The 72089-nt window shown below is 40.6% G+C and overlaps 1 protein-coding gene across 1 annotated transcript; it reads right to left on the reverse strand.

Annotated features, from left to right (window-relative positions):
- Nucleotides 1-35511: 35511 nt before the first annotated feature.
- Nucleotides 35512-47659, reverse strand: LOC117607425 (klarsicht protein-like). Its single transcript, XM_034331096.2, has 7 exons — nt 47632-47659; nt 45495-45676; nt 41877-42040; nt 41086-41174; nt 40396-40487; nt 37276-37613; nt 35512-35803 (listed from the first exon to the last, which is right to left on the reverse strand). Exons 1-7 carry the CDS (start codon nt 47657-47659, stop codon nt 35512-35514), a joined length of 1185 nt encoding a protein of 394 aa, XP_034186987.1.
- Between the last annotated feature and the right edge of the window lie 24430 nt (nt 47660-72089).

The following is a 72089-nucleotide window of genomic DNA, read 5'->3' on the forward strand; positions in this document are numbered from 1 at the left end:
CGATATCAGCGATGGTACAACAACTACAGCCAGATTTTACGCATTTCTCACTGAAAACACACTCCCTTGCACGATTTTGCTCCGGTTTGTGTTGTTCTGCACTATATCGGACCCAAATAGCACATTTCCGTCGAGACATTGACGATATCAGGGACGGTTTAACAATTACAGCCCGATTTGACCCATTTCTCGCTGAGAGCGCACTCCCCTGCACGATTTTGCTCCGGTTTGTGTTGTTCTGTACTACATCGGACCCAAATAGCACATTTCCGTCGAGAGTTTGACGATATCAGCGACGGTTCAACAATTACAGCCCGATTTGACCCATTTCTCGCTGAAAACGCACTCCCTTGTACGATTTTGCTCCGGGTTGTGTCGTTCTGCACTATATCGTACCCAAATAGCACATTTGCGTCGAGAAATGACGATATCAGTGACGGTTTAACAATTACAGCCCGATTTGACACTTTTCTCGCTGAATACGCACTTCCTTGCACGATTTTGCTACGGTTTGTGTCGTCCTGCACTATATCGTACCCAAATAGCACACTTCCGTCGAGAGAGTGACGATATCAGCGACGGTACAACAATAACGGACGGATTTGACCCATTTCTCGCTGTAATCGCACTCCCTTGCACGACTTTGCTCCGGTTTTTCGCGTTCTGCATTATATCGTACCCAAATAGCACATTTCCGTCGGGAGTTTGACGATACCAGTGACGGTTAACAACTACAGCCCGATTTGACCCATTTCTCACTGAAAACACCCTCCCTGGCACGATTTTGTTCCGGTTTGTATCGGTCTGCACTGTATCGCACCCAAATAGCACATTTCCGTCGAGAGTTTGACGATATCAGTGTCGGATTAACAATTACACCCTGATTTGACGCATTTCTCGCTGAAAACGCACTCCCTTGCACGATTTTGTTCCGGTTTGTATCGGTCTGCACTGTATCGCACCCAAATAGCACATTTCCGTCGAGAGTTTGACGATATCAGTGTCGGATTAACAATTACAGCCTGATTTGACGCATTCCTCGCTTAAAACGCTCTCCCTTGCACGATTTTGCACCGGTTTGTGTTGTTCTGCACTATATCGCACCCAAGTAGCACATCTCCGTAGAGACTACGACGATATCAGCGACGGTTCAACGGTTTCAGCCCGATTTGACACATTTCTCGCTGACACCGCACTCCCTTGCACGATTATGCTCCGGTTTGTGTCGTTCTGCATAATATCGGACCCAAATAGCACATTTCCGTCGACAGTTTGACGATATCAGCGACGGTTCAACAATTACAGCCCGATTTGAACCATTTCTCGCGGAAATCGCACTCCCTTGCACGATTTTGCTCAGTGTCAAATCGGGCTGTAATTGTTTAAACCGTCGCTGATATCGTCAAACTCTCGACGGAAATGTGCTATTTGGGTCCGATATAGGTCAGAACGACACAAACCGGAGCAAAATCGTACAAGGGATTGCGTTTTCAGCGAGAAATGCGCCAAATCGGGCTGTAATTGTTAAACGGTCGCTGATATCGTCAAACTCTCGACGGGAATGTGCTACTCAGGTCCGAAATAGTGCAAAACGACACAAACCGGAGCAAAATCGTACAAGGGACTGCGTTTTCAGCGAGAAATGGGTCAAATCCGCCTGTAATTGATGAACCGTCGCTGATATCGTCAAACTCTCGACGGAAATGTGCTATTTGGATCCGATATAGTGCAGAACAACACAAACCGGAGCAAAATCGTGCAAGGGAGTGCATTTTCAACAAGAAATGTGTTAAATCGGGCTGTAATTGTTAAACCGTCACTGATATCGTCAATGTCTCGACGGAAATGTACTACTTGGGTCCGATATAGTGCACAAGAACACAAACCGGACCAAAATCGTTCAAGGAAGTGCGTTTACAGCGAGAAATGGGTCAAATCGTGCTGTAATTGTTGAACTGTCGCTGATATCGTCAAACTCTCGACGGAAATGTGAAATTTGGATACGATATAGTGCAGAACGACACAAACCGGAGCAAAATCGTGCAAGAGAGTGCGTTTTCAGCGAGAAATGTGTTAAACCGGGCTGTAATATTTAAACCGTCACTGATATCGTCAAACTCTCGACGGAAATGTGCTATTTGGGTACGATATAGTGCAGAACGACACAAACCGGAGCAAAATCGTTCAAGGAAGTGCGTTTACAGCGAGAAATGTGTCAAATCGGGCTGTAATTGTTGAACTGTCGCTGATATCGTCAAACTGTCGACGGAAATGTGAAATTTGGATACGATATAGTGCAGAACGACACAAACCGGAGCAAAATCCTGCAAGAGCGTGCGTTTTCAGCGAGAAATGTGTTAAACTGGGCTGTAATATTTAAACCGTCACTGATATCGTCAAACTCTCGACGGAAATGTGCTATTTGGGTACGATATAGTGCAGAACAACACAAACCGGAGCAAAATCGTGCAAGGGAGTGCGTTTTCAGCGAGAAATGGGTCAAATCGGGCTGTAAATGCTGAACAGTCACTGATATCGTCAAACTGTCGACGGAAATGTGCTATTTGGGTACGATATAGTGCAGAACGACACAAACCAGAGCAAAATCGTACAAGGGAGTGCGTTTTCAGCGAGAAATGGGTCAAATGGGGCTCTAATTGTTAAACCGGCACTGATATCGTCATTTCTCGACGGAAATGTGCTATTTGGGTACGATATAGTGCAGAACGAGACAAACCGAAGCACAATCGTGCAAGGAAGTGCGTTTACAGCGAGAAATGGGTCAAATCGGGCTGTAATTGTTGAACCGTCGCTGATATCGTCAAACACTCGACGGAAATGTGCTATTTGGGTCCGATATAGTGCAGAACGACACAAACCGGAGCAAAATCGTGCAAGGGAGTGCGTTTTCAGCGAGAAATGGTACAAATCGGGCTGTAATTGTTGAACCGTCGCTGATATCGTGAAACTCTCGACGGGAGTGTGCTACTTGGGTCCGGAATAGTGCAAAACGACACAAACTGGTGCAAAATCGGGCAAGGGAGTGCGTTTTCAGCGAGAAATGTGTCAAATCGGGCTGTAATTGTTAAACCGTCACTGATATCGTCATTTCTCGACGGAAATGTGCTATTTGGGTACGATATAGCGCAGAACGACACAAACCAAAGCAAAATCGTGCAAGGGAGTGCGTTTTCAGCGAGAAATGTGTCAAATCGGGCTGTAATTGTTGAACCGTCGCTGATATCGTCAAAGTCTCGACGGAGATGTGTTATTTGGTTCCGATATAGTGCAGAACAACACAAACCGGAGCAAAATCGTGCAAGGGAGAGCGTTTTCAGCGAGAAGTGTGTCAAATCGGGCTGTAATTGTTAAACCGTCACTAATATCGTCAAACTCTCGACGGAAATGTCCTATTTGGGTCCGATATAGTGCAGAACGAGACAAACCGAAGCAAAATCGTGCAAGGAAGTGCGTTTTCAGCGAGAAACGCGTCAAATCGGGCTGTAATTGTTGAACCGTCGCTGATATCGTCAAAGTCTCGACGGAGATGTGCTATTTGGGTGCGATATAGTGCAGAACAACACAAACCGGAGCAAAATCGTGCGAGGGAGAGCGTTTTCAGCGAGAAATGGGTCAAATCGGGCAGTAATTGTTAAACCGTGACTGATATCGTCAAAGTCTCGACGGAAATGTGCTATTTGGGTACGACATAGTGCAGAACGACACAAACCGGAGCAAAATCGTGCAAGGGAGTGGGATTTCCGCGAGAAATGGGTCTAATCGGGCTGTAAATGTTGAACCGTCACTCATATCGACAAACTGTCGACGGAAATGTGCTATTTGGGTCCGATATAGGTCAGAACGACACAAACCGGAGCAAAATCGTACAACGCAGTGCGTTTTCAGCGAGAGATGCGCCAAATCGGGCTGTAATTGTTAAACCGTCACTGATATCGTCAAACTCTCGGCGGGAATGTGCTATTAGGGTACGATATAGTGCAGAACAACACAAACCGGAGCAAAATCGTGAAGGGAGTGCGTTTTCAGCGAGAAATGGGTCAAATCGGGCTGTAATTGTTAAACCGACACTGATATCGTCAAACTCTCGACGGAAATGTGCTATTTGGGGACGATACAGTGCAGACCGATACAAATCGGAACAAAATCGTGCAAGGGCCTGCGTCTTCAGCGAGAAATGTGTCAAATCGGGCAGTAATTGTTGAACCGTCGCTGAAATCGTCAAACTCTCGACGGAAATGTGCTACTTGGGTCCGAAATAGTGCAAAACGACACAAACCGGAGCAAAATACTACAAGGGAGAGCGTTTTCAGCGAGAAATGGGTCAAATCGGGCTGTAATTGTTAAACGGTCGCTGATATCGTCAAACTCTCGACGGGAATGTGCTACTTAGATCCGAAATAGTGCAAAACGACACAAACCGGAGCAAAATCGTACAAGGGAGTGCGTTTTCAGCGAGAAATGGGTCAAATCGGGCTGTAATTGTTAAACCGTCACTGACATCGTCATTTCTCGACGGAAATGTGCTATGTGGGTACGATATAGTGCAGAACAACCCAAACCGGAGCAAAATCGTGGGAGGGAGTGCGTTTTCAGCGAGAAATGGGTCAAACCGGGCTGTTATTTTTAAACCGTCACTGATATCGTCAAAGTCACGACGGAAATGTGCTATTTGGGTCCGATATAGTGCAGAACAACACAAACCGGAGCAAAATCGTGCAAGGGAGTGCATTTTCAGCGAGAAATGTGTTGAATCGGGCTGTAATTGTTAAACCGTCACTGATATCGTCAATGTCTCGACGAAAATGTGCTATTTGGGTCCGATATAGTGCAGAACAACACAAATCGGAGCAAAATCGTGCAAGGGTGTGCGTTTTCAGCGAGAAATGTGTTAAACCGGGCTGTAATTGTTAAACGGTCACTGATATCGTCAAAGTCTCGACGGAAATGTGCTATTTGGGTCCGATATAGGTCAGAACGACACAAACCGGTGGAAAATCGCGCAAGGGAGTGCGTTTTCAGCGAGAAATGGGTCAAATCGGGCTGAAATTGTTGAGCCGTCGCTGATGTCGTCAAAGTCTCGACGGAGATGTGCTATTTGGGTCCGATATAGTGCAGAACAACACAAATCGGAGCAAAATCGTGCAAGGGTGTGCGTTTTCAGCGAGAAATGTGTTAAACCGGGCTGTAATTGTTAAACGGTCACTGATATCGTCAAAGTCTCGACGGAAATGTGCTATTTGGGTCCGATATAGGTCAGAACGACACAAACCGGTGGAAAATCGCGCAAGGGAGTGCGTTTTCAGCGAGAAATGGGTCAAATCGGGCTGAAATTGTTGAGCCGTCGCTGATATCGTCAAAGTCTCGACGGAGATGTGCTATTTGGGTCCGATATAGTGCAGAACAACACAAACCGGAGCAAAATCGTGCAAGGGAGTGCGTTTTCAGCGAGAAATGGGTCAAATCGGGCTGTAATTGTTGAACCGTCGCTGATATCGTCAACCTTTCGACGGAAATGTGCTATTTCGATACGATATAGTGCAGAACGTCACAAACCGGAGCAAAATCGTGCAAGGGAGTGCGTTCACAGCGAGGAATGCGTCAAATCGGGCTGTAATTGTTGAACCGTCGCTGATATCGTCAACCTTTCGACGGAAATGTGCTTTTTGGATACGATATAGTGCAGAACGTCACAAACCGGAGCAAAATCGTGCAAGGGAGTGCGTTTTCAACGAGAAATGGGTCAAATCGGGCTGAAATTGTTGAGCCGTCGCTGATATCGTCAAAGTCTCGACGGAAATGTGCTATTTGGGTCCGATATAGTGCAGAACAACACAAATCGGAGCAAAATCGTGCAAGGGTGTGCGTTTTCAGCGAGAAATGTGTTAAACCGGGCTGTAATTGTTAAACGGTCACTGATATCGTCAAAGTCTCGACGGAAATGTGCTATTTGGGTCGGATATAGGTCAGAACGACACAAACCGGTGGAAAATCGGGCAAGGGAGTGCGTTTTCAGCGAGAAATGGGTCAAATCGGGCTGAAATTGTTGAGCCGTCGCTGATATCGTCAAAGTCTCGACGGAAATGTGCTATTTGGGTCCGATATAGTGCAGAACAACACAAATCGGAGCAAAATCGTGCAAGGGTGTGCGTTTTCAGCGAGAAATGTGTTAAACCGGGCTGTAATTGTTAAACCGTCACTGATATCGTCAAACTCTCGACGGAAATGTGCTATCTGGATACGATATAGTGCAGAACGTCACAAACCGGATCAAAATCGTGCAAGGGAGTGCGTTTTCAGCGAGAAATGCGTCAAATCTGGCTGTAATTGTTAAACCGTCACTGATATCGTCACAATCTCGACGGAAATGTGCTATTTGTGTACGATGGAGTGCAGAACGACACAAACCGGAGCAAAATCGTGCAAGAGAGTGCGTTTTCAGCGCGAAATGGGTCAAATCGGGTTGTAATTGTTAAACCGTCACTGATATCGTCACACTCTCGACGGAAATGTGCTATTTGGGTACGATATAGTGCAGAACGACACAAACCGGAGCAAAGTCGTGCAAGGGAGTGCGTTTTCAACGAGAAATGGGTCATATCCAGCTGTAATTGTTGAACCGTCGCTGATATCGTCAAACTCTCGACGGAAATGTGTTATCTGGGTACGATATAGTGCAGAACGACACAAACCGGAGCAAAATCGTGCAAGGGAGTGCGTTTTCAGCGCGAAATGGGTCAAATCGGACTGTAATTGTTGAACCGTAGCTGATATCGTCAACCTCTCGAGGGAAATGTGCTACTTGGATACGATATAGTGCAGAACGACACAAACCGGAGCAAAATCGTGCAAGGGAGTGCGTTTTCAACGAGAAATGTGTCAAATCTTGCTGTTATTGTTAAACCGTCACTGATATCGTCACACTCTCGACGGAAATGTGCTATTTGGGTACGATATAATGCAGAACGACACAAAGCGGTGGAAAATCGTGCAAGGGAGTGCGTTTTCAACGAGAAATGGGTCAAATCGGGCTGTAATTGTTGAACCGTCGCTGATATCGTCAACCTCTCGACGGAAATGTGCTATTTGGATACGATATAGTGCAGAACGACACAAACCGGAGCAAAATCGTGCAAGGGAGTGCGTTTTCAGCGAGAAATGGGTCAAATCGGGCTGTAATTGCAAAACCGTCACTGATATCGTCACACTCTCGACGGAAATGTGCTATTTGGGTAGATTCTGTATAATGTAATACACTGACTCATTCCCACAGATCAGTGTATATTTAATAACAATATTATTAGTACTATATCTACATTAGATACGTAATGTACATTTAATAGCAATATCATTATTACCATATCTACATTAGATATAATGTAGTATACTGATTCCTTCCAACAATCCGATGTAAATTTAATAACAATATCATTGATACTATATCTACATTAGGTATGTAATGTACATTTAATAACCATATCATTATTACCATATCTACATTAGATATAATGTAATATACTGATTCCCTCCCACAGATCCATGTACATTTAGTAACAATATCATTGGTACTATATCTACATTCCATATAATGTAATACATTCATTCATTCCCACAGATCAATGTACAATTAATAACAATATCATTATTGCCATATCTACATTAGATATAATGCAATATACTGATTCCTTCCCACAGATCAATGTACATTTAATAACAATATCATTGGTATTATATGTACATTCTATATAACGTAATATATTGATCCATTTCCACAGATCAATGTACAGTTAATAACAATATCATAATTACTATACCTACATTAGATATAATGTAGTATTCTGATTCCCTCCCACAGATCAATGTACATTTAGTAACAATATCATTGGTGCTATATCCACATTCTATATAATGTAATACATTGATTCATTCCCACAGATCAATGTACATTTAATAACAATATCATTATTCCCATATCTACATTAGATATAATGTAATATACTGATTCCTTCCAACAAACCGATGTACATTTAATCACAATATCATTATTACTATATCTACATTAGGCTTGTAATGTACATTTAACAACAATATCATTATTACCATATCTACATTAGGTATAACGACATATATTGATTCATTCCCACATATCAATGTACATTTAATAACAATATCATTGGTACTATATCTACACTAGGTATGTAATGTACATTTAATAACAATATCATTATTACTATATAAACATTAGATATAATGACATATATTGATTCATTCCCACAGATCAATGTACATTTAATAACAATATCGTTGGTACTATATCTACATTCAGTATAATGTATTATATTGATTCGTTCCCACAGTTCAATATACATTTAATAACAATATCATAATTACTATACCTACATTAGGTATGTAATGTACATTTAACAACAATATCATTATTACCATATCTACATAAGATATAATGTAATATACTGAATCCTTCCCACAGATCAATGTACATTTAATAACAATATCATTATTACTATACAATCATTAGATGTAATGACATATATTGATTCATTCCCACAGATCAATGTACATTTAATGACAATATCATTGGGACTATATCTACATTAGGTTTGTAATGTACAATTAATAACAATATCATTATTGCCATATCTACATTAGATATAATGTAATATACTGATCCGATCCCACAGATCAATGTACATATAATAACAATATCATTACTACTATATCTACATTAGATATAATGTAATATACTGATTCATTCCCACAGATCACTGTACATTTAATAACAATATCGTTGGTACTATATCTACATTCAGTATAATGTAATATATTGATTCATTCCCACAGTTCAATATACATTTAGTAACAATATCATTATTACCATATCTACATTAGATATAATGTAATATAATGATTCCGTCCCACAGATCAATGTACGTTTAATAACAGTATCATTAGTATTATATCTACATTCGATATAATGTAATATACTGATTCATTCCCACAGATCAGTGTATATTTAATAACAATATCATTAGTACTACATCTACATTAGATACGTAATGTACATATAATAGCAATATCATTATTACCATATCTACATTAGATATAATGTAATATACTGATTACTACCCACAGATCAATGTACATTTAGTAACAATATCATTAGTACTATATCTACATTCGATACAATGTAATATTTCGATTCATTCCCACAGGTCAATGTACATTTAATAACAATATCATTATTACCGTATCTACATTTGATATAATGTAATAAACTGACTCCGTCCCACAGATCAATGCACATTTAATAAAAATATCATTATTCCTATATTTTCATTCGATATAATATCATATACAGATACATTCCAACAGATCAATGTACCTACATTTAATACCAATGTCATTATTGCGATATCTACATGAGATATAATGTAATATACTGATTGCTACCCACAGATCAATGTACATTTAATAACAATATCATTATTACCATATCTACATTAGATATAATGTAATATACTGATTCCTTCCAACAATCCGATGTACATTTAATAACAATATCATCAGTACTGTATCTACATCAGGTATGTAATGTACGTTTAGTAACAATATCATTATTACCATATCTACTTTAGATATAATGTAATATACTGATTCCTTCCCACAGATCAATGTACATTTAGTAACCATATCATTATTACCATATCTACATTAGATATAATGTAATATACTGATTCCTTCCCACAGATCAGTGTTCAATTAGTAACAATAGCATTATTACTATATCTACATTAGTTATAATGTCATATATTGATTCATTCCCACAGATTGATGTACATTTAATAACGACACCATGATTACCATATCTACATTAGATATGTAATATACAATTAATAACAATATCATTATTACCATATCTACATTCGATACAATGTAATATACTGAATCATTCCCACAGATCACTGTACATTTAATAACAATAGCATCAGTACTTCATCTACATTAGATATGTAATGTACATTTAATAACGATATCATTATTACCATATCTACATTAGATATAATGTAATATACTGATTCCTTCCCACAGATCAATGTACATTTAGAAACAACATCATTGGTACTATATCTACATTCTATATAATGTAAAACATTGATTCATTCCCACAGATCAAAGTACATTTAATTACAATATCGTTAGTAGTATATCTACATTAGGTGTGTAATGTACATTTAACAACAATATCATTATTGCCACATCTACATTAGATATAATGTAATATACTGATTCTTTCCCACAGATCAACGTACATTTAATAACAATATCGTTAGTACTATATCTACATTCGATATAATGTAATATACTGGTTCATTCCAACAGATTAATGTATATTTAATAACAATATCATTAATCCTATATCTGCATTAGATATGTAATATACAATTAATAACAATATCATTATTACCATATCTGCATTAGATATAATGTAGTATACTGACTCATTCCCACAGGTCAATGTACATTTAATCACCATACCATTATTACTATATCTACATTAGATATAATGTCATATACAGATTCATTCCCACAGATCAATGCATATTTAATAACAATATCATTATTACCATATCTACGTTCGATATGATATAATATGCTGATTCATTCCCACAGATCGATATAGATTTAATAACAATATCATTATTACTATATCTACATTAGGTATAATGTCATATCAAGATTCATTCCCACAGATCAATGTACCTTTAATAACAATATCATTAGTAATATATCTACATTCGATATAATGTAATATACTGATTACTTCTCACAGATCAATGTACATTTAATAACAATATCATTATTACTATATCTACATTAGATATAATGTAATATAATGATTCGTTCCCACAGATCAATGTACATTTAATGACAATATCATTTGTACTATATCTACATTAGATATGTAATGTACAATTAACAACAATATCATTAACACCATATCTACATTAGATATAATGTAGTATACGGACTCATTCCCACAGATCAATGTACATTTAGTAACAACATCATTATTACTATATCTACATTAGATATAATGCAATATGCTGATTACTTCCCACAGATCAATGTACATTTAATAACAATATCATTATTACCATATCTACATTGGATATAATGTAATATGCTGATTACTTCCCACAGATCAATGTACCTTTAATAACAATATCATAAGCATTATATATACATTCGATATGATGTAACATACTGATTCATTCCCACAAATCAATGTACATTCAATAACAATATCATTAGTAATATATCTACATTCGATATGATGTCATATACAGATTCATTCCCACAGATCAATGTACATTTAATAACAATATCATTACTACTATATCTACATTAGATATAATGTCATATACAGATTCATTCCCACAGATCAATATACATTCAATAACAATATCATTAGTAGTATATCTACACTACATATGTAATGTACAATTAATAACAATATCATTATTACCATATCTACATTAGATATAATGTAATATACTGATTCCCCCAACAGATCAATGTACATTTAATAACAATATCATTATTACTATATCTACATTAGATATAATGTCATATACAGATTCATTCCCACAGATCAATGTACATTTAATAGCAATATCATTATTACTATATCTACATTAGATATAATGTCATATACAAATTCATTCCCACAGATCCTTGTACATTTAATAACAATATCATTAGTAGTATATCTACATTAGCTATGTACTGTACACTTAATAACAATATCATTATCTCCATATCTACATTAGATATAATGTAATATACTGATTCATTCCCACAGATCAATGTGACTTTAATAACAACATCATTAGCACTATATCTACATTCGATATAATGTAATATACTGATTCATTCCCACGGATCACTGTACATATAATAACAATTTCATTATTACTATATCTACATTAGATATAATGCCATATACTGATTCATTCCCACAGATCAATATACATTTAATAACCATATCATTAGTACTATATCTACATGCGATATAATGTAATATACTGATTCATTCCCACAGATCAATGTGACTTTAATAACAACATCATTTGCACTATATCTACATTAGATATAATGTCATATACAGATTCATTCCCACAGATCAATGTACATTTAATACAATATCATTAGTACTATATCTACATTCGATATAATGTAATATACTTATTCGTTCCCACAGATCAATGTACATTTAATAACAATATCATGAGTACTATATCTACATTAAATATGTAATGTACATTAAAAAACAATATCGTTATTACCATATTTACATTAGATATAATGTCATATACAGATTAATTCCCACAGATCAATGTACCTTTAATAACAATATCATTAGTACTATATCTACATTAAATATGTATTGTACATTAAAAAACAATATCATTATTACCATATTTACATTAGATATAATGTAATATACTGATTCCTTCCCACAGATCAATGTACATTTAATAACAATATCATTAGTACTATATCTACATTCGATATAGTGTAATATACTGATTCATTCCCACAGATCAATATACATTTAATTACAATATCATTATTGCTATATCTACAATAGATATAATGTCATATACAGATTCATTCCCACAGATCAAAGTACATTTAATAACAATATCATTAGTGCTATATCTACATTACATATGTAATGTACATTTAATGCCAATGTCATTATTCCCATATCTACATCAGATATAATGTAATATACTGATTCCTTCGTTTTCGATGTGTTACGATTAACGTTTTCGATGCTGAAGAATATTACTTATCTCCGTAGCTCAAGAATCAGTCTCGAGATGTTCTTTCAGTCGAATATGGTTCGCGATGATTCAGAAGAACTTCCAACGACATTAATCACAACTTGTGTACCTTTCAGAAAGTTAATCAAACCTCTTTGTCGCTTCGAACGGATTATCATCCCTAAAATGTTTAGAGATCGCGTTTTTCGGCAGCGGTCTCGTTGTCGATTCGCGCAAGGCTCGTTTTTCGCCGGAGACACGGTCGAAATTCGGGAAAAAGGAAGCGAAGGGGAAGCGGCGCTGTACCGACAAAGGGCGAGGATCCCTTGGGAGGCACGGCACGAGTGGGTCAGTGACGTCGGGCACGGGACAGCGTACACATCGAGAGGAGAGGAGGACGGGCCCCCTGGAGAACGATCTTGACTGGAGGGGAAGGAGCGTGCGAGCGAGCGAAAGACGCGGCAGGGCCGCGGGCGAGTTGTGTAATATGAACGCGTCGGACCGCGGCGCAGTTTCGGCAGGCTATAATCAATTCTGATTGCAGTCCAGCATCGCAGCGCGATCCACTGGGCCGATAGCTGAGAAAAAAGTTCGCGCTTCCAACTACCGGGCTCCACCGGCTGCCTGGCCCGTCGACGGGACGAGGGGGACCGAGATAGACGAACGGCAGGAAAAAAAGAGACACTCGATTAAGAGGAATGATCGAAGCACAAGAAAATGGGGGAGAAAAGGTGAAATGGAAAAGATTGCGATATAAGTAAGGGTATAAAAACAAAAGCAGAAGATTCTCGAGGTTGTATCGCAGCGTGAAGAAAATAAAAATGATTGAATAAGACGGTACTCGTTTGGGGCACGTACCCTGATAGATACCAAGAATCCGTCCGGAAGGTCGGCGACGCACGGTACTAGACTCAGTTTCGAGAGAAACTTAGATTCTTAAAACAGAATTTGGACTTGAAAATTTTTTTCTTAGTCCTCAGGTTCTTCTTGACAACATGCTCCCCTATAGGTACCAAGAATCCGTCCTTGAGTTAAGATCCAACCCTCATTTCTCAAAATCTCTAACTCATTGTTCCATTCCAAAAGTTGATGCACATGTGCATTTCGAATAGGAACCAGTATTTTATTTATCGGTTGGCCAGCAGCCAGCCTGGCTACGTCCGCAAAGGAACTCTCGCGACTATCACGAGGATAAAAGAGAGACGAAGGAGAATCGGCCCGAGCCAAGCCAGGAGAAACCAATCCGGGCCGAGTGTCTCGGTTCTTCGGCTCTGCCTGCATCGAATGGTTCGAGGAACGGCGGAAGAATGCATCCATCGCATCGGATGCATCAGTTGCATCGATGCAACAACGGCAGGAGCGTGTTTCTTACCAGCCCTTTTTTTCCTCGAGCTGTCCTTCTCGCTAACGTAACACGGCTTTGTCTTTTCCTCTTTCTCTGCTGGGTCACGCGAGCGTCCGGCCCCATTAGCAGTTGGACGAGCCATCATTCAATAACGCTCTCAATGCCTGTGCGACCGTGTCTCTCCCGTGTACGTGTGCACATCTCGGATACGCGTGTCGTCGTACCGCTAATGATCGTGCACCAGTTTCAAGGTGGTAGACACGACCATCAAATTCGGACCCTGTCAGCCCGATGCAACTGCGCTTGATGCGCCGATCTGGTTCGATCTGGTGCATCTTCGACAGAAAAATCGAAATACCAAATAATTGTCCAATTAACCGTGTGCTAATTTGAATACTTCGAGACTTCGATGATCTGTTTATTTACACTCGATTGATCTGAAGGTATCAATCAGAAACACAACGAAATTAGAAGCTCGATTAAAGATTGCGATACGATCGTTGCTTCACCAGACACTCGTTCGTTAACGACATCACGCTTCTCCCTGTCACGAAACTTTAAAGTCTGATGACGTCTCGCGTCACACAGACATTTACTGTTACCGTCTCTGCTCACTGCGTCAATCTCCAGACGAACTGTCAGCAGATCCGTTGCGTACACATCCGAAGGCATGCAATTTAACTCCGAACGCTACGCGATCGACAAATGCAGATGAACGAATTATATATGCGTCTGATTACGATTTACATTTCGTATCTTAATTTGGAGTCAATGAAATGATCAAGCGAATGCTTTTAATCGTCGTACATCGATGACTGTTATTTTCTCAGTATGCTTCTCAGCATGGACGATATGTTACTATTAAAATTAGGTTTGTTTAGAATAGCTTGAAAATCTGTGTCGAATATGGTGCGTTTGCTTGACTGATTTATGAACTGATTAAGCCTTTCGTATTTATCATTTTGTCACTCTCAGCACGAGTGCAACCGGTTCTCCCTTATCAAGGATTTCGTCAAATTTCGTGAAAACTGACAATGAATCACAATTTGAAAAACAAGAAAAGAAAGAATAAACAGCGTTCACTTAGGATTATTAATCAAAATTTTGCTCCACCATTCGATAAAGCGTAACATCCTAAAATGTCCATTTAAAAATTGATAAAGACATCGTCACTGTTTGCTGAATACGAGATGCACAGTTCACGGACGTGTCGCTCGTTGCTTAATCGAAATTGTTTAAAACCTGCGACTTCTGTACACCGTGGGACATTTCGACATCCGGCTAGGCTTCTGAGTAACATCATTATCGATAAGATCAAAGAAACCCGGTTTACCCGAGTTTTCAGTGGAAAGTAACCAGTCGAGTCAGTAGCAGTACACGTTTCTACGACAATGAAATGTCGCCTGTATACGTAACTTGCTCGGAACAGAAGAAACAAAGAAACATTGAGCAACGTATCTTTTTAGAATAAACACTGAAATTCGAAGGTAGATTAGCCGAAGTATCGCTTCATATGTACTTCGGACAGATAATCGAAAGCATCGATATCTGCTTCAACAGACATCGTGAGACAATCCAATTAAGAAGAGGAAAGAGAGCCACGATTTTCGAGACTGTTTAGTCTAACGCGAGTATCGTAGCATTGCATCTGTCAATAGAGATTCGAGGCCATCTTGAGTACCACGGGCTCAAAGTGTACTGACAGAGATACTCGAGGTACGACACGGCAACAAGTGGTACTCGACTCACCGCTAGGTCAACATCGTCTGCGTACCCTGTGCTTCTCTGTTCGATCCGAAGACGGGTCTTCTTTTCATCAGACAACTTCTGCGACATTATACTTCGAGCACCACTTCAATTTAACCGTGAAACATCGTCCCGAACTCATCGACGCGAGCAAACGTTCTTCGACTTCTCTGAAGACTCGTGTCTTCATTTTATAATAAATTAAAAATTTTCGATCTAGATATTTTCTCTGAAGAAAAGTAACGAATCGACAGGTTTAGATTAATTAACTAGATGAAGAGTAAAGCATGATTATTTCAACAACGAGAAGAAAAGAGATACGTAGTCGAGGATGTAAAAGGAGAGAACATTAGTTATTTAATTTCAACAGTGGGGCTGCTGGATAATTGATAGCGGAATGCTAATAACCTGGACGAGGCACGTATTATAATAAGTTTCTTGCCTGCCGCTTCTTCTGTCCAGTTGCTGTTCTCGCTAACGCTGTCGCCAGCGATCCCCTTCTGTCAGCTTATCACGCCGATGCTAATTAATCGACGAGAATCTAGCCGAACGAGGACAAATGACGGGGTAGTTTTTCATCTTCAGTTTCTAATATGTCGTACCCGACGATTTTATAGGGTGTTCGCGACAGCGTTTAGCTTTTTATTGGGAACGTTTGATGAAATCTTTCGAGAAACAGTAATATTCCTGTTTCTCATTAGGAAGATTAATGGCCAATGATAAACTACGAGATAAAATTTTGTACGAAAGGTACACTGTGAGAATGTTGCTTCTGATTGGAACGTTTAATGAAATCTTGCAACAATGTTCGAAAGACCAATAATTAAGGGATTTAATATCATTTATCTGTACTTCGAATGAAACATCTTTCACGAAAATTTTCTAATTAAAGACAAAAGATCGGGTGGATTGTAATTGAGCTGGGTTCAAAGGGTCGCATTTACGTTGTTTCGGTGTAATTTATACACGAGGCGAGCAACAGGTTAATCGATTCGGAAAAATCGCGAGAATAATAGACGATCGATGCATAAATGATACAGGGGAACGATTAATTCAGTACTATTGAAAACATCCGAAGCCCATTTGCCGGTACACGTTTCCCATTCGCTCAGCTGAATGGATTTACGACACGAGACGTCTGAAAAATTCGTAAAAATCTTAATACAATTTGCTAGGAGATTAAGCCAAGCCGAGTGTATAATTACAACGAACCGTTCGTATACTTCCTTTTCAGACCGGCCACGGGATTACGTATCGCCGTGTACTGCATTATGGAGTGTGAATAATTATAGTACACGGTGCAACTGATGAACGAGTGTGCGCGACGATTAACAAAGAACAACTTCGCCGCTTTTCGAAACGCTTCCTCCTCGTCCCGTGTAAAAGGAAAAGAGCAGGGAAAGAAGGAAAGAAAAGAAAAAAAAAAGGAAACTGCTATCGTATCGAAACCGGCTATCTCGATTAGATCTTGTGTCGAGCCCTATCGATCCTCCTCTCAATTACGCAGAATCGTATATATCGAGCCGCGTCAATTACGGAATACACGCCTTACACGTGAAATAAACATTGTGCAGTTCAGACGAAGCTGTGAAAAATGTAATTGCCGTTGCAAGCTGCTCACTCGGTATAGCACCGTTCGCGTGCGTCCCTTCCAGTGTAATCTAGAAAATTGATAACACTTCCGAACAGTTTGCATGCCTGCATTACGGCCCGAAAATTGAAAGTTGCTTCTGATCGATGAGAAATTGCCTGGCAAAAATTTTGCTGTTTTTTTTCTTGAACTATTTCACAGTGTCTTGAATTCAATTTTATGGAAATAATCAAGTTGGAACTATAAACCGCACCGTGATCGTCATTTATCGAAATTAATGTACAATTAAGCGAATTGAACGAATCACCCTTATTTTACCTCCGATCGTTTCATCTGAAACTTGTCATAATTAATTGCAGCCTCGTCTGAAAGCGATCGAATCGTTTCGATACAAGATAAACTTGTCCGTTCGAAGTTTATTAACGCACACGCGGTCTGAAAAGGAGTCGGCTTTATAAATATTATAGGGGACACGCGTGTGCAGGCTCTGAACAGGTTTCGCGGTATAAGAGGTCCCCGTCAACTTTGCGTTATCAGCTAACCAGTCAACGCAGACGAAAAATTTCCAAACCTTTGCTTTCAGCTTTCTAAACCGCCATCTTTCCACCTTTCCGTCGAATCGTCGAAATCTCGGCGAACAACTGGTTACGTGTAAATTACAACATCGTGGAATGTTCGTTCGGTGACAACCGCTATTTATCGGTACGATACGAAAAGAAATAAAAGCTCAGGATCGTCACGCTCGTTGGTGCGTGCGATAAACACATTCCGGTAGATCGGTAAACACACGGAACTGAATAATTTATGAAGCTCGGATATAATAATTAAAGAAGCAATAGCTGGTTACGCGGTTTGATGCGCGAGCATTTTGCTTCGGGTTTAATAAAACGTGTACACTGCGTAAACCAACTTTCCACGCGAACTTGCAGCGTTATTACGTGAAATGATATGTCCCTTGATCGAGTAAATTACATGGAACACGCGAGCTTCGCTCGGTTCTTTCGGGAGATATCGAAATTGAACCTTCGTTGACCGGGCAAGCTAATTATAATTATTCATTTTTCAATTTAAACTTTCCGTTTGCTGTCTTAACAAAAAAATTAACGTAATATCAGTCTTTTATTATTGAAACAAGATTTCAAACGCTGGATAGCAAATTTGGTAAAATGGTCCCAGAAATGATGGCTAGATATTGAATTTGGAAGTCTGAAGAAAATTATGAAATTTTCTTCCTTATCAGTTATTCAATTACTATATTAAATTTGTGGTACCGATCATTGATGACTCGCACGGTAAGTATTCAAGGTGTTAACGTATCCCGTAATATAGTGAGCATGCTCAACACGTAGTCGCTTTAACATAATTTGACACGCGGTAAGAATTCACCACTGTACATAAATAAACGAGTGAAAAATCGAGAGAAACATCGCATCGCTTCTTTTTTTTTTGTTAGATGACTCGTATTTTCCAACCGTGTTGATTATTATTTAATGATCGATCCGATTAAAACGAGCTACTTTGTAATTAACTCATTATAAAACGCGACTCGCTGACAGGTGGTAATTTGCGATGTAACTGCGAAAGGGCAACGAACTTGATCATCGGTGTAATAGGAACTAAAGGGTCCGGTATTTAAGCAAGGTGTTTGCTCGAAATGGGTAAACATGGGAGTATTCGTTTAGCAGAGAAATATTTACAAGGTAAATTTCCAGACCTAACATTGCCTACCTATGCACTTATCCACGCATCAAATCCGATATGGAAACGAGGAACTATACGAATTGTAAAAGGACCAATGTGCGTATTTGCTTGTGTCAAATGAAACCTCTTCGAAAACCGACGAGTTATGTAATATTTAAAATTTCAGCGAAAATTCTTTTTTGTTATCATCGAGGTTCAAAGAACCAAATACCGAATACCAACGATTTTTATAAAAGAAAAAGAAAAGTCATTAGTGATGTTCTCTAACAGGTGGTACGATTTCAATGTATAACTTCCCTAAGAAAATGTTGTATTAGTGGTTCGACTAACCTGTAGTAAGAAAATCCTTGTTGAACGTGAAGATCCATAGGCATGGCGGGATGCGTTGTCCCATGATGTGCCGGCACGGGGGTGTACTCGCCGCAGCGGCCGCGTGGGGACCAGCGAGCATAGCACCCCAGTGAAAACCCGGTGCACCGGGCATCACCGACGGATGTTCCAGCTCGAGGCTGCGGTGACTCGTGGAGGGTAACGCGCCACTTCCGGCCGATCCTCCCGCGATACCAGCGGCTGCAGCAGCACCGCTTCCGGCGACACCGCCGCCGCGGTGCATTCACCAGCCCTCCACCACGAACGTCAATCTTGTCCGTTCGTCGAAACACCTTGATCGCTCTTCTTGTTTTCAATCAGCCACCAGTTTTTCCTCCTACACCGAGGGGATGATCCAACGGACACGCGCACTAAAATCCTCCTCCTCCTCCTCTTTTTCTTTATCCTGCTCGTGTTCACCACATTTACACAACAATAACAAGAACAAAAATGAATGAAACCGTGTACGGCATCACTTGACACACTGTCGATGACACATGACGATCAGTGGTCCAAGGACGGCGCGAGCCGGCGGCCTCTCCGAGAGCCTGCCACCGGCCCCGGAACACGGCTCACCGGGCACTCTCGCGATCCACTCGCGAGCAACCAGCGCGGATGCAACTCGGTTCTACACGCGAGTCTCCCTGATGATCCACGTCGTCGTCGCCGGCGCGCTCCTCGCCGAATGTTCACGGTTACGCAGGGAAGACAGGTGTTCCCTAAGGTTCCTCTCGCGAGCCGCTGCAGCTGGACGGACCCGGAGACTGGCACAGCCTTTAGCTCGGCCATGAATGACTCGCCGTGCTTCCAGCTACTTCGCGGAGGCGGGGCTACTCGCGCCCGCGTGACACCTACCGCCTCCACCCTCTCCCTCTTCGCCGCCCTTCGCCCGTCATCCTTCCTCCTCCTCCACCCGCTCCCTGCCTCTCGTGCTCTGCTAGCGGCCTCTCGGCCCCTCTCCCCACGCCAGCTGCCACCTCCACGTCGAAAACCACCACCACCTCCGACGTCGATATCGTTCCTCCTGCAACCACGCGACCATGACGTCCTCGATTTTCACGAAAACAATCGGGATTTTCAACGATCGAGGATGATTTTCGATCAGGGTGAACAGAGGGTGGTTCATGGAGTAGGAAGGCTGGTTAATCATTTCTGTATAGGAATAGAAAATTTGAATTAAAAAATTTCCAACTTTATTATATGTAATTTGAGTGATTGGGATAATAAGCTTCCAGGTGCTTTTCGCGCGGAAAAGTCGTGAAACTCGCGAGGAAACGCCTCCGATCGGGAGGCGAGGAAGGAAAGAGCACGTCGACACCCCCCGCGAATCGACCGAACCCTAGACGCAAGCTCGTCCCGACGTAACACTTGTTGAGCCGATTCACCCCCCGCGGCCGACATCGTCCCACGGTGGACATTTCGCAAACGACCTAGGGATGTCCGAAGGAATTTCTGTTATCAGCTTGGATCGGAACATATGGGAGACGACTTCTTGTTCGAAGATGATTTATCTATACCTCGTGTGAAAAATCAACCCTAGTACACCTAAGGGCAAACTCGTTTCTACCTTGCACATTGAAATAAAATAAAGAATAAATTTAAAGATTCGATATTTTGTTAGTTACTTTTTTACCAATTAAACCGAAACAAACAAATTACATCAACTTCGAATCTCCCTGAGAGAGGATATACCAACCCCTTTCTCACCCTTTTTCAGCCCCATTAATACCATTCTCCGGCTACGTATCCGCGATAAGCGTACGCGCCAGGCGAATTATTACTTCTAATCAGAGATTCAGGTACGCGAATGGAAAATGAAAGCGCAGGCCAGCCGGCAAGGTTAAATCACCCGGCACTCCGTGTCAGCTCCCTCCGGTTGTAACCGGCCAGGTTACAATAAAAAATTTAATCAAAATGCCCTCTTGGTAATTTACAGCTTGCCCAGTCCTAACCTTTTCGACTGGCAAGGGTGAAAGGGGTTGGTAAGATCTTTGCTCGCCTTTAAACGAAGGGCATGATAGAGAGAAGAAGAAGAAAAACCCCGTAGGAGTCATAGAGGAGCGCGACACAGACCATTTGCTCGCTTGGGGGGTGGTCCCCGTAAAAAATAATACTTCTTGTCTTCGCTCATTTGCTTGCTGTTAAAGCAGCGATCTCATCACTTGTCTTATTTCTCTCCCTCTTTGCTCTTCGTAAATTACGAATTAAATTACAAATAAAATGCTCTGGATGAGGCTGTACGCGTAAACACGCTGCATTCATATCTATTAAAAAAATTGGTTCCTCTAAAGTAAATTCTAGATCCGACTGTATAAAAGCAATAAAAGATTCTTACGAAATAACAAGTGTACCGTTAAAACGTGAATTAAGTACACAGAAGAGCGGAAGATACCATTCGACACGATGTTGCGGGATGAAATCTGAGATCGTTTTTCGTTTCGTTTCGCGAAAACCTATTAGAATGCCGCGAATGTTTTTAATGGCCGGCAAGGTAGATAGGTAATCCCGTTTGGAAATTGCAACGTGTTACTCGTCGCATGATTAAAGGTCAATATCTATGCAGGTCGGATTAAAGACCGCCAGTCGCAGTAATAATTTATTTACAGGTTCGACTTACGATATCCTGGAACCATTAAGTAGATTCCCGGAGAGAAGTTTGGCCGCGCTGGCCTACCTTGGCTACAGGTGTGAGTCGTAATAACATAGCGGCCGCGCCCTTTAACCTCTAATATCCCTACCTTCGTACTGACTTCACTAACGCCGCCAGAATCGACCCCGCACAGCTACACCGCAATCATCCTCTACCTCTGTATCAATTGCCAGCGTATTATTACTGCGGATACACTTAGCATTGCGCTTTCTTTCTGTTACTTTTAGCACCGCGAATATATCCAGCTACAAAGTTTCAGTTACCTGCCTTTTCGCGGATTCTCTTGCTTCTTTTTTTCCCGAATGATTTCAACGAATGTTAATACGTAAATTTAACGAAACCTAATGGCTTAAATATTAAATAATTTATTATCCGGGAGCTCGAACTTATAGCTAAATTTATCCTGAAAAAATTAATAAGGATTACAAAGGAATTAAAACAGGAACACAGGTGAAACTATGGAGAATCTAAGATGCGATGGAAATTGATCTGAAAGGGAATAAAAGAGAAATAAATGTTAACTGGAGACGAACGACTGTAAAATAAAATCTGTAAAGAAAATTGAAATTTATTTAAGATTCCAAAGAATGAAAATAATATCTTAATAGAAGGATATGAATGAATCGTGCAGGCTTCTGTAACAGCGAATGAAGAAAGTCGTGGTGTTGTCCAAAACTGTAATTCATTTCTCCACAGTGCCAAAATACACTAGAATACTTGGTAATCGTAGAAAATATTATCGGTACTGTTTCAATATAAGTATAGAACGTGATAGATGCAATGATGCGTGAACGATGATTGAATGGAGTGAAAAAATTTCATACGAATGGAGCGGTACATCTGAAATGGAGTGAATGGCAAACTCGCGCGCAAGTCTGAGCAAATAAAATTAATGCTACTTATTCTAAGAGAAATAAACAGTTAGAGAAACCATATGGAAAAGCGTTCGTTCAATGTTGAAATTTTCATCTCTCTTTAATCACTGTATGGGCAATTTTTATTTTAATCTATCAAAAACGCAAAATCTGAAACTTGTAAAAAAATGAAGAAATCATTAATTAAATGATAATATTAAATTCTGTAATTTGAACGAACGTGTTTTCCTTACGGTAATAAAATTCGGCGCTGTAATTGACGCAAAGTTCTCACATTAACAGTCGAAGAAAACCTGTGGGCAAAATCTATGGACAAATTTAAAAAGAAAAACCTTAAATATTGATTTTCACTCACTGTCCTAAGGTGTCATGCAGTTACTCAAAATTACGGCGCCAAAGTCACAAAATAAAATATAAAACTTCGATAATTAAATTCGATCGCGTCTTCGATGAATTGTAATTGAATTTCATCAATACAATCAAGTTCAATCCTCCGTGAACCAAAGTCCAAAAAGAAATGAATACTCGTTGTCCGTCAAGAAAGGTAAAGAATGCTTGTGAAAAATAAAATATATACTGATCAATAATACTACTCAAAAAAACGGTTCATGGAGGGTTAATTTGTAAGTAAGACGCAAGAATCCAACGAGGCATCATACTCACGAAAGTAGAAATTTCAAATCAAACTTTCTTGCAAAAATGACCTGCAGTTTCTTCCTCAACGAAATGACCATATTTAAATGATTCATTTTACCATAAAATTTTACCATGAAATTAAATTTAGAAATCGAAACTACAAGCCGCTGTAAAAATCTAAATTATCGTATAATATAACCTGCAGCTTGCAAGTAAACGTACATAAATTCATATCCTTTATACCATTTTTTTCATTTTTATCGATTTTTCCCCCAAAATACATAACGATACGTTCGTACACTGACCTTATATCGTAGCATTCGTTAAACGTAAAAACCGCATGCAAATTAGAATCTAAATAGTCGTAATAGCAACGCAAGGATGAATGCATAATCCGGCAGAGGTGTACTATCGCTACTGCTAAACACAAAACACACTCGTAAACGTGTACGCTTACACGGTAAGCATCGTGCATCAACTGCGAAAGCCTTCACACTAACAACTCTGGCGAATCGTTCGTTTTTTTTCGAAAAAATTTTTATTCTCTCGCGCTATTCTTTTTTTCGATATGTTTCCTTGGATTATAGGGGTCGCGATAGCCCCGCAAATCTTTAAGGCGTGTTGAAATAATTTTTTGAAAATTTATAAGCAAAATCATCATCAGTGTTTCAGACGTTTCACATCGAAGTGTATAATAATTGTGTATATTCTAATAATAAAATTGAACGAATACGAGTAAGTTTCTTCTTATCGCCTACAATCCCTTTCCCTAGCAAAATATCTCACAAAATAGACCTTTCTAATTTCCTTTCCCTCTACGAAATGATATAATGCCTATGTTTCTCTTCTTTTTTTTTGTGTTTTTTTGTTTAGAAAAAATATTGATCATTCTTATAGGTGCGATTAATTCGTTTGTTTTATATACGCACATATTTACATGAATTATTCACCTCTCTAGTTTATCTTACATTTTTCGAATATTAAAAGTTATAAAAAGTATGCGAATTGGAGAACTCAAAACGGCTGTGCTTTTCATAAAAAAACATCCGGCACAGAAGACGAAACGGAAGCTCGGTGTTTCGAGCTGAAAATCAAACGAATCGTTGTGAACGTTCGTTAAAAAGCAAACACTGAACCAATGTTGTAAACTACCCGTTAGCTTTGACAAATAAGAATATCCTCTAAAATGTAGAAAAATAAAATTCCAAATTTTCACCGATATTTTGATCACCGGTTATCCTCTATCACTCGATATTTCGTGCAGTCATCAAACTGATCAAATTAATTATTGCCTCTATCGAAGACCGATTAGCATATCGATATAATCACAGCAATCGATATTCAGCAATTATCATCGATAAAAATCTACTGTTACGTTGCGCGTTGCGTGAGCGCGCAACGTAAAAGAAAAAGAAAAAAATGAAGGTGAATGTGAATGAAATTATTCTTATTTTTGGGTGATGAGAAAGGTATCGCTGCCACCAGTTCTGACCGCGTATGACGCGGAAGCGTTCTCTACGGTGAGAACGAAATTAAAAGACGGAAAATTTAGATAGTATTTATTTCCGTTGGGTTCGTCAGCGCTCTGGGTCCCATACGGGTCCCTCCTTGAAACCTTGTGTTGGTATGCGTGGGTTTAAAATGTAATATGACAAAGGAGATGATACAAAATGGAACTTGAAAGAAATATGAATGCAATTTAGTGTGCAAAACGAAAGTAATTTAATTCAAAAATAACTATTGAAGCTAACAGAACTGAATTTTGGAATGACTAATTGTTTGAATACTAAAATGATTCTATTTGATTTCTGTTAATCACTGTTAAGTAAATTCAATTGATAACAATACTGTTTGAACAAGGGTAAAGATGCTTAACCTATTGTACGTTAATAATATAAATGAAAATCGGAAAAATGTCTAACCTTTGGTTTACAATGAGAGCTTCTATTGTAATTATTACACGTATTTGAAATGTGAGAAATATATGGTTAACGTAGGACGACTGCCTTGACCGGATATAATGGAAACCAAACTTTAGGCGGTTTCTATCCGCAAGGAAACGACCTGAATGAAGAGACTCTTATAACCCCCGGAAGGGCTTTACAGGTCGTCCCTGGTAAAATACCTCGCAGTCGAAACAATCGTCACTCACATGTATTCGCGATGATTGAAAAATTCGGAATATTAAAATAGCGAAAAATAGTATAATCGGTACCTGACTGTAGAAACGGGACGATCTAAAATGAAGAGACTCTTATAATCCGTAGGCTTAATAGATCGCCCGTTTTGCCGTGTCTAAATTGAATGTTAATGCCGTGCTCGACGAATTAGTACAGAACAGGCTTACCGTGAGAATGTAGAGTATTATATACGATAAAATCGGTTGTTAACTCGCTGGTTGAACGTTGAAAATCGCTGGTTGATCTGGAACACCAAGAAAGGTTGAGAGATCTGTGGCGGCACTACACTTGTCGCGCGCCCTTTTGTCGTTTATTGCAAAATTAATTAGACGAACACAAGACGATTACGCTCTTCGGAATAATATAATAATAACGCGAGTAAATTTAATACGAAAATTACGCGAACAACGGATTAAAAGAAAGAGAAAGATAGAGGTTTAATAGTGTGAAATGGCTTTACGTGCGCGTCTCTGAGTTCTTGCCGCGTATCCGGAATTTCACTCTCATGACACTCTGCCTAATTCGTAGGTCTTGCCGCGCAGGTAAATTACAACGAAGTACGAACGACAACTCTATCTCTAGACGCACGGGCTCCCGTCCCGACTTACTCGATTGTTCGACGAAGAGTGATCAGAATCGATCGCGATCCTAGCCGGAAGGGCCCGTCGCGAGGACGATGTCCTGCGTGGGGACATTTCGGCAAATCATAGCGCGTGACGACAGCGTCGCGTGCGTCGCTATTGGTTAAGCGCGCGTGCCAGCTAAATTCCTCTAGATCATGTTTTCTCTCTTTCTTGGTGTTCCCTCTCTGTCTATCGGCTTTTCGGTGTTTCTACGCCGTAGAATTTCTGGATTGTTCCATGTTTCGATAATTTGGATATTAGATAGTAAATGAAGCGATTATCAACTAGTAAATTGAATCAGAATTATTGAACAATAAATTTGCAAGTAATTGAATCATTCGTAGTACCATTGCGCACGGATAATGAAACCGATGATCGCGTGGTTTCTTAATTAACAATCGGCTTGTTCATAATCATTTGTTCGCAAAGAAATCGATCAACAATATGAATTGCGCCGGTACGCTCGATATAAGGCATTCGATGTTCGATTGCTATTTTTTTTTAATAACGACAGGTTCCCATTATTAAACGAATATTCGTTACTACATTTGCGACGTAGTTGCTTCGAGAACGTTCTCGCCATTCGAAAATTACCGTTAGGTTTTCGGTTTCAGGCAAATTCTCGGAATTCGATACAAAGACTTTTATTGCCCCGTACGACCCTTTGCCTCTAAACAGTCCTCGAACGCTTGCTAACGTTTGCCTGCAAGGGTTCTCATTCCTCGCTCTCGCATTCATACAAATATTCAATAAGCTGGATTGATTTGCGTTCTTATTCCAGCAATCAATTCATACACGCGATCGAGTTAGGGACCGACTGGCGCCCACGCGTGAAAAAGAGAGGAGAGTATCAATGTTAATTTCGGCGATAACGTAATCTTTGCGTTTTTGCGCAGTTAGCCCGAGGAGACCCCTATGATGCGAAGCACTGGCTAACCGCGCCGCGAACGGTGTTTATGATACTTCTCCTCGGTCGAAGCCGAGTTTTTCTATCACACGTTTCTGTTACTACGCAGTTGAGCACGACGATAGTTTCAAGGAGGGGTTTCAACTAAGAAAAGAATTGAGAAGTATGAGAGGAATGAAAGAATAAGAAAGACAAAAGTAGAATAATTATAAGCTCAAACTTTTCCCTGCGCATTTCCCACATGAAGAAGTCTCTTACAACCCGAAGGCTTGATGGGAAAGCACAGAGTCAAGGAGAAATTAAAGAAAGGTGCAGTAGTAATTTGTCCTCCCCACGCCCCTTACATGAGGAGACTCCTACAACCCGAAGGCTTGATAAGGGAACGTGAGGCGGACAAATTTGCAAAATTTTCCGGACGTAACACTACTGTCCGAGCTTTATACAAGCTTACAAACAGGGTGTTCCATTTCAATCCAAATTCATGTGTAAATATAAATTTTTATCACTTAAAATATCAGTCAGATGATTTCTTGAAAAATTGTATAAAAAATAGTGAAAACTTTTTAAAATAAAAATCCAACGTCAAGGTGCAATTTTATTAATTGATTAAAAGGGGACACCCTGTATACATATTATGAAACATCACCAAACCATTGTACAATTTAATAGTCGTAAGAATAAAAATCCTGTATCATGCAAAATATATGGAAATGATTTTCTAACGTTCTCCTTTAACTCCTATGAAAACCTACCCCTAATTCTAACACCATTCCCATGCTGCAATGAACAACTTCATACCTTTCAATTATCATCATTCCTCCCCCTATTTATTTATATTCATTGATCGAGCATTCACCCCCATGATCCTCATTGCAGAAGAATCATACTGCAAAAGGGTGTGTTTCAATCGAAACATAAACAACCCTTAACAACCTTTACTCGTAAGTGTACTCACGTAGAGCAAATATTATGCAACACTCAAGCGACTCTTCGTGAGTGGATTGATTAAAAAAAAAAAAATCTGTCGATGGAATTCGAGAGAACTCGAAGGTTCTTCGAAATGAGAAGGTCGCGAGCCAAGTTTCTACGTAGAAGATGCTACGTAAACGATATCGAACACGACATCGCCTGGCAGTTTAATGAAATTATCACTGGAGACCAGTCGCACGAACCTGTCAGTCCGATGTTAGTTTCATTAGAATTGCAGACTTGCGTGGCTGCGAATCAGAATGATCGAGAGTTTCTTTTTGGCCTCGAAGCATTTGGGCCATTTGCAACGAGCAAAAAGATAACCCACTGCGCGAAGGAATTTCATTTAATACAATCTTGATTGATACTTACGCTATTAATAACAAAGGAAAAGAAATTAAAAACGAAAAAATTTTTTTTCTGGTTATATTAAATTAAATCCCATCGCAACCTCCAGGGTGGCATTGTTTAATGCCACCCCCTTTGTTCTCGTAAGCTGCAAACAGCCATCGTAAAAAAAAAACAAAAGAAACAAATCACTGAAAACAACAAAACGGTATTACTGTCATTCAACATCAGCATGCAAATGATTGGAAATGAAACGTCTGCACTTCAGCAGAGTTTCCGGTATATCTGTTTCCCTAGCAACACCATAAATGTCACCTCATCATGATTGACGTTAAATTATGAACAATAACAATACATGTATATATATAATTTGCAACATATATAAATAAATATTTATACTATATAACAAAATCGTCACTTACTTAGTGAACTTTCGAAACCTCGTTAATTATGCAAATAGAAAAGATTATTGATCATTCAGCGATCAATTTTTCGTTTCGTTGTAAATGCTCTCTGCATAGAATATAAAGTTTTCTCTTTATAAATACTTCTCAACCTTATCTCTCGTTATCGAAGAGGTTTCTATTAATATTCGAAGATCAATGCATTTGATCCTGCATTTGGATAAATTTATTTATCCTCTTCGTTTCTAATGCAATTACACAAAAGATAAATATCGTAAAAACGTATAAAAAAAGTATCCTCACTGATCATTATTTATCTCTTTTTTTTGACCTAGTGCTCATTGTCATCTATCTACGTCGCGCCTCAGTCACTTTTACGTATTACATTTGTGTATTTTTTTTTCTATTCTTTTTTTTTCTCTTTTATATCACAACTTCAAGCGAGCGCACATTTTCCTCGCACAGGTCGTTGCATCTCAGTCTGTAAAAGAGGAACCAAGTCCAAGGGTTTCAACGATAATAGAGGAACTCGTTCTCTCGTCGCATCTTTGAGCTTGCGAGCAATTGACAGGAAAGTTTGGCAGTGCGTGAATCAGGGAAATTTCGAAGAATGCGACGAGACCGAAAATTATGCCAACGGTGCTTTGAAATTGACACGGCAGTCAAACTTGCGACACAAGATAAAACATATGTGTGTAAACGTTGATATGAAAAGAGTATAACTTTGTGCAATTCATTGAGATATCAATTCTCAAGTGTTTCTTCAAAAATGTAGATGAAATTTCATGAATTTTAAGCAGTGTTCTGTGGAATTTGGACAAATTGTATCATCGAAGTAACTTGAGAAAATCTGAATACTAGAAATCAGAAATATAATTATTTTTACTATCAATATAAAATTGCAAAGTGTACTTGATAAATCCCTGTCAAATTTGATTATTTTCATGAAGAATTAATTATAATACATTCAATAGAAAAATATTTCTAATGTATTGTTCAAATTCCGCACAGAACACCCTGTATGCAGTCTACGATAAATCCCAAGTGGTTCATTGAAAAACAGGAACCGAAGTAAAATACTCGATAATAAATTTCAATTATGCTATACGTCTCGTTCGAAGATGATAATCTGTAGTAATGCTCGTCATTGCTAAATTTTCACACATTTTAGAGTATAAGTCTTGAAAATTTTTTGGCGCCTAGCCTGTGATATCCGGCCGTGGCGCCACCTATAATCATATTGTTTCGTTGTGTATAAAGTTTCACACGTGCCGAGTAATAAGTGCAATAAATAATTACCAAAAAACTACTTAATAGTAAAGAATTTATTATGTCAGGGGATAAAAAGAAGAAAGGATCCCGTTCACGATCAAGGGAAAGAAATAGGAAGAAGCAAAAAACGGATGAAAGATTCGAAAGAATAGAAAATCAGATTAATAACCTCACAAAGGTTATTTCTCAGCTGGCAGAGTTAAATAAAGCCGCTGATGGGAAAAACTTGAATCAAAGCGCATGTAAATATTAATTAGGAACACTAAGATACACGAGTCTCCATACGAAACCGTTATCATGCTACATAAAGTATTTAGTCTCCATACGAGACATTTACTTATAATATATCTACGTATATGTAAACAATACATACACACAAAACTGTCCATACGACAAAACCGTCCATACGACAAAGCTGTCCATACGACCAAGGTCTATAAGACAAAAAACGCCTACAATAAAGTCCATACGACTAACAAGTCCGTATGACAAAGAAATAAATATTTAGGAATAAATAACAATGTACACAATAAGTGTAATCATGCGTTAAAAATGTTCTCTTCCAGACAAAAACCTGGATAAGGAGAACGTTGATACAGGCAACCTCACCCAATCACAAGAGGCTGAGGAACCACTCGATATCGCTAGTACGGAAGATAGGGAAATACCCGTAAATAAAACCCCCATCAATGAGGTTATGTTAGAAATGCTAGGAGAGCATCCTGACACCAAAAAAGAAATACCAATAAAAATAAATGAAGAACTAAAGATTCGCTGGCAAAGATGGATGCAGGAGGGTTACCCGGAGGATAAAAAGAAAAATATCCTCGAAACCTATCCTAGAAAGGACGATTTCTACACGGAGGCACCAAAAGTAAACATAGAAATTGGTCCAGTCATGACAGAAATAGCCTTAAAACGAGATGAACACTTTGCGGAGACACAAAACTGTATTGGCTCGGCGATTTCGGCACTAGGTGCGGCAGTGTCCATGATTCTGGAAGCACCGGAAGACGGTATCGACCAGGAGGCGCTCATGAAATACTTATGCGATACGGGAAAACTACTAACGGACGTATTTCATCAACAGTCTAAGGCACGAAGAGCCTTCATTACCCCACTAATGAACAAATCGGTTAAGCCAACAGTTGATGCTACCAAAGCAGATGAATGGTTGTATGGCTAAAAATTTGCCGAACAAGTAAAGGAGGCTAAAGATATAGAAAAGGCCTGCTCTAGCATTAAGGCAACACCTACAACAATAAACCCCAAATCCAGGGACCAGGGAAACTCGAAGTACCCACCTACAAAATACAAGCAGGTGGGGAACCAACAGAAAAAATCTGTAATAAGTCCAGGCCTCAGCGAACAAGTTACAGCGCGACAAAAGCATCGAGCCGGGCGGCGAGTCATCGTCTGCCCCCAAGGAAGTAACTGAGGCAAGCATACCGGCAGGCCGCCTGAAACACTTTATAAAAAACTGGGAACAACTCACCGATGATACATTTGTTCTAGAATGTCTAAAGGGTTATAAAATACCTTTTAAAACAACTCCATACCAATTAAGACCGCCAGCAGAGCCAAAGTGGGCTAGACACAATCTTATTAAAATAAAACAAGAAGTTAACAAACTACTAGCTAAAAAAGTAGTAGAACCCTGTGAAGACGAAGATAATCAATTTATTTCCTCTTTCTTTCTAGTTGACAAACCAGATGGTTCCAGCAGATTTATTATTAACCTAAAAAATTTAAACAAATTTATTGATACTACCCATTTTAAAATGGAGGATATTAAATCCGCTAAACACTTAATATCTAGAGGTGCATATATGTGTTCAATAGATTTAAAAGACGCATATTACCTTATTAATACTCATAAATCCTTCCGGAAATTCTTAAGATTTAGATTTCAAGGGCAGATGTTTCAGTTTACATGTTTACCTTTTGGCTTATGCACAAGTCCCTTTACTTATACAAAAATCATGAAACCAGTCATGCATAAAATTAGGGAACTAGGAATTCTGTCAGTTATATACATAGATGATATCTTAATAGTTGGAAATTCAGATAAATCCTGTGAAGAAAATTCTACTCTGGTAAGAAAGCTGCTGGAACGATTAGGCTTCATCATAAACTATCAAAAAAGCTCACAGACTCCCAGTCAAAAATGTAAATATTTGGGTTTTATTATCAATTCATTAGACCTCAGATTATAGTTAACAGACAGTAAGAAGGAATAGATAAAATCACTAATTAATACCTTTGAGGAAAACAAATACTATAAAATTAGAGACTTTGCAAAACTGCTGGGAAAGCTGTCTGCAGCCTGCCCAGCAATTGCATATGGGTCTATCTACTGTAAAAGACTAGAAAGACAAAAATATTTATCATTAATTTTAAATGATAACAACTACGACGGTCGAATCTACGTTAATAAGTTAATAATGAACGAACTATACTGGTGGAAAAGAAATATACCAACAGGCTCAAACCCAATTAGAACCCAACAGTTCAAACTTGAGATAGCTTCAGACGCATCTTTGACTGGGTGGGGTGCATACTGTAACGGTGTAAATAGTCATGGCTTCTGGACGATCGAGGAAAGAAAGTTTAGCATAAACTATTTAGAATTGCTAGCAGCACACTTTGGCCTGAAATGTTTCGCAGACAAACTATCAAATTGCGAAATTCTCCTAAGAATTGATAACACGGTTGCAATATCCTATATCAACAGAACAGGTGGCATTCAATATCCCCATTTAAACGATTTAGCCCGAAAGGTCTGGCAATGGTGCGAAAGGAGAAAAATTTGGATCTTCGCGTCTTATATCCCTTCAGTTCAGAACACAGAAGCTGATCGAGCATCAAGAATATCTAACATAGATATAGAATGGGAACTATGTAGTAAGGCATTTGAAAAAATCAACAGGAAGTTTGGAGCCTTTACAATTGACCTTTTTGCATCAAGATTAAATCGAAAATGTCCTAGATTTTGTTCCCGTCTTCCAGAACCCGATACAACGACAGTTGACGCTTTCACCATTCGATGGTCGAAAGAAAAAATATATGCCTTTCCTCCTTTCGCACTTATTCTCAGAACCTTGCGAAAAATAATAATTGATGAAGCGGAGGGAACAGTCGTGGTACCATTGTGGCCAACACAGCCCTGGTACCCGCTCTTCACATCACTGCTCATAGAATCACCTATAGTATTTAAACCTCATAAAGATCTATTATTGTCCCCTTCCAGACAGGAAATACATCCACTGGCACACAAACTTTCAATGGTGGCCGGGAACTTATCCGCAAAGCGTTTCTGAATAAAGGAATCAATGAAGCATCAGCCGACATCATGGTCAAGTCTATAACACCATCAACAATTAAGCAATATCAGAGCCCCCTAAAGCTATGGTGGGAGTTTTCTACATCAAATAATATATCAACCTTTGATGCGAGCGCAATAGAGGTCCTGCGATTTTTAACAGAAAGGTTTAATAATGGAGCAAGCTATGGGACTTTAAATTCCACCAGGTCGGCTATATCACTCATCTCCACACAAGATATCGGCAAAGATAAACTGCTGGCACGATTTTTTAAAGGGATATATAAGGAGCGACCCCCAAAACCCAAATATGCTAGTACATGGGACACAACACCAGTGTTACAGCATATAGAACGACTTCACCCATTAGATTCACTAAAGCTAAAGGAAGCAGCAGAAAAAGTATCAACTCTACTTATTTTATCTACAGCACACAGGCTCCAGACTATCGCATTAATCGATATAAGAAATATTTCTGTTGGTAAACTAAATATAACGATAAAGATCTCAGACCGGATAAAAACATCCAAGCCGGGAAAAACTCAACCAGAGCTTATACTACCCTTTTACAAAGAAAAACCTGGACTATGTGTAGCTACCGCTGTAATAGATTATGTAAGAATAACAAAAAGTCTAAGAAATGATCAGAACAACAAATTACTCATATCAAATGTCAAACCATACAAAAACGTAACTTCTCAGACAATTGGACACTGGATAAAATCCTTACTATCCAAAGCAGGCATTGATACTGAACAATTTACAGCCTACAGCACAAAACATGCAGCAGTATCCGCAGCTATGAGAAACGGTGTTGATGTCGACACAATCAGGCGTACGGCAGGCTGGTCTCAAGGGTCACAGACCTTCGCAAAATTCTATAACCGTCCGATTCAAGAAAAGGACGCTATATTCGCAAGATCTGTATTAGATACATCTAACAATAAGACAGTATAATTATTTCCCTTGTAAGGCAAACAGTCATGTAACCTAAAACAATACATGAATAAAAATGTACCACCCTAAACAACAAATGAGTTTTCGAATACGCTAAAAGTCTACAGATTATCATCGAGAACGAGACGTATAGCATAATTTGAGCGATCAAACGAGCCCGCCGAAGGTGGGCGACGTTCGATCGAAATTATGCGACACGTCTCGTTCGAAGATGATCACTTTCCCACCCCATACTACAATACCCGCAGAAAAATACACCCACGATCATCTAATAGTGAAAACTCAATTGTAAAACGCTAAAAATATGATTATAGGTGGCGCCACGGCCGGATATCACAGGCTAGGCGCCCAAAAATTTTCAAGACTTATACTCTAAAATGTGTGAAAATTTAGCAATGACGAGCATTATTACAGATTATCATCTTCGAACGAGACGTGTCGCATAATTTCGATCGAACGTCGCCCGCCTTCGGCGGGCTCGTTTGATCGCTCAAATAACCCGGCAACGTTGGCAATGTACCAGCTAGCTCGATTTACCGAAAATCGTGCGCTCCTCATGTCTAACAACGATCTACCACCCCTTTCTAGATCCTGCGTTCGTGATCGCGATCAACGAATCCGTTTTTCTCTCTCTCTCTACGAAGCTACAAAGTCAGGTGACAGGAGAAATTAGTCGATCCGAACACTGTTTATTATTAGAGCTTCGGCTCTGTTCAACGTGTTCACCCAAATGGTCGAGCGTTGGGTGGCTCAGACCGGTGGTGGTCCCCTAACATATCGTAGTTGAAGGGTGAGAGATAGATTTAGAGTGTTGGCAGCCTCGCAACAATGAGGTTCCAAGAGGCAAGCGGCACAGAATAGAGCGACCAGAGCTAGTTGAAAGGGTAATGCCGCCCTCAGGATACGCCAGACCCAACTTTGAGGTAGTCCTGGCTCGTTGTCGGGATCCCCGGCATCCGTCACGCCACTTTTCGCAGTGATCATCGTGATCCGCTCCGAATTTCCTCTCGCCATCTCCGTCGGACTGGTTTTTTTACGCTTGCTGCAGAAATACACAGAGGAAAAGAAAAATCGTGTTTATTAGAGAATTCTCCTGGGCACCTTCTCGAACGTGGAGGATCTGGAAAAGGTTTGAACGAGGATCCTGGCCTTCTGGCGGAAGAGGTTGCTTACGGAACTGCGGATAATTCATACAAATATGCGTGCTTTTTAAAATTAAGCCTTTTTCGTAACACAGTCATCTGGAAGACAGGTGTGCAGATTGTGACTGAAAAGCATAGAAATTAAGTGAAAATTGAAGCGTAAGTATTAATTGGATGAATAAATAAGATGCGAACTCGTGCATGCTGGAAAAAGGAAAATGTATATAAATAATTATAGAGGATCTGGAAATTCTAAAATATGAGAATCTCTATATAGTAAAAATAAATTAGTTATTAAAAGAAGCATTAAGATTTGTGCTGTAAGGAATGAGAGGAAGTAAATAAGATACTTGATAATCATATTAGTCTCCATGTTCAAGATTAAATTAATATCAAAACCTAGTACCAACAACATCCCGCAGTGCGGAGAATCGAAGGTGTTGCGTTAATCGAGCTAATTAATTTACGGCATCCCATGGGCGAAAGCCAGAGCGGGAAACGAGTAAAAGGTAAGTTTTCAAGGAAAATCGCATTTAGATACGTGTCTTCGCGGATACGCAGCTTTTTAAAATGAAAAAATAAGTGACAAGGTGTCAGAAGGTGTTTCTATGATTAAAATGGGGAAAAGAGGGGGAGTGCGCGAGGCGAGAAAAAGGGGCGACGAGCTTTTACAACTTTTTTTACGATGCATTATGGTCGGCATTCTATGCTACAGCGAAAACTAAACCTATTACTGTAGCCAGCGAACAGTGATTAAACGCGACTATAAAAAAAAGCATTCTTCGAACAAAGTTAAATAAGGTGGCCCGGTGATAATGGGAATTCGGAGTAATTGCGATTGAAAGAGCGGATCGGGAAAAAAAGTAAAACAAGGAAACACACTTTCTACTTTCCTTCGTTTGACGTGGAAAAATTTATAAATTTGCAAACGTACACTTTCAACTAAAATAGTTGCCAATAACTTAGAGACCTCGAACGGGATTTTAACGGGATAGGAGACAGACAGGGAGGCGTTCATTCACAGCTAACTTCTTATATTCAAATGAGCGAACGCGTTATGGGAGTAGAACTATGAACGGGTCGAGCTCTTGTCCCCACGTCTAAATAGACGCCTTCATTCTTTGCTTCTCATTCCGACGTTATGCAAATGGAATGCGAGCCGAGGAGAATCGTTCTTTATTCCCTCGAAAGTCTCGAAGCGTCTGAATAAATTAAGAAACTACCAAGACCGTACACCAAGAAAAATGTTTTCCAATAACCAGCTTCTTAACCCGTTCGCTATCGTGTATGCACGAAATTCAGGGTGTTAAAGGATTCATTTTTAAGCGAGGGAAATTAATGAAAAAAATAAAAGAAAATAAAAGGTACTCACTCTGAGTAGTGATGGACCTGGCTGTTGCTCGTCCGCTTGGAGGCCCGTGCTTCGACACTTGCCGCAGTGCGTACGATCAGTTCCCGGCACTGTTTCTGAAGATCACGGAGTTCCGTTTCCGTGTCCTCGACTCTTTTCCAAAGCTGGCCGAGCGCCTCGCTTCCCGGTGCCAGTTGATTCTTCACACTGCGCGTTAATCGACGAAGTGCAGCCAGCCTGCGTTCACGTTCGCTCAGCTCCTGCTCGCTTCCGCTGTCGGAGATGCCACTGTCGGACAACGAGCCACCTTCTTGCGTATAATTAGGACTTGGCGACGGGAATGAAACTAATGTAACGATCTAAAGGGCAAGACGGATAGAGGAGGGAAAAATTTATGGAACGGAATTAATTATAGATGTCGAGCAAATAATCTCAGATATCCTGGTCAGAAAAAAAAAAAATACTTGGCTCCGCTATCGGAGGATTAAAATGTGTGAGAAATAAGTGATCTAAATATGTCACATTCAGCGTAACCGGAAAGGTTTTTAGTCGATGTAAAAACGTGGTGGTGGCTCGTCGACACCGCTATATCCGCAGGCTACAACTGGTCAGTTGAACGATCCACCGGCGATATTAAATTTGTATTTGTACGCTGATTCCACGGCCCATTGCCGTACGTGAGTGGAAAGGGAATCGTTCGGGCGATTGACGATCCCGGCTCCCTGGGGAGTCGCTGCCTCTGAGGTAGCCAAAACCCCTGGTCGGCCGTACACGATCCTGAAACTTCCCTTCGCCCACCACCAACCTATTCGCTAATATTTTATTTAATGCCTATCAAAATTTATGGATTTTTCACGTTCAGACCAATCATCACGAGTTCGTATGAAATTTAATTCGCGCAACGTTTTCCTTTCTGTGTTTAAAGGAGGACTTCCGGGAAAAGAAAAATATACAATGTAAAAAAAAAAGCACAACTAATCGAAGCTCATCGTCCCGAGGAAATCTAAACGGAAGAAGAATCAGCATCGCGGTAGAAGTTATTACATATCTCGAGCCACCCCCTTTCGTTTTATCGTTCCAATCAGAATTCCTTGAAACAGAATCAGCGAGAGACGATGGATGAGGGTAAGGTCGTATAATGTCGAGCGTTTCTTAGCTCGCTAAAAAGGGTCGTCGTATCGGAAAGAGGAGAAAGAAAGATGTAACGTCGAGTGCATGAAATTATCCCCTCGAGTGTTGTAGATCGACGAAACCGAGCAGTCAGCCCGGTGGATTACTTCGTCTTGACGGGACTTTGAATACGCTCGCAGCGTCGCGTCGCGTCGGTCAAACAGCTTCCTACGCTGCTGCTAACGCACCCCGGGGTTGCCACCCCCCGTTCCTTACACCTTTGTTAGGGTAAAAATATCGTGTCGCGGGCTATACGTCTTTCAGACAGGCGAAATAAGCACGGGGACAATTGGAAGTTGCTCGGCTCGCCTTGCTTTTCTCTACCTCTCTCACTTTCGTGTATCGCAAGATGATTTATAAATAAATAAATAAATAAATAAATAAATAAATGATTTCATATGAAGACAACATTTTTGAATTTAATTAACAATCTATCTTCTTTCAAAAATCTTAATTTTTCTCCTGTTAATTACCTTTCGCTTTTAATTAAACAACGAGAATATTTGAAAGGAGATGGAATAATTGACTTCCGTTGGTCACGTATCCGGCCGGGAAGCAGTTATTCTAATCGCGTAGGGGGTAGAGTTAAAAAAATGAGCAACGTCGAGGTGGAAATATCGCGTGGCGGGCGGCACGTTTCTCTAACAAGAGCGTAGCACACGGCCAGGCCAATCGGAAGTCGTGATAACAAACCTGCCACCTGCTTCACCTCCAGCTACTTTTCTCCTTAAGTCCATAAAGCGGAGAGAGCGGACGCGAGCCGAGCTTGCCAAGAGATTTACTTTATATGCAACTGCAAAACGGATATGGTGGAAATAGGGGGATGCGATGGCGTTTAACCGAAACACGATATCGACAAGTGTCATCTGTCAAACGTACCCTCTAATCTCACCCCTTCTCTCCCTCGTTTGGCTACCTCCTTCCGGAAAATTTAGATCACTCAACTTGACCCTGAATACGACTTTAAAAATGTAAATATTTAATCACTTTAAATTACTTTTAATTCATTTCGTTTATAAACTGAATAATTTCCACCTTAGATTTGAAATATTTCTTTCAAATATTTTATCTGCGACATAAACTTCGAATCCGTTATACCAAACGCAAACACGTTCTTCCGATTCCTTAGGGAGGACTATCCTTGCTTCTTCGACCAGAGGAAAAAAAAACAAAAGTCGAGAAAAGCTTTCTCTCAAAGACGAACCAATAAACATGATTCGGCTTATAATCTCGCCTTTCCTTACGAGACCCATATCCCCAGAGTTCTTCCATCTCAGCCAATCTAAGCGGGGAAATGGTTTTATGCACACAAGTGATACCTACGGGGATCCAAGGACGTTGAATAATTGCTGGCAGCTATCTAACCGATTGAAAATCAAGGATACCGTGGGAATATCGGCTAAGATTTCGTCCACGTCAATCATTTCAACGCCGAATATTATTCCCGATCTATGATTACTGAAGATCAACAAAGTATTCGCAGAAAGCACGAAACGCAGGAATCTATCCTTGGATCGATCAGTTTTCGAGCGTGAATAATGGCGGAGGTAATCTCGCTTGTTCGAACGTAAGAGAAGGCAAGGGTGGGCATCGAGAGCGGGAGATCCGTATAAATGGTAATAGGCATTATAGGCAGGCGAAATAAAGGAGCGTGGACTCGAGGATAGCCATTATCCGAGCGAAGACGTGGATCACGATGCAAAACGCTCGCACTTAACGGCCCTCACTCGCCTCTGAATTCTTCTCTTTAGCCATTCTCGTGCCTCTAATCGTCACACATTACAGATCGACGACGCACACGTCCACCTTGTAATGGAATCGAACATCCCGGGATTCAAAATACCGGACCATTATCATTTCATAGCACAATTTTATAACGATTCGTACATGCAGAGGGCATCTTCCTATCGTTTTCAACTTTCGTACAAACGCGAAACATATGATTTTCTAATAAGTAATTTTAATTCTTACCTGACAATTCATGTCCTGTTTCTCGGACAGTAACCTGGCAACGTATACTAAACTGCTGGACTGCTTGCAGGGCGCACAGTTGTTGATTTCCCCTGAAAAATACAGTTAAGATACCTTGAGTTCCATGGAGGGATTGGGATCATGAACCGGGCTGATTTTATGCCTCTAATTGAAAATCGAGGAACTTTAAGCCTCTTTGAAATACCTGGTCAGAAATGGTCAAGTTTCTATAGGACACGACTGAATAAGAATTTTATACCTGGAAATTTTATTTATTCCTAAACTAATTTGTAAATAAATGTACGTTTTTATTCTTCGGTCGATGAAGTATCTATTCCATCGGATAGACAGTTATCCCCGATTCCCGGGATCGGTGAAAGCTAGCAGGAAAATTGAATGGAAAAATCGCAGTCTGGGTCAACACAATAAAAAGTAGAACGAGAGGCTTTGCCTCTCGGCAAACAGTAAGACGTCAAATTATTAGTGGATCTCCCCGATGGCACTATCGGCAAACAGAAACACTTTATCCGAGACCAATCCGAATGCCCTACAGAAAGACTGGTCTGCTCGTTTTCCTCCGCATTGGCGTGCGAATCGAATAAGTGAAAAATCGGAAAATAATGAATACAGAAACGGCGACGGAAACGTTAAAAGAAACGAATCGGTTGGGTGAGAACGGTCGATTTGTACGTCGTGTATATTTCAGTACCGAGGGATAAGAGTGACCTTTGTAAAAGCCCACTGGGTCACTGGTCAACCCTTTTGCATGGGTCAGACCCCTATCAGACAGAGGAATCAAGTGCTCATACGGCAATTAAAACAAGATTTCGACCAGTGCGCCTCCCCCGCAGAAACACATATCAATTTCAAGATTTGTGATTTGCTTCATCTGGCTCGAGTAACATTACCATGTATCTGAATATGTATGCAAACGATATCACGCGTATAATTTGAAAATAAATTAAATGATTAATAATTAGGTTATTTCTCGATGATGTAACATCAGTCTTTCAACCTTTCGAGCTTCTATAATGTAGTGGCAAAACTGGTCGCCAGGGTATACATTGAAAAAAAACTGTTCAAATAGACGTTTCTTCTAGGTGGCGGTCACTTTAGAAATGTCCAAGCTTAAACTGGCGATCCCGGCTAAAACTAGTAATCCCGTGACACGGGTCGAAATCCCAAAGATCCGAGCCCTTGCTGCCTATGGTGCTCCACGTGGTTCCCGGTGTTTGCTTTCCTGGCTTCGTTGCCTCTCGTAATATTTGCCCAACGTCACGCGTCGACCAACCAACGGTCAGTCAATGATCCTAAAGCAGCTATTCAAGCGGACCGTTCGAAACTCGATAATCGCGTCCTTATCAGGAATAGAAACTCGCCGTAAGAAATATCTAAAGTAATTCTAATCTTCTTTATTCTGAATGCTTAAACAATTACTTAATAATTAAGCGATTATAAAAAATTTCATAGAAGGGACTCACTTTTGGAAGGTTTCGTCCCAAACACGATAGAGATCCGCCACACCGTCTTTGAGAGCCGTGAAGATCAAGGAGGCCGAATTACCGAGATTGGTGATCAGTCTGTGCGTGGAGATGTTCAGAGCCAGCATCACCACCTTGCGATCCCTCAACGCAGCCAGTTCGGTCTAGAACATTAAATATACATTTTTAGTGGTCGCCCTGTTCGGTTAACTCAAACGAATTGCTCGCTCGGTTCTCGCGCCACCGAGCGAGGGGTGCAAGTGATGTATAAACTGATCGCAGTGGTAGGTTAAAGAAAACTTACCGCGTTACCTGAATCCTGACGTACAACTAGGATAAAGAAGCTTTGTTCACGAATAATGGTACCGACTGACCGATTTCTCAAATTAACGATACTGAAATATTTTTCCCAGGAAAGAAAAAAATTGATCTATCGTCCGTTGAAAAATAATTAACCCTCGTGATCGAAGAAACATCGAAGTCTCTGTAACCCAAACTACCCTCTTCCTCTACGTCGACCACGAAAATAATATCCAGGAGCGGATAGGTCGGCATCAACAACGAAATAAACGTACGTTTATCAGGAAGAACATAACCGAAGCTCTAAGGGTTGTAAGAGCGCAAGAGGTAGGACGATGGAGTAACCACGTCACGTTGTCACGTTCCCGTCGTCCTACTGCAGCGGGCGACCGACGAGGGCAGCATAAATAAAGTCAGGTTTACGAGCACGACGCAAGACGTAGGAGAACAAAAACGAGAGCTTCTAGTTTCTCCTTTCTCCTCGTCTTTCCTACCCCTCTGTGTCTCGTCATTTCTCTCGTCGCGTGACGAGCAGAGCCGGTGTTCGAGGGAAGATCGTAAAGATCGTCCTACTTGCGGTCATCCAGCTTACAACCCGTACTCTACCGAGTAATTTCTGCCGAAGAAACGACAAGCTTTACTACTCCTTCCTTCTTGCATTTATATTGTACGTCGATCTTCGAACGAACACGAATTCCTACCAAAAGCTAGCTCCCGCTTTCTGGTAAATTGAAAGTTCAGGGCGGTGAATCGAGGGATGAAAAATCGAGGAACTTTTGGGATTGACGGAATTTTTTTTTTTTTTTTTGAAATGTAACGTTTTTGTTTCTAGTGAATTAATAGGAGAGAGTAGATTGTTTTAATTACATAATAGTAATGAATTTTTGTTTCTGTCGTTTAAACAGGTTTTGATAAAGTGCGAACATTCAGTCTTGGTTTAACACTTTTATCAGCCTTCATCGATCAACGGATTTCTCTCGACTGCATCGACAAAGCTTAAGATTTATGGTGTCGTCGATGGGATTTGATGAGATCAGATTTATGTAACACGCATGTCACGTACCGTTTTTCATCCGTTACAGCTACCGTGATTTATCATTATCATTTGATTTCGATCTCTGCACCTTTTTCGTATACACAGCAGCAATTTTCTTTCGCTTTCTTTTTCCTTCTTTTTTTGTAAAAGAAATTCAATTGTAGAAATGGGTAACCGGTTACTAACGCGACCTCACCGAACGCTTTGATCGTAGCTCGAAGTAAAGTGTTCGCGAAAGACTCGACGGCGAATCGGTATTCTTCACGGGAGGCAATAATTTATGCAAAGCCGAGCACGAGTAAACGACGGATACAGGCGTGATTCCGGGCACGGTATCAAAGAGGTCAGACGCGTGAAAAGCGATGGCGAGACGCGATGGTTCACGCTCGATGTGCGTACCAGCATGGACAGTCGGCTTGCTCTTGGAAACTAGAAAAGGAGAATCATAGGGATGAAGAGAAAGAAGGACGCAGGTTTGCACCGCTGTTCAACAGCGGTCGCAACGAAAAGTGGTAGGCATTGATATTCCAGGCACATCGCGAAGCCAGAAGCAGCCCGCTCCATACCCGTAACCACCTACCGCATGAACCCCCCCTCTCCCTTTGGGGCCCCAGTCCAAAGCTCCACACCAACCCTCTACCCTCTAGAGGGTGGCCGTGCCACTCGCTCATTCCGTCGCGCTTTTCCTCGTACGTCGTGCATGACAAATATATTCGTCGCAGTCGCTGCACCCGTGAACGATCGCGGTTAATCGATTCGTCCACGGTTTAATGTCGAATCGGCACTCGACACGGAACTGAATGCGACCATTCGATTGACCGGCTTTCAGGTCAATCGTATCGTTGCTTTAGAAATAGATAAACGGCGTTGATTAGAGGAAAAAGTTCCATGCTTCGCGTCCGTGCGAGCCAAGTCTGCGATCACTGAAAATGGGAATTAGGTACTCTATCGAATGCAGATTATTTGTTACGTCTCGCAAGGCTGGTACAACCCGCGGAGAAACATGTAAAACAAGAAGGATCATGTCGGGTTTGGTGGCCAGACATCCTCGCGCCTGGGTTACCTGCTGCATAATGCAGCACACCGACCAGTTCAGCCGGCAAATGTTGGACGCTAATACATCTTGATGATAGATAGGGAGCATGTGTTTGGTCTTCGCAATGAGGCCGACAGGGATAATGTCGGGGATACAGGGGAAGCCGGATACCCGAACAAGAAAAAGATGAAGGAAGGAAGGAAAAAAGTGGAAGACGATGGATCGAAGGGAAGAAAGTGAAGAAGGCGAAAATGAGAAGGAGAGTCTTCGGTGGAGAAAATCGTAGAAAATAACCGACAGAGACGGCGAGCGGAAGGTGGAGGTGTAGGGTGTTCCAGAGGTTTCCAGAGAGGGGTTGGGAGGTTAGGCAGGGATGACTCTCGGGGGTTGGAAACTCAGAGGGTTGGCTAGGTTCGTTCGGCGTTCACTCGCGAGTTGCGATGCCGAGCACGTCGCCGTCAGACGAGCGTACGTGCGACACGACTACGCTTTTACGCCACTCTCTGCCTCTATCCTTGCCTCCTGACTGCCCTCCCTCCTCTTCCTCTTCGTCTTCCTTCGCTGCCACCCCCTACGCCCACTTCCCGACTTCAACCCTCTACGCTACCACCCCCTTTCCCTCTTTTTCTTACTTCTATTTCGCCTACTTTCAACTCGTCCCACCCTACTCGCGCCGCGACCATCTTCCCGCGATGGTTTTAATAATGCCGAAGCTTGTTCCGCATAGATCGCTTTCAAATTCAATGGTAATTAAATGTATCTTGTTGAAAAGGAATTAACAATAAGTTAAAGAAATTTCAGTGTTTCAGAAATTTGCTGATAGACAAATTAATTTGAAGAAGATATACTTTTAAAAAAAAGTTAAATGTTTCTTTTATAATACTAGTCGCGCGCTTGTCTATTTCCCACTTTAAAAAACGGAACAACATACCGCCATCTACAGGTCGCAAACATGGTAAAAGGGTTTCCTGTTTCATAGTCGGTATAGTGAATTTCTGTTCTAGCTCCGACCGGTGAAGGGAAACCTACTTCGCTTACCGACAATAGAACCATTACCGACATTGTTATACTAGACACGAACCAGAAACGTTTGAAAGAAAATGCGCGAAAGTATGCGCTCTTATATCGAATTCAAATTTTTTATTCGCGCAGACTTTGATACTCGAGTCTGTACGAGAGCTTAACGAGACAGAACTGCTACGTGCAGTGTTATTTGCATCGTAATTAGCGATTATACAATTCTTACCGTGATACGATTGAGGCGCTCATCCAACAGGTGCGGCTGTTCCAATGCGATTTCATAAGAGAAGAGCCTGTCGTGTGCTGCTTTGAATTCCGTTTGCAAAGCTGTCAATTCGCGATGAAGCGCGCTCGCCATTTGTGTTTCCTCGACTCTGGTCGTAAGGGACTCCCATTTCTCCAACATACCTGAAAAAAAAAAATTCCATAATGACACAACCGTTCAATTCAGAGGAAATAATTTTATTTTATATTTCGTAAATTCTTGATAAACATTGCTAGCTCCTGGTGAAAGTTACTTTCCAAAGTAGCTGATCTTTATAACGATAAAAATTTTTTTCAGTCTCGATGTAACGAAAAAGTTTTGATTATTAATACCGAACACGATACACGTGTCTTTTTTTGGCATCGCGTCATGTCAGTAGGAATAATTGAACAGACATTTCAGGTCAAGCTGCTTATATCTATACGCATATTCACTTCGTACGGCTTCAGTGACCCCTTTTTTCGTTTATACTTTCCTCCGGTACTTTCTTCTTTCGAACTATACACCGTGCTCTTAAAAACGAGTACGCACACGATTTCACAGACGGAGAGATACCGAAGCCTCGCTTTCATCAAACTAGGATATTCTAAAATGAATTTTTTTTTTTTTTGAAATGTATGAAACTCTGATACAAAGTGTAGAAAGTGTACTTAATCCCCTTGACATAATTTAGAATCTAATCGATAATTATTTATTAAGAACACTGATCCAGTAACAAATTACACAAAAACTGTAAGACTCACAGAGAAAATGTCACGTTATTTATTACACTTTCTCCGCGGTATCAGTTCTATCTCGTGTTTTTCTTACTCTATATAATATCCAGAATGTTTTCACATAAAATATGAAAGCTTTAAAGGTATCATTATAAAAGAGCATTTAAGTACGAGATAATTACAGTGATATGCTTTCTTCGTCGAATTAGATTGCTTTTCATACTATGTAGAAATATAATCACGTGATGAAAAGTTGGTAGGATTTAATTTTTCCTTTTTGCAGAGTAGCGGTACGTTTCAATTATTTCGTGAAATGCGGTTACTCGGTTAATATGAAATAGTTAATTTCCTTTTCTTATTCCCACGAAATATGCGCTCATGAAAGTGTTGAAAAATACGGTGGTAAGAATAATTAGTCTTATCAAGAGCAAATGAACGCGCGACCATTCGATAAATAACACCGGGACCCTACTTTCGTTCAATTAAACACCGATTCGTAAATTGTCTTTGGAAGAGGCAGATAAATTATTCGGAGAAAGCCGATCGAATTCTCCTTTCGTCGTAACATAGTAACCGTGACCAAAGCATCCAAGTATTTATGCTCCCGTAAATAGAGAACAAGAATTGGAAGAAAGTGAATAGGAAGGGGAAGGGGAAAGGTGTGTTGTACTTAGAATCGTAAATCAACAGCCCTCTCGAGTGTAATTAGCAGCCACTAACGGTTTAATAACGACCAACAATTATTGCAGTTTTTAACAGCACAATATTAACGAGATATTTAATACGACATCAATTTGGTGGCAAAAACGCATTGATTTACGACGACACAAGGAATAATATGAAAGTTCGACGTGTAACTTGGAATTATGATAAGAAAATAAAAATTGGAACAAGTATTCAGAATGGTGTGTCTGTTTATTGGAATTAATTTGTATCCTAATTAGCAATTGCGAAATGTATCACTGAAAATGGCTCCTAAGGCCCGTCACGTTTTTCCCCAGACATCTCCATATTAGATTTCTAGAACGACGAGAAAATCCTTGCTCCGAGATTTTCACGGTTTTCTTGGAAAAAACAACTTTCACTTTGTCACGGATGGTTCACAAAAACCGCTGTGCAACGAACTGTACTTATCAAGTGAAATCTCGAATTCCGTTGAAATGGCAAAAACGAGTCCGATTTTACTGGTCGTTGAAACAAAAGAATGCTTTTAACATTTTCATCCTTTCACGGATCATGTTTTTGCGCGATAAAATTCCTGTGCACCGATTAAGTGATGCATTAAAGAGAGCCTAGATCCGCGATAGCTTATTTTGTTTTTAATAATTATACTCTAGAAAATTACACCTTCGACTTCCTTATCCCATCAAATTTCTCCGTACCCAACGACGAATCTTTCATTTCAGACATCCTGCGCAACGGTCAAAAAAAGAGCCCGTTCTGTTAATTAAACGCACAAAATATAACCATTGGGTTCATGCGAGGGACAAAGGATATCGTTACGGGAACATGCTCATTTACAAACGTTTCCGAGGACAGGCACATCTGGTGCAGGATAAAAAAAAAACAAACGACACATGTCGGAAAACATCAGCGATGGAAAGCAATGAATTTCACACTGACCTACAGGAAATGATGGAGAATGTGCGGAATAATTGCGGCCGGCGTAGCAAGACGTATCGTGTATTACATGTAATATACATCCTATATTATCACGGTCGAACGATTACGCTCAGTAGAGCAGAAATTGGTAGCCGCTATACGGGCTGTCTCAAAAGCAATACATTCAAAATGATATTTTTCAGGCGCGAGTATTTTAAGTTAATCGAGCGAAGGAAAATTTTTTTTATAGAAAAAAGAGGATTAAAAATTAAATTTAAATTTAAGGGTTAAAATTCAAAGAAATCCAAAATTATTTTATAAAATCGATAGCTTTTGAAATAAGAATGGAACATCCCGTATACAGAGATCTCTATGCAGATATTTTTATTAATAAGCGCAATCCACGATTCTGCGTTATTAATAAACTAAAACGAAACTTGAAATAAGCCTCAATTTTTGCGCGTAATCTTCTCGACGATACGTGCAATTATTTTACACATTCGCCAGGAAATTGAGCCAGCTAGTGGATCATTTAAAATGACTCTGTTATTATGTACCGTTTCCCGAGGCTGGGAATTAAATCACGTTCCGCAGGATTTTGATCTAAGCAAATAATTCTTTTTCGGTACAAGATATAATACTATCTAAATTGAGCTAATTGCCGGATCACTTGGACAGAGAGAAGATTAATGAATAGTTGCAATCTAAACGAGGTACATTTTTGTAAGAGGAATAGAAATACACCGATACCGTTCGAATCGAGTGTTATCGTTTACTGAATTGAGACGTGTTGATCGAAGAAGAGGTACACAAGTTCCAGCATTTTCTTTAACCATGGGTGTTAATTAATCGTTATAACGCGCGTGTTAGCGTTACGGAACCTCGACAGCACCTTTCTATGGCGTGATAAATATTGAAACCCGTTCGGAGAAAGTAGTAATAATACGTATTGGACGGTCGTGATTTTTGTCCAGTAGGATACTCGTAAATTTAGATATCGTTTAATCTAATGAACTCTGGTATCACTAAACTAGCGTGTGAATTCATGACTGATAAGCGTTCTTAATTTTCTTTTTATTTAAAGAAAATCACAAGGCAACGAGTGAAATATTAAAATCGAATGATCAGACTGGTAGACTTATTTCTTTTGATTAAAGCAGAGATTGCGTTAATTATTCTAACGTCGTTACGTATACGATGACCTTATAATTTATTCGCAACTCGTAGCTCGAATCAATATCGACAGCTTTCCTATCGATCTGTCACGGGTAACTTACATAATTCCTGCTGATAATTCAGTTTGGTTAATCAGGTAACATAGTTGGACGCGATGCGCGCGTCGAATGTACGAGCGGCAACGTTCAAGTTTCACACATTTGCAAGCTAGATAATGCAATTAGCCGGGCCATAATTGTACGTAGCATCGACGTATACGCGTACATTATACACCGATGAAACCGTTATGGAACGTTTTCTAATACTGTTACTGAGCAGCAGCATAGCTTTCGAACATTCGCAAATAAAAAAAAAACATTGCTCATTAATTATTATTTATTGTTTCGGAGCTTGGTCTCGTTTGATTTGGCCCGCTCGCATCTCGCCACAAGGAGCGAGTGAGAAAGATTGGCATAGAAAAACCAATGCAATCTATTTCGACAGAGCATTCTAATGAGTTATTTCAAGATTTCGTTACAAATATAACGACAATTTCTAAACAGAGGTTCGAGTTTACTTATACTTGTGAGCCTATTATTCTTGCAATGCTCATTGATACACGTGTAAAAAATCGTCTGTTAAATGATATACAGAAAAGAGTGACATTCGATATTTTATTAAATAAAATATCCTTGTTTTATAATAACGAAGAAAGAAAAATAGAAAGATCATCTGCGAATGAATTTACAGCGAATGAAAGCATTACAGGTAATATCACAATAATATCGTAATATCATGACAATACATATATACATACTAGATAAATTTGGCGAGTGTGAATGTAATTATATAAAGAAGTTTATGTATAAACAGTTTTGCAGCATCATTCCGAACTTCCAAACTGTCGCAATTTTTAATGGATATAGGTGCGGAGGATGCACATGATGAGCTATTTAATGAAGCCGCTAAGGCCACACGATACTTAAATGAAAAAACCGTGCCAGCTAGATTCAAGCGATCGTCCTGGCAGCACGTTGCTCCTCGCCTTTTGTTTTGCTGGCTTGTTCTGCGGCCATGAGCTCGGCCACAGTTTCTGCTCTGGTGATCAGGTCGCTGACTTCTTTAATTTCAGCTCGGTTGATGTACAGCTGAAACGACGGCTTCATATTGAAGTAGATCGCGTCTAGGACCTCTGACTCGGTGTGTTCTCCTCTGCGGCGCATTAACGTGGTTATTTCGTTAATGAAGGTCCTCAGTGGCTCGTCCGGACCTTGTTTGGGACCGGCGATTTGCTGTTCCAATCGCCTCTTTTCCCCGGCTGGTACGAAGAATTTTCGTAGCTGTTCCTGGAGGTTCGGCCACGAGCATACTTTGTTTGCTGCGTTTCTGTACCATTTTTGGGCTTCGCCTCGTAATAATTGAGTGAAGCCCGAACGCATTTGGTGGTCGGTTAGGCCGTACGCATCTTGTAGTTCTTCTAGCTGCTCCAGGAACGCATGCGGGTCTCGTCCGTCAAAATGGCAGTTCCATTTTCTCATGATCTCCATCGTCTTTACCCGGTCTTCGTGGTGTCGGACGGCTGGCTCTAGTGGAGCGGATGGACCTGCTGGAGACGCCGTTGTCTCGGCGTTCGTCTCTTCCCCGCGGTTTGGTGTTGATGTGGCCGTGGCCGGACGGTTCCCCAGGTGTGTTCGGAGCCATTCCAGGGCCATCTCCGCGTGGAACTCTTCGTAATCTCGGGTACGGTCGACTTCCTCCTTGTATCCCGGCTTGTCTGGAAACTCGTCCTGGTGTTCTCGGACGCAGTCTACCAGACTGGTCCGGAGCTGGACCCACGTTCCCAGCGTTGGCTGGTGTAGTCTACGTAGCTCGTTGACTACCTGGTTCTTCTTCAGGCGATATACCCAAGCGATGCCGGCCATCCTGGTTTCGTAGGTTTGCTTCCTCGGAATCGACAAGGCAACTGCGAACAGTCAATCCAGCGTCGATGGAGCCACGTTCTGTGGGCACCACTGGTACCAGGATCCTCGTCCAATAGAGCGGTTTCATAGGTACCTCGGGACATAGAGGTTCTTTTCTCATACACGCTCTGCTTGCAGGGTTCCAACCTCCAACCGGAGGTATAGGTAAAGGACAAGGTCCTGTCGGTACGGTTCCTGCCGGAGGCGGAGGCGGAGGAGGTGCTCCAGGTATTCCAATGAGCGGAGGTGGCGGTGGTGCAGCAGGTATGCTTCCAGGTGGCGGAGGCGGCTGTGGAGGTCCTCCACCGAAAGGTGTCGGAGGTGGTGGCGGAGGAGGCGGAGCGGATGATCCTGCGGATATCGTTCCTCTCGACGGTGGCGGAGGTGGAATCGGTGGACCGCTGTGCAGTCCAAAGGAAGACTGCGATCCCTTCTCCTCCGGGGAGACCAGGCGTATTCGGCTGGTCACGCGAAATATGTGGATGGCCAGGAAAATTACCTCTGTGTAGACGCAGCGGATGATCCTTCCCTTGTCGTCCAAGATTAGTGTCCATCTGCGCCCATTGCGGGTAAAACGATGTCGTTTTATGCGGGTGTAGATCTGGACTACTGTTCCATCCGCCAAGGTGTACGGGATGGTGTCCGCTGGTCCGTTTTGTCCGCGTGGTCCACCGTGCAGGCGGCGGCCAGTGTCCTCGTCGGCTGGCCCAGGCCGCGTCTGCCACTGCCTGCGCCGATATTGGGGCCGGTTTGCGTGTCGCTGGTGCCGGGTTCCCCAGATCCGGTGCTGCGGTCAAAGCTGCTGCTTCCGCCAACCTTTTGGCCGGTGATTTCGGCGGACGGTCGTCGGGTGGACGCGGCTTGGCCGGGTCGCTTCGCGGGCCGGCGCCTCGGTGACCTGGGCCTTGGTTCGCGGTCGGCCGCCACATTTGCTTCCTTGGGGCACGCTCATTCTTATAAATTTCTTCCACTCTTGTGGCGTATTACGGTTAGTTATACATGGTTTTAATACCAAATATTTATGTAACAACGGTATATTAGAAATAATATCAAATAAAATGTTAAATATAAAATTTACTATATAATAATTTAAATAAATAATCTTTTACAAATTTAATATTTAGAATGCAAGATTGTTTGAGTTGTTCTAAATTTCCTTGCAATTTAAAATCTTATATATTTGGTCTTAAAAAATAATCGAAGAGACTATAGTATTTTTATTATTATGCACATACAAGAATATATTGTTACGCCCGGGCGTAATGTGAACACTATCGCGAGCTTCTCCTCTCAGTTTGCAGACTTTCTAACGGAAGTAGAATACAATGCGGAAAGTCTTCCAACGACGTCAACGCGCGGGTTTTTGCGCCCCGTAATCTCCAAACTGAGAGGAGAAGCTCGCGATAGTGTTCACGGGTTGAGATTTGAAACCGTCCCGGAATTGATAAAACATTTAAAGCTTCGATTTACGCCGGATAGGACGTTTAACGATTATTATCTCAAAATCGCTAATATTCGTGTGCACCGTGACGAGTCAGTGTATGCATTTCATGACCGTATCCGAGCCTCGTTAGTTGGAATGGAGGACTTCCTTAAAATCGAGCACGAGGAACAAGCGCCCGCTATCCTGAAACCGATAACGGGCACCGCGCTGAACGCATTTCTTCGCGGATTGCCAGATGAGATAGCACATGGAGTGCAAGCGCAAAATCCGAAAACCTTGGCAGACGCACTAAAAGCTGCTCTGCAGCTTGAAACGCGCCTTAAAGATAGACTACCCATATCGTACGATGTACGTCGACCATCTTACGAACGCGAGTATCGCAGAAATGATGATTATGATTACCGACCGCGATATAACGATAGTCCAAATAGGAATCGCAGCTACGCGTACCCTCGGTATAGTTCGCCCATTCGACCTATGGAAACGTCGCGTAACGTGTCATATTCACGCGATAGAACGCCGAGTCCTGTTAGAGTATTGCACAGGAAGGAATCAAGTACGGAGGAACGAAAATGTACGTGTGGTGCGCGATCGCAAGCGGACGACAAACGGGAAACGTCCCCTGCAAGGACGCGTGATTCACGGCCGCGTACACCACCTTCACGCGAGCCGACTGCTGGACCATCGAGCCGAAGGTCACCGTCGCCAGCAGCACGGGAATCTTTAAACTTGAATACGACTCGTCGTACCGACGCGACGACGAGCCGTCAATCACCGGAGCGTCATCCGCAGGTCACATTCCAACGGAAACAGTACTATCGATAGAAACTAATCGTGAAACACCGATAGTCAAGATTTCGTCCACAGATTTTCAGTCAAAAGTCGCACATTTTCTAATAGACACCGGAGTAGAAATTAATTTAATCAAGTTAGACACATTATTGACGAATATTCCGATAGCCACGCATGAGGCTACATTAATAACGGATATTACTCCGCAAAAGGATCGAACAATCGGAACCGCGATACTTCATTTGCAAGGAAAACCAGTTCGATTCCATGTCGTACGCTCAGATTTTCTGTTAAACACCAACAGGTTCCTAGGGCAGGAATATCTTCGCCAAGAGCAAGCCGAAATCTCGTTCGTGAATAATACCTTAGTCACGAGCTCAGATCCGGTTCGACCGATCCGATTTGTCGATCAGCGTTCGTTAGATTACAGTGAACGACGAAAATTAGAACCGCGTACATATATCGTAAAGGCTCGTACAAGACAACCTATCGCGATCGATGTCGTTAACGACAAATTAAAAGAGGGCTATTTGCCGCATTTAACGACAGTTGACGGCCTGTATGTCGGCGAAGCTGCTGTTTCGGTTAATAACCAGGGCGTATGTCATGTTTTAGCGATAAATTCGCTCAATGAAGATCTCGAACTAACAATACCTGCACAGGAACTGATACCTTTTGATTATCTCCTCAGGCTGTTCCCCGTATGGAGAAGCGTGATTCGCCTCCGGTTAATAAAACGATTAAGAGATTCCTACGTACGAGCACGCTTGTCAAAGATTTCCCTTCAAGCACTCTTGGATCATACAACTTCAAAAATACTTATAACCCCCTCTGTAAAGGAGCACGTACCGAATCGAAAAAATCTAACGCTTATCTCTAAATGGGGACTAGATGGATCATCCAGCCAAAGTGTGTATAAGCACATTTTTTCTTCGCATTGCAATCAAACCATGGACGATTCATCGTTGTACTTGACAACCCTAGTTCCAATCAAGTTGATCGACCAAAACGATTCATCGGTTGTTTGGGAAAATGCTAGACCTTCATCGATTCATTTTTGCAGGCCTCTAAGGTTCATGTTCTGCAAAGAAACTCCGGAGGTCATTAAAAAAGAATGTGAACGCGTGGAATCGGAAATCGCTTTGCTAGGTCCAACACACATTGATGCGTTTGTTATAAGTCATCAACTTCATATGACAATGATCGATGGGAAAACCATTAATGTTGTGACCGAAACTAGTTCTTCCATGCGCTGCTATATTTGTGGTGCTACACCTATCCAAATGAATGATTTGGAGAAAATAGCAATTAGAATTCCTAACGAAGATTATTATAAATTCGGGATATCTTCACTACATGCAAAAATTCGATTTTTCGAATGTCTGTTGTATTTAAGCTATAATTTGGACTTCAAAAAATGGTCCGCATCAACTAAAACCTATAAAGATCAACAGCAAGAGGAGAAGAAAGAAATTCAAGAAAAGTTTTATACTGAGTTGGGCCTTCCTGTTGATCGTGTTAAGCAAGGGGTTGATACTTTTAATGACGGTAATATGGCGAGGAAGTTTTTCAAAGACCCGAAGACAACTGCAAAAATCACTGGACTCGAAGAAGAAATTATTAGGAGGTTCGCTGTAATTTTACAAGCAATCTCGTCGGGTCTGGAAATATGTCCTAAGAAATTTGGATTGTATGCCAAAGAAACTGACGAAATATTCGTCAAACATTATGGGTGGCACTACATGCCAGCCACAGTGCATGAAGTACTTATTCACGGAGAAAAAATATTAGAAAACTTCATAATTCCTTTAGGGAAATTCCCAGAAGAAGCTCGGGAGGCCCTAAATAAAATCTTTCGACATGCAAGAGAGTTTAGATCCAGCAAAATGAACAGGATTTCAACTAACGAAGATATTCTTCATAATCTCCTGATTAGTTGTGACCCACTAATTTCTAGTTTGAGGCCTCGAAATTCTCAAAGCTCAACACAAGAGCCTTTGTTACCAGAAACTCAGAGACTGCTCAAAGTTCCTCATGTTTTTGAATATCAAGAAGACGAATTTTCGCCAGACTTCAATTTTGATTAAAAAACAAAAAAATGTTATGTTTTATTTTTCCCCTTTTTCTCTTCCACCTACTGTCAGACGTTCAACCAAAATTATGAAAGAAAATCTAATTTTTTTAATTAAAGAAAAGTAAAAATTCTCGATAAAATAGGATGTTACAAGTATTACTTAAAAAAAGAAAATTATATGTAGAGATATAGGTAAGTACGAGCAGGTTATACAATGTAGAAATATAGGTACTGTTAAAATTATATGTTCCCAGGAGTTACAACATGTCATTATTATGTTCGAAGTTAATTTTATTGTCAAACTAGCTGTGTTACCCGGCGCTGCCCGGGTGGTATTTTGTCTGTGAGTGCATGAGAAAAAAAGATGAATGCTAAGTGCGGGAAGCAGCACCGACAGCGCCGCCATCCATCCCCACCGCAGAGGCACGAAGGTATTCCCACTACTATGTAAACACAGCAGCGGTGGGGATTAGCAGTTCTGCTGAACTGTTCTGCGCTACGATTTACACAAACGAAATAAACAATATTTTATACGTTTCTCGATGCAACAGCGTAATAAAACTGAGCCTGTGTCCTTCGCAAGGTTATAAGGAACACATAAAAAAAGATTGGATCAAAATCGAAGCAGTAGATTTGCAGATTACCCCGAACAAAGAAAATGCTTACAGCTTTATTCATTAGTATAGATTTCAAAAATATTAGGTTTCGTGGAAATTTCCCCATTCTGACTTCATATTTGTGTTCTTCGCCCTTGAAAACAGAAGATTACCAAATATCAAGTTATTCTGACGTCTTTTATATGCTGTATGTTAAATGTCTACGAAAACACGCCTTTCGTCCCACTGTGCGATCGTTTGAACGAAATGCAGGAGATTGCGGGAAATAATCTGAATCGAGCGAAAATCAGGTCGAAGTCGTATTATGACGCGAGAGCACGTCCATTTAAAGGTAAAATAGGAGACATGGCATACGTCCTGTTTGAGCCAAGGGTAGGGAAGTTTGGCAAATGGTATCACGGTCCCTACGAAATAACAGAGATCACGCCGAAGCATAACGTCGTACTGAAAGATGAAATAGGTAACCTCTTTTCCAGGCACATAGATAAACTAAAACTCTGGAAGACAGGAAAGACTTGATTACAATGCATAGTCGGCCTTTTGACTCGCGAATTAGAACCAGATGATTCGACGAAGAGGCAACCGCGATTCTGTGGAAGGGTCGACTGGCGCATTGCGTTTCTTTGTATATTTTCTTTGCAGGAACGGTTCACACGACGAATACAACAGCGTTTATTGAATTTCTATGTTTAAATTTCGCGATCATTATCCATGTATTTTGCACACCCAGATCTAACAATGACTACCTACAACGTCCGGAAGGAGGACAATCAAGGACGAAGAATATTCGTGGCCAATTTGGCCCCGTTCACCCGGAACAAAACCTTGCTGGAGGTGTTTGACGAATTCCAGCCCCAACACGCGGCTATCATCCGGAAACCGACAGGGACGATCAGCTTTTTGATCTTCCCAACGGCAGCACAAGCAAGCGACGCTCTCGCTTGGGCTAAAAAAACGGGCCCGACTCTCCACAAGCGCAAGCTTTCAGTCAGGAAGGCTGACTTGGCATGAGTCCAATCTAATTCGACCGAGACCTCGCGTCGATCCGCTCCCCGGTTTGCAGCGGACCTATTGGCCTACACTGCCGATCGAGGTAATAACTAGGATTGCCAGGCTTCTTCGATTCAGCGATCGGGCAAGAATGGAGGGAGTTTGCCATGCCTGGAGGCAAGGTGCCCTTGCCTCGTCTTCTACGATCCAGCTGCTTGATTCCAACGACTGGCGGTGGCCGGACGGTTGGGAGGGAAAGAGAATCAGCACCGAGGCGTTTTACTGGGCCGTGCAACGCATGGGTACGTACGTCAGGAGCCTGCTGTTGGACGACAACAACGTGACCGGCAGACTTCGGCCCCAAGTCCTCTCGATCGCTGTTCGCGGATGCCCGTTTCTAATGAGCGTAAACCTAACTGGCGCGACCATTCGCCCTCCCGCGATCCGCGACTTAACGCCTTCCGCCGCGAACCTACGCGAACTTTGGGTAGGGAAGTGTCACGGACACCTAGACACGGAACTAGAAAGGTTATTCGCAGTAGCGTCCCAAATCACCGCCTTCGCGGCTACGGGAACTGAATTCCAGGGCAAATCGATGCCCTGGATATCGCGATAGCTCAAGGTATTACGACTCCGAAACTGCGCAGCGCTTTTGCCTGAATCCGTGGCTGCCACATTGGCGTCGTTGCGGTGTCTCACCGACCTGGAGTTATCACAGTGCCAGGCCTTGACCACCGCAGAACCACTTCAGGCTCTGATGGGGAACGAACTGAACCATACTACCTTGGAGGAGCTGAGGATACAAGGCATAAGCTTCTACCCGGCCTACCTTGATCCAGAGGTGGAGGACGTGAACGTCCCTGAGGACCTACAGATGCCTTATGTAGAAGTGAATGCGAGGCCGGCAGACGAAGGGGCAACCCTGGCGACGGTGTTTCGCAATCTACGAGTCCTTGAGCTACGATTCTACGGGTGGGTGGCCAACTCGCTAATTATACATATTGGACAGCACCTCAAGAGACTGGAACACCTGGACTTGTCCGGTTGTTCAAACATCCGCGGCCAGTTTGCCTTAAAGCCGTTGGAAGCCCTCACGATGATCCGCCAAATTCATTTGGTGAACCTCCACCCAAGCGTCGGGATCCAACCACTGGCATCAATACCAACCCTGGAGGAGATACAATGCCGAGACTCGGCAGAGATTACTGACGAAGAGGTATGTTAGGTAGTCCGCGGATGCCCAGGATTAACGAGGCTAAACATAGAAGGCTGCCAGGGAATCACCCAGCAAACTGTGAACGGAGTCACCGACATCGTCCGCCGAGAAGGTAGAGCCGCGGTACTGTGCCTCTGGGTGGGTGAGACGTTGGAATGATTGCCTAGCCGAAACTGCGTAGTTCGGAAACATAGAAAGTCGAAACCGTTAAGGGAGAGGTATCATAAACATCCGTAAGCAGTGCGGTTAAGCAGTGCGACGCACTTGGAAATTTCCCAGCTAACCGCGTCGTACAAAGAAAATTTTTGTTCTACCCTGCTAGCGAGATACCTCTCCTACCTGCAAAGCATGCGTCAGCCGACCTTTCCACAAGGAATGAATGCAATTATGAACGAAAGCGATTGGTATGAAACGGAATGAAACTGTTTGAATGATTATGGATTGCGAAGGTTTGCGTGACAACCACTGTAGTTTGAAATTTGTCGCCCAATGTTCAAGAACGATCGAGACAAACATCGACCAAGGCAATAAACATCGTCAACGAACTACTGCTAAACGTTAAACGTAGAACGTTTCGAATATACGTAAATCGTTAAAAATTAATGTACGCGGAACTAATGTCAACTAAATGCAACACGCATATATCCGCGATTCGACGATGATTATAAAACACCGATTGCTGTTTTAAGCAAACCGCCAAAACACGAATAAGAACGGAATAATTCATAGTATTCAATTAATAGTCATTCAATATAGTAATTTAAACAGCTATCATAATTAAACCTTTTTCGATACCGGAAATATTAGCTAGGAGAGCCACTTTGATTAGCGAATTCGAATAAAATCAAGTCGTAATAGATTTCGTATATTCCAGAAGCTTTAGAATTGCGACGCATGGAATTCGCGTAGCGTTAGAGTCCCCACTTTGAGCCCATGATCGCGGGTCGAACCCTGAGACACAATCGCTTGACTGAGGCAAATCACTCTTCGTCGAAAAATCGTGAGGTATGTGACGGGGAGCCCGTGTTCGCGTCGAGCAATAGTTTTTGCGTGAAAATTGCAGTGATTAGCTGACCGGCAAAGTCCTTGAAAAAGGCAGAGTGCTGGGAGATTGCGATTCCCGTTTTCCACGTTAAAGTCTCTTACGAATACGTAAAAATTTCATACTTTTCAAATTTCAATTTCAGTTTTAAATCGCCGTTAATTAATACTTTTCTTTTTCCGCGTCGCGTCGTTTTGAAATCAGTTTTCGTATCGTCTCGCAACCGTAACACCGTGAAAAGGCCAATCGCGAACGCGTAGTGCGTGTGACAAGTTTCTCATCTTTTCTTCGCCTTCCAGATTTCCAGACAACACCAGCGACTACTAAGCAAATTCAAATATCTTATCGTATATTATCTAACATCGAGCTTGGTAAGTTGTCCATTTCATTCTATTCAATACGACGAATCTGGGTTTGGTGTGGCAAAACAGGCGATCTACGGAACCGCGTGTTCTGGTAAATTTCCCACTGAATCGTTGCGTTCAACACTGCGGTTTAAGGTATCGAAAACATTAATACTTCTAATAAAAATTCCGATCGCATTCAAAGGAGACGGCCCCACGAAACCGTGGTTTTGGTAGTATCCCTCTGGGACCGTTCTATCTTTTCGCGTACTAATTGTTCACCGAACATCGTCGCTCGAATTATCTCGAATCATCCCAATACCGAAAAATAACGAATCTTGTCGAATCAAAAATCAAATAGTTCACTTGTTACCGGTATCATATTCTCAATTCAACAGATCTCATTTTTATATAACTTTATACTTTTCTTGCTATTATATATATATTCATTTATTTCTTTTGTATTTCAAGCAGCTCGTACTTCCTGTTAACTAAACCATTTTATTGTTATGCTTATTTTTCCGAAATTATACTTTTTGTTACACATAACCAGTATCTAATTCATTTGTGTTTCAAACACACCTCCTTCCTTCACGTTCACGCCTACCATCTTCGCACAAATTCATACGAGGGGCCCGTATGGGACCAGAGCATTGACGAACTCAATTAATCTACAGATTAATCGTACTAACCCTTTTTTTTAAATTTTTTATATTGTTCTAATCGTGAGTGATCTAACATCGTCATAAGCGATTAGAACTGGTGGCAGCGCTAATACCGTTCTCAACCGCGTATTAACCGCTCAGAAAGTAATGGAAATAATAATAATATAACTATATATTTCTCTTTTCTGTTTTTTTATTTTGTACGTCGCGCGCCGTATTTCGCTCGCGACGTAACAAGAAATACTAAGAGTTAAAAAAACATTTTAAGTAAAAGTTGTAGATCTCATCAAAATACATATTTTATGTTCTATCTATTTTTCTTCTAGGACAGATAGTTTTTGAGAAAGTCATTGATGTAGTATGATGTCTCACGCCCCACCGCTTGACTGTATGCTCTCCCCACTACACGTTATCGCATTCACCGCTGCGACTAAAGCGCCGTTAGAAATGGTGTTTCGCTGTCTCGCTGCTTTAGTGTTTCGCTGTTTTGCTGTTGCACTATCATGCTTTTTAAGCAATTTGTGCGGATAGCATAGCGAGTATTAGAGCCCCCGCAGACTGCAGACTTTCTATCAGCCGATAGTTTGGTCAGGTTCTTAATCAGTATGAAGATGTATGCAAGTGCGCATATTACAACGATTCGGTATCGGCCGATAAATAAGTTTGATGGGCTACACAATTGCATTCAAACTAAACTATCCATCTCTTTCCACCCTGTTTCTTCTTTCACCAACCCGAATATTTAGTTGACCCAGTGTGCGCGTCAACCGGCCAACCCAACTAAACTATCGGCCGATAGAAAGTCTGCAGTCTGCGAGGGCTCTTAGGGTTATTTATTACAGATTCGGTTAGGTTAGGATACACTAATATCCCGGCCGCCCCTGGGTGGCCGGCTACGCAGGCAATTCTTCACATTATTGAAATTAGTTAATTTCGATTTTAAGCTCACCCGTTATATGGTCGGTAGCCAGGTCAGAAATAGTAGAAAAGCGATGGTCACTTGCGGACGAACACACAACCGCGGACGTATATTCGTACGTCCAAGTGAAATTCAAGTTCATCGCAACTTTCAACCCCTATATCTCCGGCCCCTTAAGACTTAGACACCTGGAATCACCATATTTGTGATCCTCATCCTCCAAACTATCCGACTATATATATACTAAATCGGAGCCCAGATTTAATCCAAATATAAATGTAGAGTATCACGATATATACCTATAAAAAGTTAATTTGAGTCATAACAGTAAAAATAATAACTTTTTTTGTAGGGCTCATTAAGTGCTTTAGTTTTTGTTTGAAACTTTTTCCTCTAAAATCAATATTTTTGAAAATATACAATAAAAACGTTCCAAACTTTGAAGGGGTGTGGGGGACAAACCAGGCTTTATCGCCAAAAATCCTCTTAGGGATTTTATTCTCGAATCAGATATAAGCTTTGGTAAAAATCTCATCCAAATCAGGGGTGACCCTTTTTCGGAAGTCCATCCAAAACTTGACACAGGATGTTACATAGAGATCCGGATTATACTAAGGCTGCGTTCGCTTTGGGCGCTCACGCGCTGAAGTGGGCGTGGCCGTTTACAGATCGTTGTAAGCAATTTATAACCATAAAAATGGCGTCCAATATAGTAGTGATGCTGCAAGATTCGGAATACACAATAAGTGTAACCGTAGAAGAGGCGGAACTAATTAAAACTGGCAAGTTTATTATTTTATTTGTATTATTAATTGAATTATTTGAGGCTATCAGCGCAATAATGGGTTAACCAACATTTTTGTAAAAACATGTTTTTATGTGTGAATGTTCTTGGAAAGTTGCTTAGCCCACTGTTGAATTGTTAGTTAGGTCATTTATGACAATATGCATGATTACAGTTTGCAAATAAAAAGAATGAAAAATTTTGTTATAAATTATTCTCTTTTTCTACTTTAATAGTTAGTCTATACCTTCTCTCGGTTTGAATTTCTTTCAATCTCTTTTTCATTCTCAGATGCTGGTTTTGCAGCTATGAAACTGCATGAAGCGATGGAAATGTCTTACGTAAATGAAAATGAAATGTGTTATGTAAATGAAAATGAAAATGAAATGTCTTATGTAAATGAAAATGAAATGTCTTCGGGTATGCTTACTGATACTATGCTTATCTCACTTTTTATTTTTAATAAAGTAACATACTGTATTACACAGTGTGTTATTGCACAGTGTGTGTTTCTGAAAAGCACCTATTTATGTAGCCATCTGTACTGACAAACTCTTGCACTGTGTCTGCCAGTAATATATGTTAAAAAAAAAAATGGTGTTACTTCTCTCGCGATTCTGGGGTAAGTGCCATGCCGTTCCTCATGGTCCTCCTACTAGAAGATGCAAGATCTTCCCCACTCCGTGGCTAGATCCTTCTAGAAAATCCTTATCTTTCTACACGTGCCATGCAGCACCATGACTTCGGGTCATTGGCCACACGCGCGTTCCTTCGAGGATCGGCGTTCGAACTCTCTATCGCCGTTCCATAAACAAAACGTCCGCGACTCTTAGAATTCGTCGCATCTCAAGTACCAACTACCGCCGGCCTAAGTCCGATGACAGACGTATGGCTCGGGGTATCGATAGCCTAAAGAATCCTGAGAAATCCTTGAAAAGCAGGTCAAAGCCCCAAATGCAATGACCCTCCCACGTGTCAACCCTTGAGTACGTACTGACGCTAACATATGTTATTTGGTACATGACATATGTTAAGTTGTATCAGCTCTGAATGCAATTACTTTTATGGGGTTCTTTTCAACTTTTATTATTTTTGTAACGCGTTACTTTTTAATTGTGGTATATCCATATAAATTTTTCATTTATTTATTAATATCACATTATTCAAATTAAGATGATCCTGGTGACGTAGCAGAGAACAGAGGAATTTTACAAGAAATAGATGAAAATATATCACAAGGTGTTGGAGATATATTTTTAATATTTGATTATTGATAGGATTGATTTTTATCCGACTTCGAAAAGGAGGAGAATACTCAATTCGATCAGTACTTTTTTTTTTCCCCGCTGGCTTTGTTCGGCGATTACTCCGAGATGGATGGACCACCCGGAACGAAACCTTTTGCATCTTCTAAAGTATGTATCCCGATTGGTCCCGTTAAACAAACATTTTATATTTTTTCGTTCCGAATCGTTTTTATTGCAAAAAAACGTACTATTTCATGTATGTTCGGCGTATGTTCACCGATTATGCCGAGACGGATGGACCAATCGGAACGAAACTTTATGCGTCTCATAGAGTATCTCTCCCACTTGGTCCCGCAATACAATTTTTGTGTTTTTTCATTCCTAACGACTTTTATCGCAAAAAACGTAATGCTTCATTTATATCTTCCAGCGTTTATGCTGCAGGGAATGTACCAACTGCGATGAAACATTTCAAATTTAGTAGGAGGTATATCTCCGATGATCGCACTTGCAAAAATTTATGGAATTTGTCAACAACTACTGTTATAGAAAAAAATCTATTCCTTCATGTTCATCTGCAAGGAATGTATCGTTCGCGATGAAACCGTTTATATTTAGTAGGATATACAGGGTGACACGCGACTACCTCGACACCCGAAGAAGGATGATTGCTAAGGTGATACTAAACAACTTTTTCCTTTGCCAAAATGTTGGTTAAGGCTTGGTTTTCGAGTTAATAACAAAAAACACCGACCAACCCGAGCGCGTGTAGCGCGCAGTCCCAGGGAGTGCTCTGACTGGTACGAAAACCGGACCTGGCATAGGTCGTGAACGAATGGCTTGGCACCCCGTCGGCATAGTACAATAAAAAAACTTAACTGGTAGAACACCTTTAGTCGTTTAAAATGAATACGGAACCTAATCTCTTATCGCCTGTCATAATGTAAAAGTGGAAATTCTAAGGATTCTAAACAACAAATAAAAATGTTTGAAGTGGAATAATTAATAAACGTTTGAATTGGAGGCTATGCTAATGATGCAAAATGTGAAAACAATTTATATGAAACTTATCCATTCGTTTCTAAATTAACTTGCTACGCTGAAAGCAAAAACATTATGATAGGCGACAAGAGATTAGGTTCCGTATTCATTTTAAACGACTAAGAATGTTCTACCAGTTCAGTTTTTTTATTGTGCTATGCCAACGGGGTGCCGAGCCGTTCGTTCGCGACCTACGTCAGGCCCGGTTTTGATAGCCGACATTGCAGTCCTTGAGCCGCTCGGATTGGTCAGTGTTTTTTGTTAATAACTAGAAAACCAAGTCTTAACCAACATTGTGGAAAAGGAAAAAGTTGTTTATAATCACCTTAGCAATTATCCCTCTTCGGCTGTAGAGGTAGTCGCGTGACACTCTGTATATTCGCGATGATCCCACTTGCAAAAATTCATGAAGTTTGTTGTTTATTAACCATTTAAATTTGATCAATATTTTTTCAGTTTATGGTTACTAGCTAAGCAACAGAAATCCAAAATCACCTTACACTATCCTACAAATACTGCAGGTTCCACTAAAAAGTGTGAAATAAAATAATTTTTAACAAAAAACATATCCGACTTCGAAATGCACTAAAAAGTGTCAAATAATTTCTATTTCATTTATACCAATATTCCATAGGTATTAATAATATCTGCTTAATCGTTAAACAGGATACCAAATACATTTCAAAGTTTTCGGAAGCGGCGCAAAATTATAAACTTTTCTTCTACTAGGAAGATCCTAGTTCAGGCGTCGGCAACATATGACAAATGACCCATTTGATAATTTCAAGTAAACAACATTCAACGGGAATCAACATACCCATTGCGGATTAACTATATTGCAGTTGACGAGAGACCATACTTAACTCGCGCAGCTCAGTACGTCTGGGGCATTTTTAATAACCTGTGTGATATAATTTTTTCTTTGAAAAATAACGGGAATTTCGTTGTATCGTGTATCTTTACCATATCATCATCGGTTATCAGTTATCGTACGTCATATATTTCTGTCCACCATTTAAGTGATCGCAAAGTAAAAAGCAAGCTGAAGAGAGGAATGACACACATTATTAAAAATGTCCCCAGACCTAGTGAGCTGCGCGAGTTAAGTGTGGTCTCTCGTGAATTGCAGTATATATGTACATCAGAAGTGCTACCAACTTCTGATACAATCGTTAAAAATCGAATGTTTTCTAACGTATCTATAACGATTCGAATTTTTTTTTTACGACTTACTAATTACCAGGTTTGCCATACCGCAGTCAAATCGTTATTGGCGGCATCGTATATTCGGGTATTTTTAATTTTGCGCCGCTTCCGAAAACTTTGAAATGTATTTGGTATCCTGTTTAACGATTAAGTAGATATTATTAATAGCTATGGAATATTGGTATAAATGAAATAGAAATTATTTGACACTTTTTAGTGCATTTTGAAGTCGGATATGTTTTTTGTTAAAAATTATTTTATGTAAAAAAGTAATGGATATCATGCAAAACCAGCCAAATATTGAGTTATATATATTTTTCAAAATATTTGTACTTGGCGTTTGGCTGCCTCGTTGCGATTCAACAAAATTTGTTGTACGTTATTCCAAACCTGTGAATACACAATCGACTTTATATAGCATTAAACAACTATTTATAGTAATTAACTTTATACTAGGCCGCCGTCCGCTTCGTGGCTGACGTACTGGAGCGAAGCGATTGATTTGCAGTAAATGTAACTTTAACAGAATTGGGACACAATATAGCAATTAAAATTAGTGTTTAACAAACCAAAGCAAAACAACCCGAGTTTTAATTTACGGAACACGAATTCAAACCTCGCGTGATAGCGTAATTCCGATTTCTCCCATATATTTCTCCCTTTTCGTCCTTATATGAAAAGATTTTGATCTAAATAAGGGTTTATTGGAAAGAGGAAGGTTCAATGCAGGACGGACTGGTCACCGTTTGAGTCACAAAACTCTTTTAGTGACCTAAAAAGTACTTGTAATCTGCGGATGTATTTAGCCGATTTTTACTCTACTTTAGACACTCATATTATTAGATATCAACAGAATCTCGTTCAACCATGATCAGACCGCCCAGCATTGATCCTTCCTCTTTCGAACGAACCCTCACCCAGCCCCAAATCTTCTCTTATAAGGACGAAAAGTGTATTCCCGTAAACCCCTTTTTAGGCCCATTTTTGCCGGTAATGTCACTTCGCTGCAATACCTGTGTCTACCCCCTTCACATGGTTATCGGTTTCTGTGACCATTCCTCAAGGACACCACCGATCTCTGATTTTATTCTATATAAACACTCATAGTGACAACTGTGATCAGGTTGCAAAGAATGATCAAAATTGATAATCCAGTTTTTGAGTTAAAAAATACATACACATCGAATTGAGTATCCTCCTCCTTTTTGAAGTCGGATAAAAAGTAACAAAAAATACCTATCAGTCGTTTAATAGAGTAGCTTCGCTTCAATAAAGTCGATAATGTATTAACAGGTTTGGAATAACGTACAACAAATTTTGTTGAATCGCAACGAGGCAGCCAAACGCCAAGTACAAATATTTTCGCGAACGAACTGCTACCGTGCACTGGATAATATACGCGCATTAGTGAAATTTACGGCAACAGGACAGTGTCGTTCGTTAACATAAAGATACAAAGTACAGTGATGCTCGGGTAAATTTGACCGTAAGAGAATAGATGTAATAACGAGAGGAAGTGATATAGACGGTACAGTATAAGCTGGATATATGCAACAAAAGTTTGGCTGGATATATGCAACATCGCTATCCCCTTCACTTGGGTCGATCCCCCTAAGCCGAACCGAGCCGCTCGGCGAGGAAACCGTGTAATATGATCCGACCGTAATATCGGTGTGAATAATACTAATTGAACGATAAAACTTCTTTATTTTTATCTTTTTCTTAATGTGTAACCGAAAGCGTGGTCTGCGAGGACGGAGAATGAGACACGCACCTTTAACTATTAATAACAACGTTTATTTACAATATGTACAGAATAATGTAAGCGTAACACACATAAAACGCGCGTGGACTGCGAAATACTGGAGAGTCGCGTAGTCAAAATGGCGTACTTGTAACTTAATTGCGTGGCCTGAAACACGTGCTCTCACGTTGAGCGTACGAACCAGAAGAACACGATCGATGATGGCGTCGATCGTGCTGGCAAGCGCGTGGAGAGGGGACCGCGTGGACAAAGTGGGCCCGAGAGGTGCTGCCGCTATCGGTAACGACGCACCGACGAAATACTTTCGTTGCCAACTTCGTGGGCTGAGACAATTTGAGGAATTTCGCCAACATAATGAAACATTTACTAACGCATTTGTGAGATTTTTCTGATTAAAATGGTACCAAACACGATATGATTTGAATTATATTTATTTATTAAAATAATAATGCAACTGTACATATATATAAGGCAGGCCGTACACCAAAGATACATCAAACACGCAACATGCAACATGCAACACGTCGCATGTTGTGTACGAACGTAGAATAGGTAACGCGGCACGGTACAAACGATTTGTACGGACACAGAATCGATACCAAGACTGGATATATGCAACATTTAAATGCCCAGAATCGACACCTCGGCTGGATATATGCAACGTTTAAATGCCCAGAATCGACATCTCGGCTGGATATATGCAACGTTTGAAACCCGAGCCGACACCGCAACCGGTTTTCATTTCCAATCGTCCTTTGCTTTTCGCCAACTTTTAACATCAATTTTAGCAAGTAATTATAATTCAAAGTATATCGTGTTTGGTAACACCTTAATTACAAAAATCTCACCAATGCGCTAGTACAAGTTTCATTACAAAAAAGTCAAAAATAAAAAAGTTTTTTGATTCAATTAGCATTAGTCACACCGATACGATTCGGCTCTTTCCTTTGATCATCGGACCTCTCTCTTTCTGCCACTGTCTGTCCTTTTCTACGTTCACGCTTGGCTTCTCGTCGCGTGTAACCCGAGATTCAACACCTCGACTGGATATATGCAACGCCTGGGTCCCAATGTTTGTTGCATATATCCAGCTTTTACTGTATATGTATTATGTACGATGAATCAGACCAATTTTTGCGTGTCGCCGGAGAAACCACAGTTTCTCGAGCGAGTCCGGCTCGCCTTTGATGTGGTGACTGCCGAGAATCGAAGCAGCGTATGTACAAGGAAAAAAGCAAGTTTAAATACCCGTGTACGTGTGAGACAATACTAACACAATAAAAATTTAAGATTAAAACCTTTTTATTTTTGAATTTTTTTTAATGACAATGTTACTAACGTATTTATGAGATTTTTCTGATTAAAACAAGATCAAACATGACATAATTTGAATTATAATTATTTATTTACTTATTTATATCTAAATAAGTAAAAATAATGCAAATTATATGGTGTTTGATCTTATCTTAATCAATAGAACCTTACAATTACATTGGTAAAAGTTTCATTTAGCAAAAATGAAAAATAAAAAAGTTATTGTTGAATTAATATTGTTTCAATCAAATGTTTTTTCTCGTGCCCTTTAATTCTCGGACCTCTTTCTCTTTCGCTATTTGTCCTTTTCTATGTTCGCCAGCATTGAAGAACACGCTCCAGCCGTGTTGTATTTCCAGCATCACATTTTTGTTACCTATTCATCCAATATTTGGGCCTAACGCAAAATCAGGAGAGTCCAACATAGTATCACATTCTATGCTGATAAAACATACTAACTGATCTGTCTAAAAAAATTTTAATAACTCTGGCAACAGATTTATTTTCGGGGTACTTTTCATAAGTAATCAGTATTTCACCAAATTGTTCAGAATATCAATTTTTATAACATGTCAACAAATCATCGAAATCGGGAAGGACGTATGTATTTGTTCTTCAGTTTCACTAAAAAAAGAATAATAATAGCAACAAAAAATAATGATAGTACGTCTTGTGACACATGGGTCGAAAATCGCTATCCTAGTCGATAGAACGAAGCGTGAAAAAAAATTTACGCGTCGAAGTTCATCGCCTCTTCCAGACTCAAACTTTCCATTCGCCACGATACATTGTATCGTCGTCGACGGTTCGATTGACGCACACATATTCACATATACGAGCTGCGAATGAGCGCGCGGTCGAGCACAGAAAACGATTAAACTGCGCCCTACAGAAAAAACGAGGAACTAAATTTGTGGTCTGTTTCACCTTTTTGACGTCTTTCGCGAGTAAAAAATCAACGAAATCGTAGTTTTCACTTTTTGTCTAAACGAAAGCTTTTGCACCATCCCCTAAGTGCTCGTTTTGCTCTATCTGACCCAAAGAATGGCGCTCCGGTCTCTATTTAGATATTCGTTTCGCAAAAATGTTTATATTACGAATAAATTAATGCAGGTGAGTCCGATCCGCCATTTTCTTGACTGTGGACAGATACCGTTTAGAGGGGAGCGAGGAAAACCAGGGGGGGGGGGGGGTCTTGACACACAAAATTACACCAAAAAAAATGCACGAGGTAGTCAAAACCGATGGTCAGTTTATTAAAACAAATTGAGACGATTGAGGTGACACAAAGTGAGGAAGACCGGTACACCGATGCGAATCGGATCGCGCGGTTCAAAAGAGTACACACAAAAAACTAGCGTCCACGGTCTATCCTCGAGGTTCACTCCACTCACAGAAAGGGGTTCCTTAGTTCGGTCCCCGTCTAGCAGAGTCCGATGAAGGTACACGAGGTGCCCGTTAGCCGGTTACGACCACGTGGCGTCGTCGCGAAACCCGGTAATGTCCCGAAATCGCGCACGAACCGATTTGATTTAGGTGACCGTCTTGAAATCAACGCGAGGAGTCGAGGATAGCCGATAAGAGTTCAATTAAGCGCACACTAACTTGATAAACCGATACAATAATTGAAAACCGTGCGGAGCTCAATGTTCACGTGTCGGTTACAAGAAGCAATATGACTACGCAACACGCGCCGCTCCTTCCCGAAAATTAGTTCCCGAAAAAGAAAGCGTGGCGGCAGCACCTCCCGTACGGGCCCCGCGTGACGAGGGGACCCTTTGTACGCGCGTTCACGCAACAGATACAGCGCTATTCTTTAGGGCCTTCTGAACACGTCCCTCAAATTTTTTTGCATTCTGTTTAGAAATGACGACGTAATTCGAAAACTCGCGTCTAGGGATTTTTCTAGGGACTGTCGGTAAAGTTTTCGATGCTCGCATCACCTTAAGGCGATGCGAGCGTCGAGGCCGAACTCCGAATTCCGCGTTGGTAAAACAGTCAACGTTTCATCGAAAATTAGGCCGAACAGAAGCTGATTTCAGCGCCACCTCAGTTATCGCATCCAACTGACGGCATGCTATGCTACGTCACTTTTCACATACACCTAAATAACACGGATGCTACGATAACTATATTATGTACGTAACAGATAAAATATAAAATACGATACTGTACACATGACCTATGAAATATATGAATGACCTAAGTCCTTCAGGCAAATGTTATATATACATTTTTTGTAATCTAACATAACCAAGGGAAGAATATTCTTACAAATCGAATGTCTAAAGTTATTTTTTTTCTAATATGTCCCGATATTGTACCACAGTATAGGAAAGAACAGTAGGCTCACTCCGTGCGGCACCTTTGATCTCATGACCAATAGATCGCCATATTGCTGGTTGTGCGCGGGCTCTAATTTGAAAAGCACTCGGTACAATCAAAAAGAGATTTCGTAATAGAATACCATAAAAAGACTATTAAATATCTACATTTAATTAAAATACACATTTTATTGAAATATCTGTACAATACAATTATTATATACAGGCTTCTTTATTGACTCCTTTTTACGTTAGTTCTTCGTTCCAATCATAGCGGCAGTGCCGGCAACACCAACATACCGAGCGGGGAGCAGTGCTGCCAACTCAACAACACCGCTACAATCATATATATTCACTGGTTGTGCGATTCGGTCATGCGCGAGCGACAATTATTGGTACGCTTTTTGGCAGAGTGATCCTACTGTTATTTCCTATACTGTGATTGTACTCCGAATTCTTATAAATCGAATGTCTAAGGTTAGTTTATCCTGCTAAAGGAAATCGTCAATGTAGAGGCACTCGCAGCGAAAATCATCCACCCGCAACGGAGCATATATAAACAATAAAACACAAATAAAATACAGTGATTGTGCATGTCAAATTATTCTACATACATAATTATATAACATAGTCAAAAAGCAAAAGATCTTGTTGAATAATAATGGTAAATTGAAAAATTAAATTTTATTAGATAGAATAATAAAATATAAATATAAAAATTAAGTAAAAAAAAGTTTGTAAATTAATTAGGAATAGGGAAAAATGTTATAATTTGTTCTGATCATAAGTTTAATAATAATAATAGTAATGATAATAGGGGGCCGCTTGGAAACGATCGTGACAAGACGTGTTAAGGGCACAGACTCCTTCTGCCATGACCTGTATGCGTGCGCTCACACAATCAACGGAAAGCATGCATGTATATGCCATGCGTGAGAGAGACACTCGATTTCGTAGATTTCGTTTTTCGTCTCGATAATTGCACAAATGAAATTTTCGCGGGTACAGCACCCACGGGTGGACTTCACCACAGGGTGGTCTGGTCCGTTTGAACGCTAATAAACACCATACGTTGAGAAAAATGATATTTTCGACACTGTAAGATTGAGACAGACGATGTTGTAGGCAAACAACATGGCTGCCGAATGCTGCGTTCGGCTGCATTTTAGCAAATATTGGACGATTTAATGGTTCTTTCACCCATACCACACCAGACCACCCTTCCTTGAACTAGCACAATGTCACTGAAATTCGACTTTTCACAATTTATCACTTCTGGAAGACGTAAAACGAAATTTACGATTTGCACGCATCAGACGTCAAATAGACGGAAGAATA

Source organism: Osmia lignaria, chromosome 15 (genome assembly GCF_051020975.1).
Source record: "Osmia lignaria lignaria isolate PbOS001 chromosome 15, iyOsmLign1, whole genome shotgun sequence".
NCBI lineage: Eukaryota > Metazoa > Arthropoda > Insecta > Hymenoptera > Megachilidae > Osmia > Osmia lignaria.

Excerpts from the sequence above, each read along its gene's own strand:
- LOC117607425 (XM_034331096.2), bottom strand. The coding sequence starts at position 47,659 with ATGTCTGAAATGAAAGATTCGTCGTTGG. Across the intron at positions 40,488-41,085 it reads GGTACTGAAATATACACGAC|GGGAAATCAACAACTGTGCG; the intron begins GTACAAATCGAC and ends TGTATTTTTCAG. Across the intron at positions 35,804-37,275 it reads CAGGTCCATCACTACTCAGA|CAAGCGTAAAAAAACCAGTC; the intron begins GTGAGTACCTTT and ends GTATTTCTGCAG.